Here is a 72,089-nt window from a genome sequence, read left to right as displayed (position 1 = left end):
TTTTAGAGCAAGGTATTTCTCTTTATAGCCTGTTTTCCCATCCACTGTGGAATGTCCAAACGCAGCTTATAGAAGAAACGTGTTTCTACCTCGCTGAATCTAAACATAGATGCAACTTCCTAAAAGGAACCAACACACAGCAGATGAGTTCGTAAGAAGCGGGTCTTCTTTGTTTTAAACGCATTCTTACGGCTAACTCTTATATGCGTCTCTAGGGTTGGAAATTACTGTTTCTGCATTCTCCAAAGAAAGGGTTTCTGAACTGCTGCAAACACACATCAGTTTAACTCTAGCTGTGGAATACACACATTGACAACCATTCTGCTAGATAGCTCCATTTTGGTTTTAGAGCAAGGTATTTCTCTTTACAGCCTGTTCTCCCATCCACTCTGGAATGTCCAAACGCAGCTTTTAGAAGAAACGTGATTCTACCTCGCTGAATCTAAACATAGATGCAACTTCCTAAAAGGAACCAACACACAGCAGATGAGTTCGTAAGAAGCGGGTCTTTTGTGTTTTAAACGCATTCTTACTACTAACACTTATAAGCGTCTCTAGGGCGGGAAAAGACAGTTTCTGCATTCTCCAAAGAAAGGGTTTCTGAACTGCTGCAAACACACATCAGTTTAGCTCTGGAAGTTGAATAGACACATTGACAACCGTTCTGCTAGATAGCTCAGTTTTGGTTTTAGAGCAAGGTATTTCTCTTTACAGCCTGTTCTCCCATCCACTCTGGAATGTCCAAACGCAGCTTTTAGAAGAAACGTGATTCTACCTCGCTGAATCTAAACATAGATGCAACTTCATAAAAGGAACCAACACACAGCAGATGAGTTCGTAAGAAGCGGGTCTTCTGTGTTTTAAACGCATTCTTACTACTAACTCTTATAAGAGTCTCTAGGGCGGGAAAAGACAGTTTCTGCATTCTCCAAAGAAAGGGTTTCTGAACTGCTGCAAACACACATCAGTTTAGCTCTGGAAGTTGAATACACACATTGACAACCATTCTGCTAGATAGCTCCGTTTTGGTTTTAGAGCAAGGTATTTCTCTTTACAGCCTGTTCTCCCATCCACTGTGGAATGTCCAAACGCAGCTTTTAGAAGAAACGTGTTTCTTCCTCGCTGAATCTAAACATATGTGTAACTTCCTAAAAGGAGCCAACACACAGCAGATGAGTTCGTAATAAGCGGGTCTTCTGTGTTTTAAACGCATTCTTACTGCTAACTCTCATAAGCGTCTCTGGGGCGGGAAAAGACTTTTTCTGCGTTCTCCAAAGACAGGGTTTCTGAACTGCTGCAAACACACAGCAGTTTAACTCTGGAACTTGAATAAACACATTGACAACCATTCTGCTAGATAGCTCCGTTTTGGTTTTAGAGCAACGTATTTCTCTTTACAGCCTGTTTTCCCATCCACTCTGGAATGTCCAAACGCAGCTTTTAGAAGAAACGTGTTTCTACCCTTCTGAATCTAAACATAGATGGAACTTTCTAAAAGCAACCAACACACAACAGATGAGTTCGTAAGAAGCGGGTCTTCTGTGTTTTAAACGCATTCTTACTGCTAACTCTTATAAGCGTCTCTAGGGCGGGAAAAGACAGTTTCTGCATTCTCCAAAGAAAGGGTTTCTGAACTGCTGCAAACACACATCAGTTTAACTCTGGTAGTTGAATACACACATTGACAACCATTCTGCTAGATAGCTCCGTTTTGGTTTTAGAGCAAGGTATTTCTCTTTACAGCCTGTTCTCCCATCCACTCTGAAATGTCCAAACGCAGCTTTTAGAAGAAACGTGTTTCTTCCTCGCTGAATCTAAACATAGATGCAACTTCCTAAAAGGAACCAACACACAGCAGATGAGTTCGTAAGAAGCGGGTCTTCTGTGTTTTAAACGCATTCTTACTACTAACTCTTATATGTCTCTCTAGGGCTAGAATTGACGGTTTCTGCATTCTCCAAAGAAAGGGTTTCTGAACTGCTGCAATCACACATATGTTTATCTCTGGAAGTTGAATACACACATTGACAACCATTCTGCTAGATAGCTCCGTTTTGGTTTTAGAGCAAGGTATTTCTCTTTACAGCCTGTTCTCCCATCCACTGTGGAATGTCCAAACGCAGCTTATAGAAGAAACGTGTTTCTACCTCGCTGAATCTAAACATAGATGCAACTTCCTAAAAGGAACCAACACACAGCAGATGAGTTCGTAAGAAGCGGGTCTTCTTTGTTTTAAACGCATTCTTACGGCTAACTCTTATATGCGTCTCTAGGGTTGGAAATTACTGTTTCTGCATTCTCCAAAGAAAGGGTTTCTGAACTGCTGCAAACACACATCAGTTTAACTCTAGCTGTTGAATACACACATTGACAACCATTCTGCTAGATAGCTCCATTTTGGTTTTAGAGCAAGGTATTTCTCTTTACAGCCTGTTCTCCCATCCACCTTGGAATGTCCAAACGCAGCTTTTAGAAGAAACGTGATTCTACCTCGCTGAATCTAAACATAGATGCAACTTCCTAAAAGGAACCAACACACAGCAGATGACTTCGTAAGAAGCGGGTCTTCTGTGTTTTAAACGCATTCTTACTACTAACACTTATAAGCGTCTCTAGGGCGGGAAAAGACAGTTTCTGCATTCTCCAAAGAAAGGGTTTCTGAACTGCTGCAAACACACATCAGTTTAGCTCTGGAAGTTGAATAGACACATTGACAACCGTTCTGCTAGATAGCTCCGTTTTGGTTTTAGAGCAAGGTATTTCTCTTTACAGCCTGTTCTCCCATCCACTCTGGAATGTCCAAACGCAGCTTTTAGAAGAAACGTGATTCTACCTCGCTGAATCTAAACATAGATGCAACTTCCTAAAAGGAACCAGCACACAGCAGATGAGTTCGTAAGAAGCGGGTCTTCTGTGTTTTAAACGCATTCTTACTACTAACTCTTATATGCGTCTCTAGGGCGGGAAAAGACAGTTTCTGCATTCTCCAAAGAAAGGGTTTCCGAACTCCTGCAAACACACATCAGTTTAACTCTGGTAGTTGAATACACACATTGACAACCATTCTGCTAGATAGCTCCGTTTTGGTTTTAGAGGAAGGTATTTCTCTTTACAGCCTGTTCTCCCATCCACTCTGGAATGTCCAAACGCAGCTTTTAGAAGAAACGTGTTTCTACCTCGCTGAATCTAAACAAAGATGCAATTTCCTAAAAGGAACCAACACACAGCAGATGAGTTCCTAAGAAGCGGCTCTTCTGTGTTTTAAATGCATTCTTACTGCTAACTCTTATAAGCGTCCATAGGGCTGGAAAAGACTGTTTCTGCATTCTCCAAAGAAAGGGTTTCTGAACTGCTACAAACACACATCAGTTTAACTCTTTAAGTTGAATACACACATTGACAACCATTCTGCTAGATAGCTCCGTTTTGGTTTTAGAGCAAGGTATTTCTCTTTACAGCCTGTTCTCCCATCCACTCTGGAATATCCAAACGCAACTTTTAGAAGAAACGTGTTTCTTCCTCGCTGAATCTAAACATAGATGCAACTTTCTAAAAGGAACCAACACACAGAAGATGAGTTCGTAAGAAGCGGGTGTTCTGTGTTTTAACCGCATTCTTACTGCTAACTCTTATATGCGTCTCTAGGGTTGGAAATGACGGTTTCTGCATTCTCCAAAGAAAGGGTTTCTGAACTGCTGCAAACACTCATCGGTTTAACTCTGGAAGTTGAATACACACATTGACAACCATTCTGCTAGATAGCTCCGTTTTGGTTTTAGAGCAAGGTATTTCTCTTTACAGCCTGTTCTCCCATCCACTCTGGAATGTCAAAACGCAGCTTTTAGAAGAAACGTGTTTCTACCTCGCTGAATCTAAACATAGATGCAACTTCCTAAAAGGAACCAACACACAGCAGATGAGTTCGTAAGAAGCGGGTCTTCTGTGTTTTAAACGCATTCTTACTGCTAAATCTTATATGTCTCTTTAGGGCTAGAAATGACGGTTTCTGCATTCTCCAAAGAAAGGGTTTCTGAACTGCTGCAAACACACAGCAGTTTAACTCTGGAACTTGAATACACACATTGACAACCATTCTGCTAGATAGCTCCGTTTTGGTTTTAGAGCAAGGTATTTCTCTTTACAGCCTGTTCTCCCATCCACTCTGGAATATCCAAACGCAGCTGTTAGAAGAAACGTGTTTCTTCCTCGCTGTATCTAAACATAGATGCAACTTCCTAAAAGGAACCAACACACAGAAGATGAGTTCGTAAAAAGCGGGTGTTCTGTGTTTTAAACGCATTCTTACTGCTAACTCTTATATGCGTCTCTAGGGCTGGAAATGACGGTTTCTGCATTCTCCAAAGAAAGGGTTTCTGAACTGCTGCAAACACACATCAGTTTAACTCTGGAAGTTGAATACACACATTGACAACCATTCTGCTAGATAGCTCCGTTTTGGTTTTAGAGCAAGGTATTTCTCTTTACAGCCTGTTCTCCCATCCACTCTGGAATGTCCAAACGCAGCTTTTAGAAGAAACGTGTTTCTACCTCGCTGAATGTAAACATAGATGCAACTTCCTAAAAGGAACCAACACACAGCAGATTACTTCGTAAGAAGCGGGTCTTCTGTGTTTTAAACGCATTCTTACTACTAACACTTATAAGCGTCTCTAGGGCGGGAAAAGACAGTTTCTGCATTCTCCAAAGAAAGGGTTTCTCAACTGCTGCAAACACACAGCAGTTTAGCTCTGGAAGTTGAATAGACACATTGACAACCATTCTGCTAGATAGCTCCGTTTTGGTTTTAGAGCAAGGTATTTCTCTTTACAGCCTGTTCTCCCATCCACTCTGGAATTTCCAAACGCAGCTTTTAGAAGAAACGTGTTTCTTCCTCGCTGAATCTAAACATAGATGCAACTTCCTAAAAGGAACCAACACACAGCAGATGAGTTCGTAAGAAGCGGGTCTTCTGTGTTTTAAACGCATTCTTACTACTAACTCTTATAAGCGTCTCTAGGGCGGGAAAAGACAGTTTCTGCATTCTCCAAAGAAAGGGTTTCTGAACTGCTGCAAACACACATCAGTTTAGCTCTGGAAGTTGAATACACACATTGACAACCATTCTGCTAGATAGCTCCGTTTTGGTTTTAGGGCAAGGTATTTCTCTTTACAGCCTGTTCTCCCATCCACTCTGGAATGTCCAAACGCAGCTTTTAGAAGAAACGTGTTTCCTCCTCGCTGAATCTAAACATATATGTAACTTCCTAAAAGGAGCCAACACACAGCAGATGAGTTCATAATAAGCGGGTTTTCTGTGTTTTAAACGCATTCTTACGGCTAACTCTTATATGCGTCTCTAGGGTTGGAAATTACTGTTTCTGCATTCTCCAAAGAAAGGGTTTCTGAACTGCTGCAAACACACATCAGTTTATCTCTAGCTGTTGAATACACACATTGACAACCATTCTGCTAGATAGCTCCATTTTGGTTTTAGAGCAAGGTATTTCTCTTTACAGCCTGTTCTTCCATCCACCCTGGAATGTCCAAACGCAGCTTTTAGAAGAAACGTGATTCTACCTCGCTGAATCTAAACATAGATGCAACTTCCTAAAAGGAACCAACACACAGCAGATGACTTCGTAAGAAGCGGGTCTTCTGTGTTTTAAACGCATTCTTACTACTAACACTTATAAGCGTCTCTAGGGCGGGAAAAGACAGTTTCTGCATTCGCCAAAGAAAGGGTTTCTGAACTGCTGCAAACACACATCAGTTTAGCTCTGGAAGTTGAATAGACACATTGACAACCGTTCTGCTAGATAGCTCCGTTTTGGTTTTAGAGCAAGGTATTTCTCTTTACAGCCTGTTGTCCCATCCACTCTGGAATGTCCAAACGCAGCTTTTAGAAGAAACGTTATTCTACCTCGCTGAATCTAAACATAGATGCAACTTCCTAAAAGGAACCAGCACACAGCAGATGAGTTCGTAAGAAGTGGGTCTTCTGTGTTTTAAACGCATTCTTACTACTAACTCTTATATGCGTCTCTAGGGCGGGAAAAGACAGTTTCTGCATTCTCCAAAGAAAGGGTTTCCGAACTGCTGCAAACACACATCAGTTTAGCTCTGGAAGTTGAATACACACATTGACAACCATTCTGCTAGATAGCTCCGTTTTGGTTTTAGAGCAAGGTATTTCTCTTTACAGCCTGTTCTCCCATCCACTCTGGAATGTCCAAACGCAGCTTTTAGAAGAAACGTGTTTCTTCCTCGCTGAATCTAAACATATATGTAACTTCCTAAAAGGGGCCAACACACAGCAGATGAGTTCGTAATAAGCGGGTCTTCTGTGTTTTAAACGCAATCTTACTGCAAACTCTCATAAGCGTCTCTGGGGCGGGAAAAGACTTTTTGTGCATTCTCCAAAGAAAGGGTTTCTGAACTGCTGCAAACACACAGCAGTTTAACTCTGGAACTTGAATAAACGCATTGACAACCATTCTGCTAGATAGCTCCGTTTTGGTTTTAGAGCAAGGTATTTCTCTTTACAGCCTGTTTTCCCATCCACTCTGGAATGTCCAAACGCAGCTTTTAGAAGAAACGTGTTTCTACCTCGCTGAATCTAAACATAGATGGAACTTTCTAAAAGGAACCAACACACAACAGATGAGTTCGTAAGAAGCGGGTCTTCTGTGTTTTAAACGCATTCTTACTGCTAACTCTTATAAGCGTCTCTAGGGCGGGAAAAGACAGTTTCTGCATTCTCCAAAGAAAGGGTTTCCGAACTGCTGCAAACACACATCAGTTTAACTCTGGTAGTTGAATACACAAATTGACAACCATTCTGCTAGATAGCTCCGTTTTGGTTTTAGAGCAAGGTATTTCTCTTTACAGCCTGTTCTCCCATCCACTCTGGAATGTCCAAACGCAGCTTTTAGAAGAAACGTGTTTCTACCTCGCTGAATCTAAACAAAGATGCAATTTCCTAAAAGGAACCAACACACAGCAGATGAGTTCCTAAGAAGCGGCTCTTCTGTGTTTTAAATGCATTCTTACTGCTAACTCTTATAAGCGTCCATAGGGCTGGAAAAGACTGTTTCTGCATTCTCCAAAGAAAGGGTTTCTGAACTGCTGCAAACACACATCAGTTTAACTCTGGTAGTTGAATACACACATTGACAACCATTCTGCTAGATAGCTCCGTTTTGGTTTTAGAGCAAGGTATTTCTCTTTACAGCCTGTTCTCCCATCCACTCTGGAATGTCCAAACGCAGCTTTTAGAAGAAACGTGTTTCTACCTCGCTGAATCTAAACAAAGATGCAATTTCCTAAAAGGAACCAACACACAGCAGATGAGTTCCTAAGAAGCGGCTCTTCTGTGTTTTAAATGCATTCTTACTGCTAACTCTTATAAGCGTCCATAGGGCTGGAAAAGACTGTTTCTGCATTCTCCAAAGAAAGGGTTTCTGAACTGCTGCAAACACACATCAGTTTAACTCTGGTAGTTGAATACACACATTGACAACCATTCTGCTAGATAGCTCCGTTTTGGTTTTAGAGCAAGGTATTTCTCTTTACAGCCTGTTCTCCCATCCACTCTGGAATGTCCAAACGCAGCTTTTAGAAGAAACGTGTTTCTACCTCGCTGAATCTAAACAAAGATGCAATTTCCTAAAAGGAACCAACACACAGCAGATGAGTTCCTAAGAAGCGGCTCTTCTGTGTTTTAAACGCATTCTTACTGCTAAATCTTATATGCCTCTCTAGGGCTGGAAATGACGGTTTCTGCATTCTCCAACGAAAGGGTTTCTGAACTGCTGCAAACACTCATCGGTTTAACTCTGGAAGTTGAATACACACATTGACAACCATTCTGCTAGAAAGCTCCGTTTTGGTTTTAGAGCAAGGTATTTCTCTTTACAGCCTGTTCTCCCATCCACTCTGGAATGTCCAAACGCAGCTTTTAGAAGAAACGTGTTTCTTCCTCGCTGAATCTAAACATAGATGCAACTTCCTAAAAGGAACCAACACACAGCAGATGAGTTCGTAAGAAGCGGGTCTTCTGTGTTTTAAACGCATTCTTACTGCTAACTCTTATATGTCTCTCTAGGGCTAGAATGGACGGTTTCTGCATTCTCCAAAGAAAGGGTTTCTGAACTGCTGCAATCACACATATGTTTATCTCTGGAAGTTGAATACACACATTGACAACCATTCTGCTAGATAGCTCCGTTTTGGTTTTAGAGCAAGGTATTTCTCTTTACAGCCTGTTCTCCCATCCACTCTGGAATATCCAAACGCAGCTTTTAGAAGAAACGTGTTTCTTCCTCGCTGAATCTAAACATAGATGCAAATTCCTAAAAGGAACCAACACACAGAAGGTGAGTTCGTAAGAAGCGGGTGTTCTGTGTTTTAAACGCATTCTTACTGCTAATTCTTATATGCGTCTCTAGGGCTGGAAATGACGATTTCTGCATTCTCAAAAGAAAGGGTTTCTGAACTGCTGCAAACACACATCAGTTTAACTCTGGAAGTTGAATACACACATTGACAACCATTCTGCTAGATAGCTCCGTTTTGGTTTTAAAGCAAGGTATTTCTCTTTACAGCCTGTTCTCCCATCCACTGTGGAATGTCCAAACGCAGCTTATAGAAGAAACGTGTTTCTTCCTCGCTGAATCTAAACATAGATGCAACTTCCTAAAAGGAACCAGCACACAGCAGATGAGTTCGTAAGAAGCGGGTCTTCTGTGTTTTAAACGCATTCTTACTACTAACTCTTATATGCGTCTCTAGGGCGGGAAAAGACAGTTTCTGCATTCTCCAAAGAAAGGGTTTCCGAACTGCTGCAAACACACATCAGTTTAGCTCTGGAAGTTGAATACACACATTGACAACCATTCTGCTAGATAGCTCCGTTTTGGTTTTAGAGGAAGGTATTTCTCTTTACAGCCTGTTCTCCCATCCACTCTGGAATGTCCAAACGCAGCTTTTAGAAGAAACGTGTTTCTTCCTCGCTGAATCTAAACATATATGTAACTTACTAAAAGGAGCCAACACACAGCAGATGAGTTCGTAATAAGCGGGTCTTCTGTGTTTTAAACGCATTCTTACTGCAAACTCTCATAAGCGTCTCTGGGGCGGGAAAAGACTTTTTCTGCATTCTCCAAAGAAAGGGTTTCTGAACTGCTGCAAACACACAGCAGTTTAACTCTGGAACTTGAATACACACATTGACAACCATTCTGCTAGATAGCTCCGTTTTGGTTTTAGAGCAAGGTATTTCTCTTTACAGCCTGTTCTCCCATCCACTCTGGAATGTCCAAACGCAGCTTTTAGAAGAAACGTGTTTCTACCTCGCTGAATCTAAACAAAGATGCAATTTCCTAAAAGGAACCAACACACAGCAGATGAGTTCCTAAGAAGCGGCTCTTCTGTGTTTTAAACGCATTCTTACTGCTAACTCTTATATGTGTCTCTAGGGCTGGAAATGACGGTTTCTGCATTCTCCAAAGAAAGGGTTTCTGAACTGCTGCAAACACTCATCGGTTTAACTCTGGAAGTTGAATACACACATTGACAACCATTCTGCTAGATAGCTCCGTTTTGGTTTTAGAGCAAGGTATTTCTCTTTACAGCCTGTTCTCCAATCCACTCTGGAATGTCCAAACGCAGCTTTTAGAAGAAACGTGTTTCTAACTCGCTGAATCTAAACATAGATGCAACTTCCTAAAAGGAACCAACACACAGCAGATGAGTTCGTAAGAAGCGGGTCTTCTGTGTTTTAAACGCATTCTTACTGCTAACTCTTATATGTCTCTCTAGGGCTAGAAATGACGGTTTCTGCATTCTCCAAAGAAAGGGTTTCTGAACTGCTGCAATCACACATATGTTTATCTCTGGAAGTTGAATACACACATTGACAACCATTCTGCTAGATAGCTCCGTTTTGGTTTCAGAGCAAGGTATTTCTCTTTACAGCCTGTTCTCCCATCCACTCTGGAATATCCAAACGCAGCTTTTAGAAGAAACGTGTTTCTTCCTCGCTGAATCTAAACATAGATGCAACTTCCTAAAAGGAACCAACACACAGAAGATGAGTTCGTAAGAAGCGGGTGTTCTGTGTTTTAAACGCATTCTTACTGCTAACTCTTATATGCGTCTCTAGGGCTGGAAATGACGGTTTCTGCATTCTCCAAAAAAGGGTTTCTGAACTGCTGCAAACACACATCAGTTTAACTCTGGAAGTTGAATACACACATTGACCACCATTCTGCTAGATAGCTCCGTTTTGGTTTTAGAGCAAGGTATTTCTCTTTACAGCCTGTTCTCCCATCCACTCTGCAATGTCCAAACGCAGCTTTTAGAAGAAACGTGATTCTACCGCGCTGAATCTAAACATAGATGCAACTTCCTAAAAGGAACGAACACACAGCAGATGACTTCGTAAGAAGCGGGTCTTCTGTGTTTTAAACGCATTCTTACTACTAACACTTATAAGTGTCTCTAGGGCGGGAAAAGACAGTTTCTGCATTCTCCAAAGAAAGGTTTTCTGAACTGCTGCAAACACACATCAGTTTATCTCTGGAAGTTGAATAGACACATTGACAACTATTCTGCTAGATAGCTCCGTTTTGGTTTTAGAGCAAGGTATTTCTCTTTACAGCCTGTTCTCCCATCCACTCTGGAATGTCCAAACGCAGCTTTTAGAAGAAACGTGATTCTACCTCGCTGAATCTAAACATAGATGCAACTTCCTAAAAGGAACCAGCACACAGCAGATGAGCTCGTAAGAAGCGGGTCTTCTGTGTTTTAAATGCATTCTTACTACTAACTCTTATAAGCGTCTCTAGGGCGGCAAAAGACAGTTTCTGCATTCTCCAAAGAAAGGGTTTCTGAACTGCTGCAAACACACATCAGTTTACCTCTGGAAGTTGAATACACACATTGACAACCATTCTGCTAGATAGCTCCGTTTTGGTTTTAGAGCAAGGTATTTCTCTTTACAGCCTGTTCTCCCATCCACTCTGGAATGTCCAAACGCAGCTTTTAGAAGAAACGTGTTTCTACCTCGCTGAATCTAAACAAAGATGCAATTTCCTAAAAGGAACCAACACACAGCAGATGAGTTCCTAAGAAGCGGCTCTTCTGTGTTTTAAACGCATTCTTACTGCTAACTCTTATATGTGTCTCTAGGGCCGGAAATGACGGTTTCTGCATTCTCCAAAGAAAGGGTTTCTGAACTGCTGCAAACACTCATCGGTTTAACTCTGGAAGTTGAATACACACATTGACAACCATTCTGCTAGATAGCTCCGTTTTGGTTTTAGAGCAAGGTATTTCTCTTTACAGCCTGTTCTCCCATCCACTGTGGAATGTCCAAACGCAGCTTATAGAAGAAACGTGTTTCTACCTCGCTGAATCTAAACATAGATGCAACTTCCTAAAAGGAACCAACACACAGCAGATGAGTTCGTAAGAAGCGGGTCTTCTTTGTTTTAAACGCATTCTTACGGCTAACTCTTATATGCGTCTCTAGGGTTGGAAATTACTGTTTCTGCATTCTCCAAAGAAAGGGTTTCTGAACTGCTGCAAACACACATCAGTTTAACTCTAGCTGTTGAATACACACATTGACAACCATTCTGCTAGATAGCTCCATTTTGGTTTTAGAGCAAGGTATTTCTCTTTACAGCCAGTTCTCCCATCCACTCTGGAATGTCCAAACGCAGCTTTTAGAAGAAACGTGATTCTACCTCGCTGAATCTAAACATAGATGCAACTTCCTAAAAGGAACCAGCACACAGCAGATGAGTTCGTAAGAAGCGGGTCTTCTGTGTTTTAAACGCATTCTTACTACTAACTCTTATATGCGTCTCTAGGGCGGGAAAAGACAGTTTCTGCATTCTCCAAAGAAAGGGTTTCCGAACTGCTGCAAACACACATCAGTTTAGCTCTGGAAGTTGAATACACACATTGACCACCATTCTGCTAGATAGCTCCGTTTTGGTTTTAGAGCAAGGTATTTCTCTTTACAGCCTGTTCTCCCATCCACTGTGGAATGTCCAAACGCAGCTTATAGAAGAAACGTGTTTCTACCTCGCTGAATCGAAACATAGATGCAACTTCCTAAAAGGTACCAACACACAGCAGATGAGTTCGTAAGAAGCGGGTCTTCTTTGTTTTAAACGCATTCTTACGGCTAACTCTTATATGCGTCTCTAGGGTTGGAAATTACTGTTTCTGCATTCTCCAAAGAAAGGGTTTCTGAACTGCTGCAAACACACATCAGTTTAACTCTAGCTGTTGAATACACACATTGACAACCATTCTGCTAGATAGCTCCGTTTTGGTTTTAGAGCAAGGTATTTCTCTTTACAGCCTGTTCTCCCATCCACTCTGGAATGTCCAAACGCAGCTTTTAGAAGAAACGTGTTTCTTCCTCGCTGAATCTAAACATATATGTAACTTACTAAAAGGAGCCAACACACAGCAGATGAGTTCGTAATAAGCGGGTCTTCTGTGTTTTAAACGCATTCTTACTGCAAACTCTCATAAGCGTCTCTGGGGCGGGAAAAGACTTTTTCTGCATTCTCCAAAGAAAGGGTTTCTGAACTGCTGCAAACACACAGCAGTTTAACTCTGGAACTTGAATACACACATTGACAACCATTCTGCTGGATAGCTCCGTTTTGGTTTTAGAGCAAGGTATTTCTCTTTACAGCCTGTTCTCCCATCCACTCTGGAATGTCCAAACGCAGCTTTTAGAAGAAACGTGTTTCTACCTCGCTGAATCTAAACAAAGATGCAATTTCCTAAAAGGAACCAACACACAGCAGATGAGTTCCTAAGAAGGGGCTCTTCTGTGTTTTAAATGCATTCTTACTGCTAACTCTTATAAGCGTCCATAGGGCTGGAAAAGACTGTTTCTGCATTCTCCAAAGAAAGGGTTTCTGAACTGCTGCAAGCACACATCAGTTTAACTCTTTAAGTTGAATACACACATTGACAACCATTCTGCTAGATAGCTCCGTTTTGGTTTTAGAGCAAGGTATTTCTCTTTACAGCCTGTTCTCCCATCCACTCTGCAATGTCCAAACGCAGCTTTTAGAAGAAACGTGATTCTACCGCGCTGAATCTAAACATAGATGCAACTTCCTAAAAGGAACGAACACACAGCAGATGACTTCGTAAGAAGCGGGTCTTCTGTGTTTTAAACGCATTCTTACTACTAACACTTATAAGCGTCTCTAGGGCGGCAAAAGACAGTTTCTGCATTCTCCAAAGAAAGGGTTTCTGAACTGCTGCAAACACACATCAGTTTACCTCTGGAAGTTGAATACACACATTGACAACCATTCTGCTAGATAGCTCCGTTTTGGTTTTAGAGCAAGGTATTTCTCTTTACAGCCTGTTCTCCCATCCACTCTGGAATGTCCAAACGCAGCTTTTAGAAGAAACGTGTTTCTACCTCGCTGAATCTAAACAAAGATGCAATTTCCTAAAAGGAACCAACACACAGCAGATGAGTTCCTAAGAAGCGGCTCTTCTGTGTTTTAAACGCATTCTTACTGCTAACTCTTATATGTGTCTCTAGGGCCGGAAATGACGGTTTCTGCATTCTCCAAAGAAAGGGTTTCTGAACTGCTGCAAACACTCATCGGTTTAACTCTGGAAGTTGAATACACACATTGACAACCATTCTGCTAGATAGCTCCGTTTTGGTTTTAGAGCAAGGTATTTCTCTTTACAGCCTGTTCTCCCATCCACTGTGGAATGTCCAAACGCAGCTTATAGAAGAAACGTGTTTCTACCTCGCTGAATCTAAACATAGATGCAACTTCCTAAAAGGAACCAACACACAGCAGATGAGTTCGTAAGAAGCGGGTCTTCTTTGTTTTAAACGCATTCTTACGGCTAACTCTTATATGCGTCTCTAGGGTTGGAAATTACTGTTTCTGCATTCTCCAAAGAAAGGGTTTCTGAACTGCTGCAAACACACATCAGTTTAACTCTAGCTGTTGAATACACACATTGACAACCATTCTGCTAGATAGCTCCATTTTGGTTTTAGAGCAAGGTATTTCTCTTTACAGCCAGTTCTCCCATCCACTCTGGAATGTCCAAACGCAGCTTTTAGAAGAAACGTGATTCTACCTCGCTGAATCTAAACATAGATGCAACTTCCTAAAAGGAACCAGCACACAGCAGATGAGTTCGTAAGAAGCGGGTCTTCTGTGTTTTAAACGCATTCTTACTACTAACTCTTATATGCGTCTCTAGGGCGGGAAAAGACAGTTTCTGCATTCTCCAAAGAAAGGGTTTCCGAACTGCTGCAAACACACATCAGTTTAGCTCTGGAAGTTGAATACACACATTGACCACCATTCTGCTAGATAGCTCCGTTTTGGTTTTAGAGCAAGGTATTTCTCTTTACAGCCTGTTCTCCCATCCACTGTGGAATGTCCAAACGCAGCTTATAGAAGAAACGTGTTTCTACCTCGCTGAATCGAAACATAGATGCAACTTCCTAAAAGGTACCAACACACAGCAGATGAGTTCGTAAGAAGCGGGTCTTCTTTGTTTTAAACGCATTCTTACGGCTAACTCTTATATGCGTCTCTAGGGTTGGAAATTACTGTTTCTGCATTCTCCAAAGAAAGGGTTTCTGAACTGCTGCAAACACACATCAGTTTAACTCTAGCTGTTGAATACACACATTGACAACCATTCTGCTAGATAGCTCCGTTTTGGTTTTAGAGCAAGGTATTTCTCTTTACAGCCTGTTCTCCCATCCACTCTGGAATGTCCAAACGCAGCTTTTAGAAGAAACGTGTTTCTTCCTCGCTGAATCTAAACATATATGTAACTTACTAAAAGGAGCCAACACACAGCAGATGAGTTCGTAATAAGCGGGTCTTCTGTGTTTTAAACGCATTCTTACTGCAAACTCTCATAAGCGTCTCTGGGGCGGGAAAAGACTTTTTCTGCATTCTCCAAAGAAAGGGTTTCTGAACTGCTGCAAACACACAGCAGTTTAACTCTGGAACTTGAATACACACATTGACAACCATTCTGCTGGATAGCTCCGTTTTGGTTTTAGAGCAAGGTATTTCTCTTTACAGCCTGTTCTCCCATCCACTCTGGAATGTCCAAACGCAGCTTTTAGAAGAAACGTGTTTCTACCTCGCTGAATCTAAACAAAGATGCAATTTCCTAAAAGGAACCAACACACAGCAGATGAGTTCCTAAGAAGGGGCTCTTCTGTGTTTTAAATGCATTCTTACTGCTAACTCTTATAAGCGTCCATAGGGCTGGAAAAGACTGTTTCTGCATTCTCCAAAGAAAGGGTTTCTGAACTGCTGCAAGCACACATCAGTTTAACTCTTTAAGTTGAATACACACATTGACAACCATTCTGCTAGATAGCTCCGTTTTGGTTTTACAGCAAGGTATTTCTCTTTACAGCCTGTTCTCCCATCCACTCTGGAATGTCCAAACGCAGCTTTCAGAAGAAACGTGTTTCTACCTCGCTGAATCTAAACAAAGATGCAATTTCCTAAAAGGAACCAACACACAGCAGATGAGTTCCTAAGAAGCGGCTCTTCTGTGTTTTAAACGCATTCTTACTGCTAACTCTTATATGTGTCTCTAGGGCTGGAAATGACGGTTTCTGCATTCTCCAAAGAAAGGGTTTCTGAACTGCTGCAAACACTCATCGGTTTAACTCTGGAAGTTCAATACCCACATTGACAACCATTCTGCTAGATAGCTCCGTTTTGGTTTTAGAGCAAGGTATTTCTCTTTACAGCCTGTTCTCCAATCCACTCTGGAATGTCCAAACGCAGCTTTTAGAAGAAACGTGTTTCTACCTCGCTGAATCTAAACATAGATGCAACTTCCTAAAAGGAACCAACACACAGCAGATGAGTTCGGAAGAAGCGGGTCTTCTGTGTTTTAAACGCATTCTTACTGCTAACTCTTATATGTCTCTCTAGGGCTAGAAATGACGGTTTCTGCATTCTCCAAATAAAGGGTTTCTGAACTGCTGCAATCACACATATGTTTATCTCTGGAAGTTGAATACACACATTGACAACCATTCTGCTAGATAGCTCCGTTTTGGTTTCAGAGCAAGGTATTTCTCTTTACAGCCTGTTCTCCCATCCACTCTGGAATATCCAAACGCAGCTTTTAGAAGAAACGTGTTTCTTCCTCGCTGAATCTAAACATAGATGCAACTTCCTAAAAGGAACCAACACACAGAAGATGAGTTCGTAAGAAGCGGGTGTTCTGTGTTTTAAACGCATTCTTACTGCTAACTCTTATATGCGTCTCTAGGGCTGGAAATGACGGTTTCTGCATTCTCCAAAAAAGGGTTTCTGAACTGCTGCAAACACACATCAGTTTAACTCTGGAAGTTGAATACACACATTGACCACCATTCTGCTAGATAGCTCCGTTTTGGTTTTAGAGCAAGGTATTTCTCTTTACAGCCTGTTCTCCCATCCACTCTGCAATGTCCAAACGCAGCTTTTAGAAGAAACGTGATTCTACCTCGCTGAATCTAAACATAGATGCAACTTCCTAAAAGGAACGAACACACAGCAGATGACTTCGTAAGAAGCGGGTCTTCTGTGTTTTAAACGCATTCTTACTACTAACACTTATAAGCGTCTCTAGGGCGGGAAAAGACAGTTTCTGCATTCTCCAAAGAAAGGTTTTCTGAACTGCTGCAAACACACATCAGTTTAGCTCTGGAAGTTGAATAGACACATTGACAACTATTCTGCTAGATAGCTCCGTTTTGGTTTTAGAGCAAGGTATTTCTCTTTACAGCCTGTTCTCCCATCCACTCTGGAATGTCCAAACGCAGCTTTTAGAAGAAACGTGATTCTACCTCGCTGAATCTAAACATAGATGCAACTTCCTAAAAGGAACCAGCACACAGCAGATGAGTTCGTAAGAAGCGGGTCTTCTGTGTTTTAAATGCATTCTTTCTACTAACTCTTATAAGCGTCTCTAGGGCGGCAAAAGACAGTTTCTGCATTCTCCAAAGAAAGGGTTTCTGAACTGCTGCAAACACACATCAGTTTAGCTCTGGAAGTTGAATACACACATTGACAACCATTCTGCTAGATAGCTCCGTTTTGGTTTTAGAGCAACTTATTTCTCCTTACAGCCTGTTCTCCCATCCACTCTGAAATGTCCAAACGCAGCTTTTAGAAGAAACGTGTTTCTTCCTCGCTGAATCTAAACATATATGTAACTTCCTAAAAGGAGCCAACACACAGCAGATGAGTTCGTAATAAGCGGGTCTTCTGTGTTTTAAACGCATTCTTACTGCTAAATCTCTTAAGCGTCTCTGGGGCGGGAAAAGAGTTTTTCTGCATTCTCCAAAGAAAGGGTTTCTGAACTGCTGCAAACACACAGCAGTTTAACTCTGAAACTTGAATAAACGCATTGACAACCATTCTGCTAGATAGCTCCGTTTTGGTTTTAGAGCAACGTATTTCTCTTTACAGCCTGTTTTCCCATCCACTCTGGAATGTCCAAACGCAGCTTTTAGAGGAAACGTGTTTCTACCTCGCTGAATCTAACCATAGATGGAACTTTCTAAAAGGAACCAACACACAACAGATGAGTTCGTAAGAAGCGGGTCTTCTGTGTTTTAAACGCATTCTTACTGCTAACTCTTATATGCGTCTCTAGGGCGGGAAAAGACAGTTTCTGCATTCTCCAAAGAAAGGGTTTCTGAACTGCTGCAAACACACATCAGTTTAACTCTGGTAGTTGAATACACACATTGACAACCATTCTGCTAGATAGCTCCGTTTTGGTTTTAGAGCAAGGTATTTCTCTTTACAGCCTGTTCTCCCATCCACTCTGGAATGTCCAAACGCAGCTTTTAGAAGAAACGTGTTTCTACCTCGCTGAATCTAAACAAAGATGCAATTTCCTAAAAGGAACCAACACACAGCAGATGAGTTCCTAAGAAGCGGCTCTTCTGTGTTTTAAACGCATTCTTACTGCTAACTCTTATATGTCTCTCTAGGGCTAGAAATGACGGTTTCTGCATTCTCCAAATAAAGGGTTTCTGAACTGCTGCAATCACACATATGTTTATCTCTGGAAGTTGAATACACACATTGACAACCATTCTGCTAGATAGCTCCGTTTTGGTTTCAGAGCAAGGTATTTCTCTTTACAGCCTGTTCTCCCATCCACTCTGGAATATCCAAACGCAGCTTTTAGAAGAAACGTGTTTCTTCCTCGCTGAATCTAAACATAGATGCAACTTCCTAAAAGGAACCAACACACAGAAGATGAGTTCGTAAGAAGCGGGTGTTCTGTGTTTTAAACGCATTCTTACTGCTAACTCTTATATGCGTCTCTAGGGCTGGAAATGACGGTTTCTGCATTCTCCAAAAAAGGGTTTCTGAACTGCTGCAAACACACATCAGTTTAACTCTGGAAGTTGAATACACACATTGACCACCATTCTGCTAGATAGCTCCGTTTTGGTTTTAGAGCAAGGTATTTCTCTTTACAGCCTGTTCTCCCATCCACTCTGGAATGTCCAAACGCAGCTTTTAGAAGAAACGTGTTTCTACCTCGCTGAATCTAAACAAAGATGCAATTTCCTAAAAGGAACCAACACACAGCAGATGAGTTCCTAAGAAGCGGCTCTTCTGTGTTTTAAACGCATTCTTACTGCTAACTCTTATATGTGTCTCTAGGGCTGGAAATGACGGTTTCTGCATTCTCCAAAGAAAGGGTTTCTGAACTGCTGCAAACACTCATCGGTTTAACTCTGGAAGTTGAATACACACATTGACAACCATTCTGCTAGATAGCTCCGTTTTGGTTTTAGAGCAAGGTATTTCTCTTTACAGCCTGTTCTCCAATCCACTCTGGAATGTCCAAACGCAGCTTTTAGAAGAAACGTGTTTCTACCTCGCTGAATCTAAACATAGATGCAACTTCCTAAAGGAACCAACACACAGCAGATGAGTTCGTAAGAAGCGGGTCTTCTGTGTTTTAAACGCATTCTTACTGCTAACTCTTATATGTCTCTCTAGGGCTAGAAATGACGGTTTCTGCATTCTCCAAATAAAGGGTTTCTGAACTGCTGCAATCACACATATGTTTATCTCTGGAAGTGGAATACACACATTGACAACCATTCTGCTAGATAGCTCCGTTTTGGTTTCAGAGCAAGGTATTTCTCTTTACAGCCTGTTCTCCCATCCACTCTGGAATATCCAAACGCAGCTTTTAGAAGAAACGTGTTTCTTCCTCGCTGAATCTAAACATAGATGCAACTTCCTAAAAGGAACCAACACACAGAATATGAGTTCGTAAGAAGCGGGTGTTCTGTGTTTTAAACGCATTCTTACTGCTAACTCTTATATGCGTCTCTAGGGCTGGAAATGACGGTTTCTGCATTCTCCAAAAAAGGGTTTCTGAACTGCTGCAAACACACATCAGTTTAACTCTGGAAGTTGAATACACACATTGACCACCATTCTGCTAGATAGCTCCGTTTTGGTTTTAGAGCAAGGTATTTCTCTTTACAGCCTGTTCTCCCATCCACTCTGCAATGTCCAAACGCAGCTTTTAGAAGAAACGTGATTCTACCTCGCTGAATCTAAACATAGATGCAACTTCCTAAAAGGAACGAACACACAGCAGATGACTTCGTAAGAAGCGGGTCTTCTGTGTTTTAAACACATTCTTACTACTAACACTTATAAGCGTCTCTAGGGCGGGAAAAGACAGTTTCTGCATTCTCCAAAGAAAGGTTTTCTGAACTGCTGCAAACACACATCAGTTTAGCTCTGGAAGTTGAATAGACACATTGACAACTATTCTGCTAGATAGCTCCGTTTTGGTTTTAGAGCAAGGTATTTCTCTTTACAGCCTGTTCTCCCATCCACTCTGGAATGTCCAAACGCAGCTTTTAGAAGAAACGTGATTCTACCTCGCTGAATCTAAACATAGATGCAACTTCCTAAAAGGAACCAGCACACAGCAGATGAGTTCGTAAGAAGCGGGTCTTCTGTGTTTTAAATGCATTCTTACTACTAACTCTTATAAGCGTCTCTAGGGTGGGAAAAGACAGTTTCTGCATTCTCCAAAGAAAGGGTTTCTGAACTGCTGCAAACACACATCAGTTTAGCTCTGGAAGTTGAATACACACATTGACAACCATTCTGCTAGATAGCTCCGTTTTGGTTTTAGAGCAACGTATTTCTCCTCACAGCCTGTTCTCCCATCCACTCTGGAATGTCCAAACGCAGCTTTTAGAAGAAACGTGTTTCTTCCTCGCTGAATCTAAACATATATGTAACTTCCTAAAAGGAGCCAACACACAGCAGATGAGTTCGTAATAACGGGTCTTCTGTGTTTTAAACGCATTCTTACTGCTAAATCTCTTAAGCGTCTCTGGGGCGGGAAAAGACTTTTTCTGCATTCTCCAAAGAAAGGGTTTCTGAACTGCTGCAAACACACAGCAGTTTAACTCTGAAACTTGAATAAACGCATTGACAACCATTCTGCTAGATAGCTCCGTTTTGGTTTCAGAGCAAGGTATTTCTCTTTACAGCCTGTTCTCCCATCCACTCTGGAATATCCAAACGCAGCTTTTAGAAGAAACGTGTTTCTTCCTCGCTGAATCTAAACATAGATGCAACTTCCTAAAAGGAACCAACACACAGAAGATGAGTTCGTAAGAAGCGGGTGTTCTGTGTTTTAAACGCATTCTTACTGCTAACTCTTATATGCGTCTCTAGGGCCGGAAATGACGGTTTCTGCATTCTCCAAAAAAGGGTTTCTGAACTGCTGCAAACACACATCAGTTTAACTCTGGAAGTTGAATACACACATTGACCACCATTCTGCTAGATAGCTCCGTTTTGGTTTTAGAGCAAGGTATTTCTCTTTACAGCCTGTTCTCCCATCCACTCTGGAATGTCCAAACGCAGCTTATAGAAGAAACGTGTTTCTACCTCGCTGAATCGAAACATAGATGCAACTTCCTAAAAGGTACCAACACACAGCAGATGAGTTCGTAAGAAGCGGGTCTTCTTTGTTTTAAACGCATTCTTACGGCTAACTCTTATATGCGTCTCTAGGGTTGGAAATTACTGTTTCTGCATTCTCCAAAGAAAGGGTTTCTGAACTGCTGCAAACACACATCAGTTTATCTCTAGCTGTTGAATACACACATTGACAACCATTCTGCTAGATAGCTCCGTTTTGGTTTTAGAGCAAGGTATTTCTCTTTACAGCCTGTTCTCCCATCCACTCTGGAATGTCCAAACGCAGCTTTTAGAAGAAACGTGTTTCTTCCTCGCTGAATCTAAACATATATGTAACTTACTAAAAGGAGCCAACACACAGCAGATGAGTTCGTAATAAGCGGGTCTTCTGTGTTTTAAACGCATTCTTACTGCAAACTCTCATAAGCGTCTCTGGGGCGGGAAAAGACTTTTTCTGCATTCTCCAAAGAAAGGGTTTCTGAACTGCTGCAAACACACAGCAGTTTAACTCTGGAACTTGAATACACACATTGACAACCATTCTGCTAGATAGCTCCGTTTTGGTTTTAGAGCAAGGTATTTCTCTTTACAGCCTGTTCTCCCATCCACTCTGGAATGTCCAAACGCAGCTTTTAGAAGAAACGTGTTTCTACCTCGCTGAATCTAAACAAAGATGCAATTTCCTAAAAGGAACCAACACACAGCAGACGAGTTCCTAAGAAGGGGCTCTTCTGTGTTTTAAATGCATTCTTACTGCTAACTCTTATAAGCGTCCATAGGGCTGGAAAAGACTGTTTCTGCATTCTCCAAAGAAAGGGTTTCTGAACTGCTGCAAGCACACATCAGTTTAACTCTTTAAGTTGAATACACACATTGACAACCATTCTGCTAGATAGCTCCGTTTTGGTTTTAGAGCAAGGTATTTCTCTTTACAGCCTGTTCTCCCATCCACTCTGGAATGTCCAAACGCAGCTTTTAGAAGAAACGTGTTTCTACCTCGCTGAATCTAAACAAAGATGCAATTTCCTAAAAGGAACCAACACACAGCAGATGAGTTCCTAAGAAGCGGCTCTTCTGTGTTTTAAACGCATTCTTACTGCTAACTCTTATATGTGTCTCTAGGGCTGGAAATGACGGTTTCTGCATTCTCCAAAGAAAGGGTTTCTGAACTGCTGCAAACACTCATCGGTTTAACTCTGGAAGTTGAATACACACATTGACAACCATTCTGCTAGATAGCTCCGTTTTGGTTTTAGAGCAAGGTATTTCTCTTTACAGCCTGTTCTCCAATCCACTCTGGAATGTCCAAACGCAGCTTTTAGAAGAAACGTGTTTCTACCTCGCTGAATCTAAACATAGATGCAACTTCCTAAAAGGAACCAACACACAGCAGATGAGTTCGTAAGAAGCGGGTCTTCTGTGTTTTAAATGCATTCTTACTGCTAACTCTTATATGTCTCTCTAGGGCTAGAAATGACGGTTTCTGCATTCTCCAAATAAAGGGTTTCTGAACTGCTGCAATCACACATATGTTTATCTCTGGAAGTTGAATACACACATTGACAACCATTCTGCTAGATAGCTCCGTTTTGGTTTCAGAGCAAGGTATTTCTCTTTACAGCCTGTTCTCCCATCCACTCTGGAATATCCAAACGCAGCTTTTAGAAGAAACGTGTTTCTTCCTCGCTGAATCTAAACATAGATGCAACTTCCTAAAAGGAACCAACACACAGAAGATGAGTTCGTAAGAAGCGGGTGTTCTGTGTTTTAAACGCATTCTTACTGCTAACTCTTATATGCGTCTCTAGGGCTGGAAATGACGGTTTCTGCATTCTCCAAAAAAGGGTTTCTGAACTGCTGCAAACACACATCAGTTTAACTCTGGAAGTTGAATACACACATTGACCACCATTCTGCTAGATAGCTCCGTTTTGGTTTTAGAGCAAGGTATTTCTCTTTACAGCCTGTTCTCCCATCCACTCTGCAATGTCCAAACGCAGCTTTTAGAAGAAACGTGATTCTACCTCGCTGAATCTAAACATAGATGCAACTTCCTAAAAGGAACGAACACACAGCAGATGACTTCGTAAGAAGCGGGTCTTCTGTGTTTTAAACGCATTCTTACTACTAACACTTATAAGCGTCTCTAGGGCGGGAAAAGACAGTTTCTGCATTCTCCAAAGAAAGGTTTTCTGAACTGCTGCAAACACACATCAGTTTAGCTCTGGAAGTTGAATAGACACATTGACAACTATTCTGCTAGATAGCTCCGTTTTGGTTTTAGAGCAAGGTATTTCTCTTTACAGCCTGTTCTCCCATCCACTCTGGAATGTCCAAACGCAGCTTTTAGAAGAAACGTGATTCTACCTCGCTGAATCTAAACATAGATGCAACTTCCTAAAAGGAACCAGCACACAGCAGATGAGTTCGTAAGAAGCGGGTCTTCTGTGTTTTAAATGCATTCTTACTACTAACTCTTATAAGCGTCTCTAGGGCGGGAAAAGACAGTTTCTGCATTCTCCAAAGAAAGGGTTTCTGAACTGCTGCAAACACACATCAGTTTAGCTCTGGAAGTTGAATACACACATTGACAACCATTCTGCTAGATAGCTCCGTTTTGGTATTAGAGCAACGTATTTCTCCTTACAGCCTGTTCTCCCATCCACTCTGAAATGTCCAAACGCAGCTTTTAGAAGAAACGTGTTTCTTCCTCGCTGAATCTAAACATATATGTAACTTCCTAAAAGGAGCCAACACACAGCAGATGAGTTCGTAATAAGCGGGTCTTCTGTGTTTTAAACGCATTCTTACTGCTAAATCTCTTAAGCGTCTCTGGGGCGGGAAAAGACTTTTTCTGCATTCTCCAAAGAAAGGGTTTCTGAACTGCTGCAAACACACAGCAGTTTAACTCTGAAACTTGAATAAACGCATTGACAACCATTCTGCTAGATAGCTCCGTTTTGGTTTTAGAGCAACGTATTTCTCTTTACAGCCTGTTTTCCCATCCACTCTGGAATGTCCAAACGCAGCTTTTAGAGGAAACGTGTTTCTACCTCGCTGAATCTAACCATAGATGGAACTTTCTAAAAGGAACCAACACACAATAGATGAGTTCGTAAGAAGCGGGTCTTCTGTGTTTTAAACGCATTCTTACTGCTAACTCTTATATGCGTCTCTAGGGCGGGAAAAGACAGTTTCTGCATTCTCCAAAGAAAGGGTTTCTGAACTGCTGCAAACACACATCAGTTTAACTCTGGTAGTTGAATACACACATTGACAACCATTCTGCTAGATAGCTCCGTTTTGGTTTTAGAGCAAGGTATTTCTCTTTACAGCCTGTTCTCCCATCCACTCTGGAATGTCCAAACGCAGCTTTTAGAAGAAACGTGTTTCTACCTCGCTGAATCTAAACAAAGATGCAATTTCCTAAAAGGAACCAACACACAGCAAATGAGTTCCTAAGAAGCGGCTCTTCTGTGTTTTAAACGCATTCTTACTGCTAACTCTTATATGTCTCTCTAGGGCTAGAAATGACGGTTTCTGCATTCTCCAAATAAAGGGTTTCTGAACTGCTGCAATCACACATATGTTTATCTATGGAAGTTGAATACACACATTGACAACCATTCTGCTAGATAGCTCCGTTTTGGTTTCAGAGCAAGGTATTTCTCTTTACAGCCTGTTCTCCCATCCACTCTGGAATATCCAAACGCAGCTTTTAGAAGAAACGTGTTTCTTCCTCGCTGAATCTAAACATAGATGCAACTTCCTAAAAGGAACCAACACACAGAAGATGAGTTCGTAAGAAGCGGGTGTTCTGTGTTTTAAACGCATTCTTACTGCTAACTCTTATATGCGTCTCTAGGGCTGGAAATGACGGTTTCTGCATTCTCCAAAAAAGGGTTTCTGAACTGCTGCAAACACACATCAGTTTAACTCTGGAAGTTGAATACACACATTGACCACCATTCTGCTAGATAGCTCCGTTTTGGTTTTAGAGCAAGGTATTTCTCTTTACAGCCTGTTCTCCCATCCACTGTGGAATGTCCAAACGCAGCTTATAGAAGAAACGTGTTTCTACCTCGCTGAATCGAAACATAGATGCAACTTCCTAAAAGGTACCAACACACAGCAGATGAGTTCGTAAGAAGCGGGTCTTCTTTGTTTTAAACGCATTCTTACGGCTAACTCTTATATGCGTCTCTAGGGTTGGAAATTACTGTTTCTGCATTCTCCAAAGAAAGGGTTTCTGAACTGCTGCAAACACACATCAGTTTAACTCTAGCTGTTGAATACACACATTGACAACCATTCTGCTAGATAGCTCCGTTTTGGTTTTAGAGCAAGGTATTTCTCTTTACAGCCTGTTCTCCCATCCACTCTGGAATGTCCAAACGCAGCTTTTAGAAGAAACGCGATTCTACCTCTCTGAATCTAAACATAGATGACACTTCCTAAAAGGAACCAACACACAGCAGATGACTTCGTAAGAAGCGGGTCTTCTGTGTTTTAAACGCATTCTTACTACTAACACTTATAAGCGTCTCTAGGGCGGGAAAAGACAGATTCTGCATTCTCCAAAGAAAGGGTTTCTGAACTGCTGCAAACACACATCAGTTTAGCTCTGGAAGTTGAATAGACACATTGACAACCATTCTGCTAGAAAGCTCCGTTTTGGTTTTAGAGCAAGGTATTTCTCTTTACAGCCTGTTCTCCCATCCACTCTGGAATGTTCAAACGCAGCTTTTAGAAGAAACGTGATTCTACCTCGCTGAATCTAAACATAGATGCAACTTCCTAAAAGGAACCAACACACAGCAGATGAGTTCGTAAGAAGCGGGTCTTCTGTGTTTTAAACGCATTCTTACTACTAACTCTTATAAGCGTCTCTAGGGCGGGAAAAGACGGTTTCTGCATTCTCCAAAGAAAGGGTTTCTGAACTGCTGCAAACACACATCAGTTTAGCTCTGGAAGTTGAATACACACATTGACAACCATTCTGCTAGATAGCTCCGTTTTGGTTTTAGAGCAAGGTATTTCTCTTTACAGCCTGTTCTCCCATCCACTCTGGAATGTCCAAACGCAGCTTTTAGAAGAAACGTGTTTCTTCCTCGCTGAATCTAAACATATATGTAACTTCCTAAAAGGAGCCAACACACAGCAGATGAGTACGTAATAAGCGGGTCTTCTGTGTTTTAAACGCATTCTTACTGCTAACTCTCATAAGCGTCTCTGGGGCGGGAAAAGACTTTTTCTGCATTCTCCAAAGACAGGGTTTCTGAACTGCTGCAAACACACAGCAGTTTAACTCTGGAACTTGAATAAACGCATTGACAACCATTCTGCTAGATAGCTCCGTTTTGGTTTTAGAGCAACGTATTTCTCTTTACAGCCTGTTTTCCCATCCACTCTGGAATGTCCAAACGCAGCTTTTAGAAGAAACGTGTTTCTACCTCGCTGAATCTAAACATAGATGAAACTTTCTAAAAGGAACCAACACACAACAGATGAGTTCGTAAGAAGCGGGTCTTCTGTGTTTTAAACGCATTCTTACTGCTAACTCTTATAAGCGTCTCTAGGGCGGGAAAAGACAGTTTTTGCATTCACCAAAGAAATTGTTTCTGAACTGCTGCAAACACACATCAGTTTAACTCTGGTAGTTGAATACACACATTGACAACCATTCTGCTAGATAGCTCCGTTTTGGTTTTAGAGCAAGGTATTTCTCTTTACAGCCTGTTCTCCCATCCACTGTGGAATGTCCAAACGCAGCTTATAGAATAAACGTGTTTCTACCTCGCTGAATCTAAACATAGATGCAACTTCCTAAAATGAACCAACACACAGCAGATGAGTTCGTATGAAGCGGGTCTTCTTTGTTTTAAACGCATTCTTACGGCTAACTTTTATATGCGTCTCTAGGGTTGGAAATTACTTTTTCTGCATTCTCCAAAGAAAGGGTTTCTGAACTGCTGCAAACACACATCAGTTTAACTCTAGCTGTTGAATACACACATTGACAACCATTCTGCTAGATAGCTCCGTTTTGGTTTTAGAGCAAGGTATTTCTCTTTACAGCCTGTTCTCCCATCCACTCTGGAATGTCCAAACGCAGCTTTTAGAAGAAACGTGATTCTACCTCGCTGAATCTAAACATAGATGCAACTTCCTAAAAGGAACCAACACACAGCAGATGAGTTCGTAAGAAGCGGGTCTTCTGTGTTTTAAACGCATTCTTACTACTAACTCTTATAAGCGTCTCTAGGGCGGGAAAAGACGGTTTCTGCATTCTCCAAAGAAAGGGTTTCTGAACTGCTGCAAACACACATCAGTTTAGCTCTGGAAGTTGAATACACACATTGACAACCATTCTGCTAGATAGCTCCGTTTTGGTTTTAGAGCAAGGTATTTCTCTTTACAGCCTGTTCTCCCATCCACTCTGCAATGTCCAAACGCAGCTTTTAGAAGAAACGTGATTCTACCTCGCTGAATCTAAACATAGATGCAACTTCCTAAAAGGAACCAACACACAGCAGATGACTTCGTAAGAAGCGGGTCTTCTGTGTTTTAAACGCATTCTTACTACTAACACTTATAAGCGTCTCTAGGGAGGGAAAAGACAGTTTCTGCATTCTCCAAAGAAAGGGTTTCTGAACTGCTGCAAACACACATCAGTTTAGCTCTGGAAGTTGAATAGACACATTGACAACCATTCTGCTAGATAGCTCCGTTTTGGTTTTAGAGCAAGGTATTTCTCTTTACAGCCTGTTCTCCCATCCACTCTGGAATGTCCAAACGCAGCTTTTAGAAGAAACGTGATTCTACCTCGCTGAATCTAAACATAGATGCAACTTCCTAAAAGGAACCAGCACACAGCAGATGAGTTCGTATGAAGCGGGTCTTCTGTGTTTTAAACGCATTCTTACTACTAACTCTTATAAGCGTCTCTAGGGCGGGAAAAGACAGTTTCTGCATTCTCCAAAGAAAGGGTTTCTGAACTGCTGCAAACACACATCAGTTTAGCTCTGGAAGTTGAATACACACATTGACAACCATTCTGCTAGATAGCTCCGTTTTGGTTTTAGAGCAACGTATTTCTCCTTACAGCCTGTTCTCCCATCCACTCTGGAATGTCCAAACGCAGCTTTTAGAAGAAACGTGTTTCTTCCTCGCTGAATCTAAACATATATGTAACTTCCTAAAAGGAGCCAACACACAGCAGATGAGTTCGTAATAAGCGGGTCTTCTGTGTTTTAAACGCATTCTTACTCCTAACTCTCTTAAGCGTCTCTGGGGCGGGAAAAGACTTTTTCTGCATTCTCCAAAGAAAGGGTTTCTGAACTGCTGCAAACACATAGCAGTTTAACTCTGGAACTTGAATAAACGCATTGACAACCATTCTGCTGGATAGCTCCGTTTTGGTTTTAGAGCAACGTATTTCTCTTTACAGCCTGTTTTCCCATCCACTCTGGAATGTCCAAACGCAGCTTTTAGAAGAAACGTGTTTCTACCTCGCTGAATCTAAACAAAGATGCAATTTCCTAAAAGGAACCAACACACAGCAGATGAGTTCCTAAGAAGCGGCTCTTCTGTGTTTTAAACGCATTCTTACTGCTAACTCTTATATGTGTCTCTAGGGCTGGAAATGATGGTTTCTGCATTCTCCAAAGAAAGGGTTTCTGGACTGCTGCAAACACTCATCGGTTTAACTCTGGAAGTTGAATACACACATTGACAACCATTCTGCTAGATAGCTCCGTTTTGGTTTTAGAGCAAGGTATTTCTCTTTACAGCCTGTTCTCCCATCCACTCTGGAATGTCCAAACGCAGCTTTTAGAAGAAACGTGTTTCTACCTCGCTGAATCTAAACATAGATGCAACTTCCTAAAAGGAGCCAACACACAGCAGATGAGTTCGTAAGAAGCGGGTCTTCTGTGTTTTAAACGCATTCTTACTGCTATCTCTTATATGTCTCTCTAGTGCTAGAAATGACGGTTTCTGCATTCTCCAAAGAAAGGGTTTCTGAACTGCTGCAAACACACATCAGTTTAGCTCTGGAAGTTGAATAGACACATTGACAACCATTCTGCTAGATAGCTCCGTTTTGGTTTTAGAGCAAGGTATTTCTCTTTACAGCCTGTTCTCCCATCCACTCTGGAATGTCCAAACGCAGCTTTTAGAAGAAACGTGATTCTACCTCGCTGAATCTAAACATAGATGCAACTTCCTAAAAGGAACCAGCACACAGCAGATGAGTTCGTAAGAAGCGGGTCTTCTGTGTTTTAAACGCATTCTTATTACTAACTCTTATAAGCGTCTCTAGGGCGGGAAAAGACAGTTTCTGCATTCTCCAAAGAAAGGGTTTCTGAACTGCTGCAAACACACAGCAGTTTAACTCTGGAACTTGAATAAACGCATTGACAATCATTCTGCTAGATAGCTCCGTTTTGGTTTTAGAGCAACGTATTTCTCTTTACAGCCTGTTTTCCCATCCACTCTGGAATGTCCAAACGCAGCTTTTAGAAGAAACGTGTTTCTACCTCGCTGAATCTAACCATAGATGGAACTTTCTAAAAGGAACCAACACACAACAGATGAGTTCATAAGAAGCGGGTCTTCTGTGTTTTAAACGCATTCTTACTGCTATCTCTTATATGCGTCTCTAGGGCGGGAAAAGACAGTTTCTGCATTCTCCAAAGAAAGGGTTTCTGAACTGCTGCAAACACACATCAGTTTAACTCTGGTAGTTGAATACACACATTGACAACCATTCTGCTAGATAGCTCCGTTTTGGTTTTAGAGCAAGGTATTTCTCTTTACAGCCTGTTCTCCAATCCACTCTGGAATGTCCAAACGCAGCTTTTAGAAGAAACGTGTTTCTACCTCGCTGAATCTAAACAAAGATGCAATTTCCTAAAAGGAACCAACACACAGCAGATGAGTTCCTAAGAAGCGGCTCTTCTGTGTTTTAAACGCATTCTTACTGCTAACACTTATATGTGTCTCTAGGGCTGGAAATGACGGTTTCTGCATTCTCCAAAGAAAGGGTTTCTGAACTGCTGCAAACACTCATCGGTTTAACTCTGGAAGTTGAATACACACATTGACAACCATTCTGCTAGATAGCTCCGTTTTGGTTTTAGACCAAGGTATTTCTCTTTACAGCCTGTTCTCCCATCTACTCTGGAATATCCAAACGCAGCTTTTAGAAGAAACGTGTTTCTTCCTCGCTGAATCTAAACATAGATGCAACTTCCTAAAAGGAACCAACACACCGAAGATGAGTTCGTAAGAAGCGGGTGTTCTGTGTTTTAAACGCATTCTTACTGCTAACTCTTATATGCGTCTCTTGGGCTGGAAATGACGGTTTCTACATTCTCCAAAAAAGGGTTTCTGAACTGCTGCAAACACACATCAGTTTAACTCTGGAAGTTGAATACACACATTGACCACCATTCTGCTAGATAGCTCCGTTTTGGTTTTAGAGCAAGGTATTTCTCTTTACAGCCTGTTCTCCCATCCACTGTGGAATGTCCAAACGCAGCTTATAGAAGAAACGTGTTTCTACCTCGCTGAATCGAAACATAGATGCAACTTCCTAAAAGGTACCAACACACAGCAGATGAGTTCGTAAGAAGCGGGTCTTCTTTGTTTTAAACGCATTCTTACGGCTAACTCTTATATGCGTCTCTAGGGTTGGAAATTACTGTTTCTGCATTCTCCAAAGAAAGGGTTTCTGAACTGCTGCAAACACACATCAGTTTAACTCTAGCTGTTGAATACACACATTGACAACCATTCTGCTAGATAGCTCCGTTTTGGTTTTAGAGCAAGGTATTTCTCTTTACAGCCTGTTCTACTCTGCAATGTCCAAACGCAGCTTTTAGAAGAAACGTGATTCTACCTCGCTGAATCTAAACATAGATGCAACTTCCTAAAAGGAACCAACACACAGCAGATGACTTCGTAAGAAGCGGGTCTTCTGTGTTTTAAACGCATTCTTACTACTAACACTTATAAGCGTCTCTAGGGCGGGAAAAGACAGTTTTTGCATTCTCCAAAGAAAGGGTTTCTGAACTGCTGCAAACACACATCAGTTTAGCTCTGGAAGTTGAATAGACACATTGACAACCATTCTGCTAGATAGCTCCGTTTTGGTTTTAGAGCAAGGTATTTCTCTTTACAGCCTGTTCTCCCATCCACTCTGGAATGTCCAAACGCAGCTTTTAGAAGAAACGTGATTCTACCTCGCTGAATCTAAACATAGATGCAACTTCCTAAAAGGAACCAGCACACAGCAGATGAGTTCGTAAGAAGCGGGTCTTCTGTGTTTTAAACGCATTCTTACTACTAACTCTTATAAGCGTCTCTAGGGCGGGAAAAGACAGTTTCTGCATTCTCCAAAGAAAGGGTTTCTGAACTGCTGCAAACACACATCAGTTTAGCTCTGGAAGTTGAATACACACATTGACAACCATTCTGCTAGATAGCTCCGTTTTGGTTTTAGAGCAACGTATTTCTCCTTACAGCCTGTTCTCCCATCCACTCTGGAATGTCCAAACGCAGCTTTTAGAAGAAACGTGTTTCTTCCTCGCTGAATCTAAACATATATGTAACTTCCTAAAAGGAGCCAACACACAGCAGATGAGTTCGTAATAAGCGGGTCTTCTGTGTTTTAAACGCATTCTTACTGCTAACTCTCTTAAGCGTCTCTGGGGCGGGAAAAGACTTTTTCTGCATTCTCCAAAGAAAGGGTTTCTGAACTGCTGCAATCACACATATGTTTATCTCTGGAAGTTGAATACACACATTGACAACCATTCTGCTAGATAGCTCCGTTTTGGTTTTAGAGCAAGGTATTTCTCTTTACAGCCTGTTCTCCCATCCACTCCGGAATATCCAAACGCAGCTTTTAGAAGAAACGTGTTTCTTCCTCGCTGAATCTAAACATAGATGCAACTTCCTAAAAGGAACCAACACACAGAAGATGAGTTCGTAAGAAGCGGGTGTTTTGTGTTTTAAACGCATTCTTACTGCTAACTCTTATATGCGTCTCTAGGGCTGGAAATGACGGTTTCTACATTCTCCAAAAAAGGGTTTCTGAACTGCTGCAAACACACATCAGTTTAACTCTGGAAGTTGAATACACACATTGACCACCATTCTGCTAGATAGCTCCGTTTTGGTTTTAGAGCAAGGTATTTCTCTTTACAGCCTGTTCTCCCATCCACTGTGGAATGTCCAAACGCAGCTTATAGAAGAAACGTGTTTCTACCTCGCTGAATCTAAACATAGATGCAACTTCCTAAAAGGAACCAACACACAGAAGATGAGTTCGTAAGAAGCGGGTCTTCTTTGTTTTAAACGCATTCTTACGGCTAACTCTTATATGCGTCTCTAGGGTTGGAAATTACTGTTTCTGCATTCGCCAAAGAAAGGGTTTCTGAACTGCTGCAAACGCACATCAGTTTAACTCTAGCTGTTGAATACACACATTGACAACCATTCTGCTAGATAGCTCCGTTTTGGTTTTAGAGCAAGGTATTTCTCTTTACAGTCTGTTCTCCCATCCACTCTGCAAAGTCCAAACGCAGCTTTTAGAAGAAACGTGATTCTACCTCGCTGAATCTAAACATAGATGCAACTTCCTAAAAGGAACCAACACACAGCAGATGACTTCGTAAGAAGCGGGTCTTCTGTGTTTTAAACGCATTTTTACTACTAACACTTATAAGCGTCTCTAGGGCGGGAAAAGACAGTTTCTGCATTCTCCAAAGAAAGGGTTTCTGAACTGCTGCAAACACACATCAGTTTAGCTCTGGAAGTTGAATAGACACATTGACAACCATTCTGCTAGATAGCTCCGTTTTGGTTTTAGAGCAAGGTATTTCTCTTTACAGCCTGTTCTCCCATCCACTCTGGAATGTCCAAACGCAGCTTTTAGAAGAAACGTGATTCTACCTCGCTGAATCTAAACATAGATGCAACTTCCTAAAAGGAACCAACACACAGCAGATGAGTTCGTAAGAAGCGGGTCTTCTGTGTTTTAAACGCATTCTTACTACTAACTCTTATAAGCGTCTCTAGGGCGGAAAAAGACGGTTTCTGCATTCTCCAAAGAAAGGGTTTCTGAACTGCTGCAAACACACATCAGTTTAGCTCTGGAAGTTGAATACACACATTGACAACCATTCTGCTAGATAGCTCCGTTTTGGTTTTAGAGCAAGGTATTTCTCTTTACAGCCTGTTCTCCCATCCACTCTGGAATGTCCAAACGCAGCTTTTAGAAGAAACGTGTTTCTTCCTCGCTGAATCTAAACATATATGTAACTTGCTAAAAGGAGCCAACACACAGCAGATGAGTTCGTAATAAGCGGGTCTTCTGTGTTTTAAACGCATTCTTACTGCTAACTCTCATAAGCGTCTCTGGGGCGGGAAAAGCCTTTTTCTGCATTCTCCAAAGAAAGGGTTTCTGAACTGCTGCAAACACACATCAGTTTAACTCTGGAACTTGAATAAACGCATTGACAATCATTCTGCTAGATAGCTCCGTTTTGGTTTTAGAGCAACGTATTTCTCTTTACAGCCTGTTTTCCCATCCACTCTGGAATGTCCAAACGCAGCTTTTAGAAGAAACGTGTTTCTACCTCGCTTTATCTAAACATAGATGGAACTTTCTAAAAGGAACCAACACACAACAGATGAGTTCGTAAGAAGCGGGTCTTCTGTGTTTTAAACGCATTCTTACTGCGAACTCTTATAAGCGTCTCTAGGGCGGGAAAAGACAGTTTCTGCATTCTCCAAAGAAAGGGTTTCTGAACTGCTGCAAGCACACATCAGTTTAACTCTGGTAGTTGAATACATACATTGACAACCATTCTGCTAGATAGCTCCGTTTTGGTTTTAGAGCAACGTATTTCTCTTTACAGCCTGTTCTCCCATCCACTCTGGAATGTCCAAACGCAGCTTTTAGAAGAAACGTGTTTCTTCCTCGCTGAATCTAAACATAGATGTAACTTCCTAAAAGGAAACAACACACAGCAGATGAGTTCGTAATAAGCGGGTCTTCTGTATTTTAAACGCATTCTTACTGCTAACTCTTATATGCGTCTCTAGGGCTAGAAATGACGGTTTCTGCATTCTCCAAAGAAAGGGTTTCTGAACTGCTGCCATCACACTTATGTTTATCTCTGGAAGTTGAATACAAACATTGACAACCATTCTGCTAGATAGCTCCGTTTTGGTTTTAGAGCAAGGTATTTCTCTTTACAGCCTGTTCTCCCATCCACTCCGGAATATCCAAACGCAGCTTTTAGAAGAAACGTGTTTCTTCCTCGCTGAATCTAAACATAGATGCAACTTCCTAAAAGGAACCAACACACAGAAGATGAGTTCGTAAGAAGCGGGTGTTCTGTGTTTTAAACGCATTCTTACTGCTAACTCTTACATGCGTCTCTAGGGCTGGAAATGACGGTTTCTGCATTCTCCAAAGAAAGGGATTCTGAACTGCTGCAAACACACATCAGTTTAACTCTGGAACTTGAATACACACATTGACAACCATTCTGCTAGATAGCTCCGTTTTGGTTTTAGAGCAACGTATTTCTCTTTACAGCCTGTTCTCCCATCCACTCTGGAATGTCCAAACGCAGCTTTTAGAAGAAACGTGTTTCTTCCTCGCTGAATCTAAACATAGATGGAACTTCCTAAAAGGAAACAACACACAGCAGATGAGTTCGTAATAAGCGGGTCTTCTGTATTTTAATCGCATTCTTACTGCTAACTCTTATATGCGTCTCTAGGGCTAGAAATGACGGTTTCTGCATTCTCCAAAGAAAGGGTTTCTGAACTGCTGCAAACACACATATGTTTAATTCTGGAAGTTGAATACACACATTGAAAACCATTCTGCTAGATAGCTCCGTTTTGGTTTTAGAGAAGGTATTTCTCTTTACAGCCTGTTCTCCCATCCACTCTGGAATGTCCAAACGCAGCTTTTAGAAGAAACGTGTTTCTACCTCGCTGAATCTAAACATAGATGCAACTTCCTAAAAGGAACCAACACACAGCAGATGAGTTCATAAGAATCGGGTCTTCTGTTTTTTAAACGCATTCTTACTGCTAACTCTTATATGTCTCTCTAGGGCTAGAAATGACGGTTTCTGCATTCTCCAAAGAAAGGGTTTCTGAACTGCTGCAAACACACGTATGTTTATCTCTGGAAGTTGAATACACACATTGACAACCATTCTGCTAGATAGCTCCGTTTTGGTTTTAGAGCAAGGTATTTCTCTTTACAGCCTGTTCTCCCATCCACTCTGGAATATCCAAACGCAGCTTTTAGAAGAAACGTGTTTCTTCCTCGCTGAATCTAAACATAGATGCAACTTCCTAAAAGGAACCAACACACAGAAGATGAGTTCGTAAGAAGCGGGTGTTCTGTGTTTTAAACGCATTCTTACTGCTAACTCTTATATGCGTCTCTAGGGCTGGAAATGACGGTTTCTGCATTCTCCAAAGAAAGGGTTTCTGAACTGCTGCAAACACACATCAGTTTAGCTCTGGAAGTTGAATACACACATTGACAACCATTCTGCTAGATAGCTCCGTTTTGGTTTTAGAGCAAGGTATTTCTCTTTACAGCCTGTTCTCCCATCCACCCTGGAATGTCCAAACGCAGCTTTTAGAAGAAACGTGTTTCTACCTCGCTGAATCTAAACAAAGATGCAATTTCCTAAAAGGAACCAACACACAGCAGATGAGTTCGTAAGAAGCGGGTCTTCTGTGTTTTAAACGCATTCTTATTACTAACTCTTATAAGCGTCTCTAGGGCGGGAAAAGACAGTTTCTGCATTCTCCAAAGAAGGGGTTTCTGAACTGCTGCAAACACACAGCAGTTTAACTCTGGAACGTGAATAAACGCATTGACAACCATTCTGCTAGATAGCTCCGTTTTGGTTTTAGAGCAACGTATTTCTCTTTACAGCCTGTTTTCCCATCCACTCTGGAATGTCCAAACGCAGCTTTTAGAAGAAACGTGTTTCTACCTCGCTGAATCTAACCATAGATGGAACTTTATAAAAGGAACCAACACACAACAGATGAGTTCGTAAGAAGCGGGTCTTCTGTGTTTTAAACGCATTCTTACTGCTATCTCTTATATGCGTCTCTAGGGCGGGAAAAGACAGTTTCTGCATTCTCCAAAGAAAGGGTTTCTGAACTGCTGCAAACACACATCAGTTTAACTCTGGTAGTTGAATACACACATTGACAACCATTCTGCTAGATAGCTCCGTTTTGGTTTTAGAGCAAGGTATTTCTCTTTACAGCCTGTTCTCCAATCCACTCTGGAATGTCCAAACGCAGCTTTTAGAAGAAACGTGTTTCTACCTCGCTGAATCTAAACAAAGATGCAATTTCCTAAAAGGAACCAACACACAGCAGATGAGTTCCTAAGAAGCGGCTCTTCTGTGTTTTAAACGCATTCTTACTGCTAACACTTATATGTGTCTCTAGGGCTGGAAATGACGGTTTCTGCATTCTCCAAAGAAAGGGTTTCTGAACTGCTGCAAACACTCATCGGTTTAACTCTGGAAGTTGAATACACACATTGACAACCATTCTGCTAGATAGCTCCGTTTTGGTTTTAGAGCAAGGTATTTCTCTTTACAGCCTGTTCTCCCATCCACTCTGGAATATCCAAACGCAGCTTTTAGAAGAAACGTGTTTCTTCCTCGCTGAATCTAAACATAGATGCAACTTCCTAAAAGGAACCAACACACCGAAGATGAGTTCGTAAGAAGCGGGTGTTCTGTGTTTTAAACGCATTCTTACTGCTAACTCTTATATGCGTCTCTAGGGCTGGAAATGACGGTTTCTACATTCTCCAAAAAAGGGTTTCTGAACTGCTGCAAACACACATCAGTTTAACTCTGGAAGTTGAATACACACATTGACCACCATTCTGCTAGATAGCTCCGTTTTGGTTTTAGAGCAAGGTATTTCTCTTTACAGCCTGTTCTCCAATCCATTCTGGAATGTCCAAACGCAGCTTTTAGAAGAAACGTGTTTCTACGTCGCTGAATCTAAACATAGATGCAACTTCCTAAAAGGAACCAACACACAGCAGATGAGTTCGTAAGAAGCGGGTCTTCTGTGTTTTAAACACATTCTTACTGCTAACTCTTATAAGCGTCTCTAGGGCGGGAAAAGACTGTTTCTGCATTCTCCAAAGAAAGGGATTCTGAACTGCTGCAAACACACATCAGTTTAACTTTGGAACCTGAATACACACATTGACAACCATTCTGCTAGATAGCTCCGTTTTGGTTTTAGAGCAAGGTATTTCTCTTTACAGCCTGTTCTCCCATCCACTGTGGAATGTCCAAACGCAGCTTATAGAAGAAACGTGTTTCTACCTCGCTGAATCTAAACATAGATGCAACTTCCTAAAAGGAACCAACACACAGCAGATGAGTTCGTAAGAAGCGGGTCTTCTGTGTTTTAAACGCATTCTTACGGCTAACTCTTGTATGCGTCTCTAGGGATGGAAATTACTGTTTCTGCATTCTCCAAAGAAAGGGTTTCTGAACTACTGCAAACACACATCAGTTTAACTCTAGCTGTTGAATACACACATTGACAACCATTCTGCTAGATAGCTTCGTTTTGGTTTTAGAGCAAGGTATTTCTCTTTACAGCCTGTTCTCACATCCACTCTGGAATGTCCAAACGCAGCTTTTAGAAGAAACGTGATTCTACCTCGCTGAATCTAAACATAGATGCAACTTCCTAAAAGGAACCAACACACAGTAGATGAGTTCGTAAGAAGCGGGTCTTCTGTGTTTTAAACGCATTCTTACTACTAACTCTTATAAGCGACTCTAGGGCGGGGGAAGACAGTTTCTGCATTCTCCAAAGAAAGGGTTTCTGAACTGCTGCAAATACACATCAGTTTAGCTCTGGAAGTTGAATACACACATTGACAACCATTCTGCTAGATAGCTCCGTTTTGGTTTTAGAGCAAGGTATTTCTCTTTACAGCCTGTTCTCCCATCCACCCTGGAATGTCCAAACGCAGCTTTTAGAAGAAACGTGTTTCTACCTCGCTGAATCTAAACAAAGATGCAATTTCCTAAAAGGAACCAACACACAGCAGATGAGTTCCTAAGAAGCGGCTCTTCTGTGTTTTAAACGCATTCTTACTGCTAACTCTTATATGCGTCTCTAGGGCTGGAAAAGACGATTTCTGCATTCTCGAAAGAAAGGGTTTCTGAACTGCTGCAAACACTCATCGGTTTAACTCTGGAAGTTGAATACACACATTGACAACCATTCTGCTAGATAGCTCCGTTTTGGTTTTAGAGCAAGGTATTTCTCTTTACAGCCTGTTCTCCCATCCACTCTGGAATGTCCAAACGCAGCTTTTAGAAGAAACGTGTTTCTACCTCGCTGAATCTAAACATAGATGCAACTTCCTAAAAGGAACCAACACACAGCAGATGAGTTCGTAAGAAGCGGGTCTTCTGTGTTTTAAACGCATTCTTTCTGCTATCTCTTATATGTCTCTCTAGTGCTAGAAATGACGGTTTCTGCATTCTCCAAAGAAAGGGTTTCTGAACTGCTGCAAACACACATCAGTTTAGCTCTGGAAGTTGAATAGACACATTGACAACCATTCTGCTAGATAGCTCCGTTTTGGTTTTAGAGCAAGGTATTTCTCTTTACAGCCTGTTCTCCCATCCACTCTGGAATGTCCAAACGCAGCTTTTAGAAGAAACGTGATTCTACCTCGCTGAATCTAAACATAGATGCAACTTCCTAAAAGGAACCAACACACAGCAGATGAGTTCGTAAGAAGCGGGTCTTCTGTGTTTTAAACGCATTCTTATTACTAACTCTTATAAGCGTCTCTAGGGCGGGAAAAGACAGTTTCTGCATTCTCCAAAGAAGGGGTTTCTGAACTGCTGCAAACACGCAGCAGTTTAACTTTGGAACTTGAATAAACGCATTGACAACCATTCTGCTAGATAGCTCCGTTTTGGATTTAGAGCAACGTATTTCTCTTTACAGCCTGTTTTCCCATCCACTCTGGAATGTCCAAACGCAGCTTTTAGAAGAAACGTGTTTCTACCTCGCTGAATCTAACCATAGATGGAACTTTATAAAAGGAACCAACACACAACAGATGAGTTCGTAAGAAGCGGGTCTTCTGTGTTTTAAACGCATTCTTACTGCTATCTCTTATACGCGTCTCTAGGGCGGGAAAAGACAGTTTCTGCATTCTCCAAAGAAAGGGTTTCTGAACTGCTGCAAACACACATCAGTTTAACTCTGGTAGTTGAATACACACATTGACAACCATTCTGCTAGATAGCTCCGTTTTGGTTTTAGAGCAAGGTATTTCTCTTTACAGCCTGTTCTCCAATCCACTCTGGAATGTCCAAACGCAGCTTTTAGAAGAAACGTGTTTCTACCTCGCTGAATCTAAACAAAGATGCAATTTCCTAAAAGGAACCAACACACAGCAGATGAGTTCCTAAGAAGCGGCTCTTCTGTGTTTTAAACGCATTCTTACTGCTAACACTTATATGTGTCTCTAGGGCTGGAAATGACGGTTTCTGCATTCTCCAAAGAAAGGGTTTCTGAACTGCTGCAAACACTCATCGGTTTAACTCTGGAAGTTGAATACACACATTGACAACCATTCTGCTAGATAGCTCCGTTTTGGTTTTAGAGCAAGGTATTTCTCTTTACAGCTTGTTCTCCCATCCACTCTGGAATATCCAAACGCAGCTTTTAGAAGAAACGTGTTTCTTCCTCGCTGAATCTAAACATAGATGCAACTTCCTAAAAGGAACCAACACACCGAAGATGAGTTCGTAAGAAGCGGGTGTTCTGTGTTTTAAACGCATTCTTACTGCTAACTCTTATATGCGTCTCTAGGGCTGGAAATGACGGTTTCTACATTCTCCAAAAAAGGGTTTCTGAACTGCTGCAAACACACATCAGTTTAACTCTGGAAGTTGAATACACACATTGACCACCATTCTGCTAGATAGCTCCGTTTTGGTTTTAGAGCAAGGTATTTCTCTTTACAGCCTGTTCTCCCATCCACTGTGGAATGTCCAAATGCAGCTTATAGAAGAAACGTGTTTCTACCTCGCTGAATCTAAACATAGATGCAACTTCCTAAAAGGAACCAACACACAGCAGATGAGTTCGTAAGAAGCGGGTCTTCTTTGTTTTAAACGCATTTTTACTACTAACACTTATAAGCGTCTCTAGGGCGGGAAAAGACAGTTTCTGCATTCTCCAAAGAAAGGGTTTCTGAACTGCTGCAAACACACATCAGTTTAGCTCTGGAAGTTGAATAGACACATTGACAACCATTCTGCTAGATAGCTCCGTTTTGGTTTTAGAGCAAGGTATTTCTCTTTACAGCCTGTTCTCCCATCCACTCTGGAATGTCCAAACGCAGCTTTTAGAAGAAACGTGATTCTACCTCGCTGAATCTAAACATAGATGCAACTTCCTAAAAGAAACCAACACACAGCAGATGAGTTCGTAAGAAGCGGGTCTTCTGTGTTTTAAACGCATTCTTACTACTAACTCTTATAAGCGTCTCTAGGGCGGAAAAAGACGGTTTCTGCATTCTCCAAAGAAAGGGTTTCTGAACTGCTGCAAACACACATCAGTTTAGCTCTGGAAGTTGAATACACACATTGACAACCATTCTGCTAGATAGCTCCGTTTTGGTTTTAGAGCAAGGTATTTCTCTTTACAGCCTGTTCTCCCATCCACTCTGGAATGTCCAAAAGCAGCTTTTAGAAGAAACGTGTTTCTTCCTCGCTGAATCTAAACATATATGTAACTTCCTAAAAGGAGCCAACACACAGGAGATGAGTTCGTAATAAGTGGGTCTTCTGTGTTTTAAACGCATTCTTACTGCTAACTCTCATAAGCGTCTCTGGGGCGGGAAAAGACTTTTTCTGCATTCTCCAAAGAAAGGGTTTCTGAACTGCTGCAAACACACAGCAGTTTAACTCTGGAACTTGAATAAACGCATTGACAATCATTCTGCTAGATAGCTCCGTTTTGGTTTTAGAGCAACGTATTTCTCTTTACAGCCTGTTTTCCCATCCACTCTGGAATGTCCAAACGCAGCTTTTAGAAGAAACGTGTTACTACCTCGCTGAATCTAAACATAGATGGAACTTTCTAAAAGGAACCAACACACAACAGATGAGTTCGTAAGAAGCGGGTCTTCTGTGTTTTAAACGCATTCTTACTGCTAACTCTTATAAGCGTCTCTAGGGCGGGAAAAGACAGTTTCTGCATTCTCCAAAGAAAGGGTTTCTGAACTGCTGCAAACACACATCAGTTTAACTCTGGTAGTTGAATACACACATTGACAACCATTCTGCTAGATAGCTCCGTTTTGGTTTTAGAGGAAGGTATTTCTCTTTACAGCCTTTTCTCCCATCCACTCTGGAATGTCCAAACGCAGCTTTTAGAAGAAACGTGTTTCTACCTCGCTGAATCTAAACATAGATGCAATTTCCTAAAAGGAACCAACACACAGCAGATGAGTTCCTAAGAAGCGGCTCTTCTGTGTTTTAAACGCATTCTTACTGCTAACTCTTATATGCGTCTCTAGGGCTGGAAAAGACGGTTTCTGCATTCTCCAAAGAAAGGGTTTCTGAACTGCTGCAAACACTCATCGGTTTAACTCTGGAAGTTGAATACACACATTGACAACCATTCTGCTAGATAGCTCCGTTTTGGTTTTAGAGCAAGGTATTTCTCTTTACAGCCTGTTCTCCCATCCACTCTGGAATGTCCAAACGCAGCTTTTAGAAGAAACGTGATTCTACCTCGCTGAATCTAAACATAGATGCAACTTCCTAAAAGGAACCAACACACAGCAGATGACTTCGTAAGAAGCGGGTCTTCTGTGTTTTATACGCATTATTACTGCTAACCCTTATATGCGTCTCTAGGGCTGGAAATGACTGTTTCTGCATTCTCCAAAGAAAGGGTTTCTGAACTGCTGCAAACACACATCAGTTTAACTCTAGCTGTTGAATACACACATTGACAACCATTCTGCTAGATAGCTCCGTTTTGGTTTTAGAGCAAGGTATTTCTCTTTACAGCCTGTTCTCCAATCCATTCTGGAATGTCCAAACGCAGCTTTTAGAAGAAACGTGTTTCTACCTCGCTGAATCTAAACATAGATGCAACTTCCTAAAAGGAACCAACACACAGCAGATGAGTTCGTAAGAAGCGGGTCTTCTGTGTTTTAAACGCATTCTTACTGCTAACTCTTATAAGTGTCTCTAGGGCGGGAAAAGACTGTTTCTGCATTCTCCAAAGAAAGGGATTCTGAACTGCTGCAAACACACATCAGTTTAACTCTGGAACTTGAATACACACATTGACAACCATTCTGCTAGATAGCTCCGTTTTGGTTTTAGAGCAACGTATTTCTCTTTACAGCCTGTTCTCCGATCCACTCTGGAATGTCCAAACGCAGCTTTTAGAAGAAACGTGTTTCTTCCTCGCTGAATCTAAACATAGATGTAACTTCCTAAAAGGAAACAACACACAGCAGATGAGTTCGTAATAAGCGGGTCTTCTGTATTTTAAACGCATTCTTACTGCTAACTCTTATATGCGTCTATAGGGCTAGAAATGACGGTTTCTGCATTCTCCAAAGAAAGGGTTTCTGAACTGCTGCAAACACACATATGTTTAATTCTGGAAGTTGAATACACACATTGAAAACCATTCTGCTAGATAGCTCCGTTTTGGTTTTAGAGAAGGTATTTCTCTTTACAGCCTGTTCTCCCATTCACTCTGGAATGTCCAAACGCAGCTTTTAGAAGAAACGTGTTTCTACCTCGCTGAATCTAAACATAGATGCAACTTCCTAAAAGGAACCAACACACAGCAGATGAGTTCATAAGAATCGGGTCTTCTGTGTTTTAAACCCATTCTTACTGCTAACTCTTATATGTCTCTCTAGGGCTAGAAATGACGGTTTCTGCATTCTCCAAAGAAAGGGTTTCTGAACTGCTGCAAACACACGTATGTTTATCTCTGGAAGTTGAATACACACATTGACAACCATTCTGCTTGATAGCTCCGTTTTGGTTTTAGAGCAAGGTATTTCTCTTTACAGCCTGTTCTCCCATCCACTCTGGAATATCCAAACGCAGCTTTTAGAAGAAACGTGTTTCTTCCTCGCTGAATCTAAACATAGATGCAACTTCCTAAAAGGAACCAACACACAGAAGATGAGTTCGTAAGAAGCGGGTGTTCTGTGTTTTAAACGCATTCTTACTGCTAACTCTTATATGCGTCTCTAGGGCTGGAAATGACGGTTTCTGCATTCTCCAAAGAAAGGGTTTCTGAACTGCTGCAAACACACATCAGTTTAGCTCTGGAAGTTGAATACACACATTGACAACCATTCTGCTAGATAGCTCCGTTTTGGTTTTAGAGCAAGGTATTTCTCTTTACAGCCTGTTCTCCCATCCACTCTGGAATGTCCAAACGCAGCTTTTAGAAGAAACGTGTTTCTTCCTCGCTGAATCTAAACATAGATGTAGCTTCCTAAAAGGAACCAACACACAGCAGATGATTTCGTAAGAAGCGGGTCTTCTGTGTTTTAAACGCATTCTTATTGCTAACTCTCATAAGCGTCTCTGGGGCGGGAAAAGACTTTTTCTGCATTCTCCAAAGAAAGGGTTTCTGAACTGCTGCAAACACACGTCAGTTTAACTCTGGAAGTTGAATACACACATTGACAACGATTCTGCTAGATAGCTCCGTTTTGGTTTTAGAGCAAGGTATTTCTCTTTACAGCCTGTTCTCCCATCCACTCTGGAATGTCCAAACGCAGCTTTTAGAAGAAACGTGATTCTACCTCGCTGAATCTAAACATAGATGCAACTTCCTAAAAGGAACCAACACACAGCAGATGAGTTCGTAAGAAGCGGGTCTTCTGTGTTTTAAACGCATTCTTACTACTAACTCTTATAAGCGACTCTAGGGCGGGAGAAGACAGTTTCTGCATTCTCCAAAGAAAGGGTTTCTGAACTGCTGCAAACACACATCAGTTTAGCTCTGGAAGTTGAATACACACATTGACAACCATTCTGCTAGATACCTCCGTTTTGGTTTTAGAGCAAGGTATTTCTCTTTACAGCCTGTTCTCCCATCCACTCTGGAATGTCCAAACGCAGCTTTTAGAAGAAACGTGTTTCTTCCTCGCTGAATCTAAACGTATATGTAACTTCCTAAAAGGAGCCAACACACAGCAGATGAGTTCGTAATAAGCGGGTCTTCTGTGTTTTAAACGCATTCTTACTGCTAACTCTCATAAGCGTCTCTAGGGCGGGAAAAGACTGTTTCTGCATTCTCCAAAGAAAGGGATTCTGAACTGCTGCAAACACACATCAGTTTAACTTTGGAACTTGAATACACACATTGACAACCATTCTGCTAGATAGCTCCGTTTTGGTTTTAGAGCAACGTATTTCTCTTTACAGCCTGTTCTCCCATCCACTGTGGAATGTCCAAACGCAGCTTATAGAAGAAACGTGTTTCTACCTCGCTGAATCTAAACATAGATGCAACTTCCTAAAAGGAACCAACACACAGCAGATGAGTTCGTAAGAAGCGGGTCTTCTGTGTTTTAAACGCATTCTTACGGCTAACTCTTATATGCGTCTCTAGGGTTGGAAATTACTGTTTCTGCATTCTCCAAAGAAAGGGTTTCTGAACTGCTGCAAACACACATCAGTTTAACTCTAGCTGTTGAATACACACATTGACAACCATTCTGCTAGATAGCTTCGTTTTGGTTTTAGAGCAAGGTATTTCTCTTTACAGCCTGTTCTCACATCCACTCTGGAATGTCCAAACGCAGCTTTTAGAAGAAACGTGATTCTACCTCGCTGAATCTAAACATAGATGCAACTTCCTAAAAGGAACCAACACACAGTAGATGAGTTCGTAAGAAGCGGGTCTTCTGTGTTTTAAACGCATTCTTACTACTAACTCTTATAAGCGACTCTAGGGCGGGGGAAGACAGTTTCTGCATTCTCCAAAGAAAGGGTTTCTGAACTGCTGCAAATACACATCAGTTTAGCTCTGGAAGTTGAATACACACATTGACAACCATTCTGCTAGATAGCTCCGTTTTGGTTTTAGAGCAAGGTATTTCTCTTTACAGCCTGTTCTCCCATCCACCCTGGAATGTCCAAACGCAGCTTTTAGAAGAAACGTGTTTCTACCTCGCTGAATCTAAACAAAGATGCAATTTCCGAAAAGGAACCAACACACAGCAGATGAGTTCCTAAGAAGCGGCTCTTCTGTGTTTTAAACGCATTCTTACTGCTAACTCTTATATGCGTCTCTAGGGCTGGAAAAGACGATTTCTGCATTCTCGAAAGAAAGGGTTTCTGAACTGCTGCAAACACTCATCGGTTTAACTCTGGAAGTTGAATACACACATTGACAACCATTCTGCTAGATAGCTCCGTTTTGGTTTTAGAGCAAGGTATTTCTCTTTACAGCCTGTTCTCCCATCCACTCTGGAATGTCCAAACGCAGCTTTTAGAAGAAACGTGTTTCTACCTCGCTGAATCTAAACATAGATGCAACTTCCTAAAAGGAACCAACACACAGCAGATGAGTTCGTAAGAAGCGGGTCTTCTGTGTTTTAAACGCATTCTTACTGCTAACTCTTATACGTCTCTCTAGGGCTAGAAATGACGGTTTCTGCATTCTCCAAAGAAAGGGTTTCTGAACTGCTGCAATCACACATATGTTTATCTCTGGAAGTTGAATACACACATTGACAACCATTCTGCTAGATAGCTCCGTTTTGGTTTTAGAGCAAGGTATTTCTCTTTACAGCCTGTTCTCCCATCCACTCTGGAATATCCAAACGCAGCTTTTAGAAGAAACGTGTTTCTACCTCGCTGAATCTAAACATAGATGCAACTTCCTAAAAGGATCCAACACACAGAAGATGAGTTCGTAAGAAGCGGGTGTTCTGTGTTTTAAACGCATTCTTACTGCTAACTCTTACCTGCGTCTCTAGGGCTGGAAATGACGGTTTCTGCATTCTCCAAAGAAAGGGTTTCTGAACTGCTGCAAAAACACATCAGTTTAACTCTGGAAGTTGAATACACACATTGACAACCATTCTGCTAGATAGCTCCGTTTTGATTTTAGAGCAAGGTATTTCTCTTTACAGCCTGTTCTCCCATCCACTCTGGAATGTCCAAACGCAGCTTATAGAAGAAACGTGTTTCTCCCTCGCTGAATCTAAACATAGATGCAACTTCCTAAAAGGAACCAACACACAGCAGATGAGTTCGTAAGAAGCGGGTCTTCTTTGTTTTAAACGCATTCTTACGGCTAACTCTTATATGCGTCTCTAGGGTTGGAAATTACTGTTTCTGCATTCTCCAAAGAAAGGGTTTCTGAACTGCTGCAAACACACATCAGTTTAACTCTAGCTGTTGAATACACACATTGACAACCATTCTGCTAGATAGCTCCGTTTTGGTTTTAGAGCAAGGTATTTCTCTTTACAGCCTGTTCTCTCATCCACTCTGGAATGTCCAAACGCAGCTTTTAGAAGAAACGTGATTCTACCTCGCTGAATCTAAACATAGATGCAACTTCCTAAAAGGAACCAACACACAGCAGATGACTTCGTAATAAGCGGGTCTTCTGTGTTTTAAACGCATTCTTACTACTAACACTTATAAGCCTCTCTAGGGCGGGAAAAGACAGTTTCTGCATTCTCCAATGAAAGGGTTTCTGAACTGCTGCAAACACACATGTGTTTATCTCTGGAAGTTGCATACACACATTGACAACCATTCTGCTAGATAGCTCCGTTTTGGTTTTAGAGCAAGGTATTTCTCTTTACAGCCTGTTCTCCCATCCACTCTGGAATGTCCAAACGCAGCTTTTAGAAGAAACGTGATTCTACCTCGCTGAATCTAAACATAGATGCAACTTCCTAAAAGGAACCAACACACAGCAGATGAGTTCGTAAGAAGCGGGTCTTCTGTGTTTTAAACGCATTCTTACTACTAACTCTTATAAGCGTCTCTAGGGCGGGAAAAGACAGTTTCTGCATTCTCCAAAGAAAGGGTTTCTGAACTGCTGCAAACACACATGTGTTTATCTCTGGAAGTTGAATAAACACATTGACAACCATTCTGCTAGATAGCTCCGTTTTGGATTTAGAGCAAGGTATTTCTCTTTACAGCCTGTTCTCCCATCCACTCTGGAATGTCCAAACGCAGCTTTTAGAAGAAACGTGTTTCTTCCTCGCTGAATCTAAACATATATGTAACTTCCTAAAAGGAGCCAACACACAGCAGATGAGTTCGTAATAAGCGGGTCTTCTGTGTTTTAAACGCATTCTTACTGCTAACTCTCATAAGCGTCTCTGGGGCGGGAAAAGACTTTTTCTGCATTCTCCAAAGAAAGGGTTTCTGAACTGCGGCAAACACACATATGTTTAACTCTGGAACATGAATAAACGCAATGACACCCATTCTGCTAGATAGCTCCGTTTTGGTTTTAGAGCAACGTATTTCTCTTTACAGCCTGTTTTCCCATCCACTCTGGAATGTCCAAACGCAGCTTTTAGAAGAAACGTGTTTCTACCTCGCTGAATCTAAACATAGATGTAACTTTCTAAAAGGAACCAACACACAACAGATGAGTTCGTAAGAAGCGGGTCTTCTGTGTTTTAAATGCATTCTTACTGCTAACTCTTATAAGCGTCTCTAGGGCGGGAAAAGACAGTTTCTGCATTCTCCAAAGAAAGGGTTTCTGAACTGCTGCAAACACACATGTGTTTATCTCTGGCAGTTGAATACACACATTGACAACCATTCTGCTAGATAGCTCCGTTTTGGTTTTAGAGCAAGGTATTTCTCTTTACAGCCTGTTCTCCCATCCACTCTGGAATGTCCAAACACAGCTTTTAGAAGAAACGTGTTTCTACCTCGCTGAATCTAAACAAAGATGCAATTTCCTAAAAGGAACCAACACACAGCAGATGAGTTCCTAAGAAGCGGCTCTTCTGTGTTTTAAACGCATTCTTACTGCTAACTCTTATATACGTCTCTAGGGCTGGAAAAGACGGTTTCTGCATTCTCCAAAGAAAGGGTTTCTGAACTGCTGCAAACACTCATCGGTTTAACTCTGGAAGTTGAATACACACATTGACAACCATTCTGCTAGATAGCTCCGTTTTGGTTTTAGAGCAAGGTATTTCTCTTTACAGCCTGTTCTCCAATCCACTCTGGAATGTCCAAACGCAGCTTTTAGAAGAAACGTGTTTCTACCTCGCTGAATCTAAACATAGATGTAACTTCCTAAAAGGAACCAACACACAGCAGATGAGTTCGTAAGAAGCCGGTCTTCTGTGTTTTAAACGCATTCTTACTGCTAACTCTTATATGTCTCTCTAGGGCTAGAAATGACGGTTTCTGCATTCTCCAAAGAAAGGGTTTCTGAACTGCTGCAATCACACATATGTTTATCTCTGGAAGTTGAATACACACCTTGACAACCATTCTGCTAGATAGCTCCGTTTTGGTTTTAGAGCAAGGTATTTCTCTTTACAGCCTGCTCTCCCATCCACTCTGGAATATCCAAACGCAGCTTTTAGAAGAAACGTGTTTCTTCCTCGCTGAATCTAAACATAGATGCAACTTCCTAAAAGGAACCAACACACAGCAGATGACTTCGTAAGAAGCGGGTGTTCTGTGTTTTAAACGCATTCTTACTGCTAACTCTTACATGCGTCTCTAGGGCTGGAAATGACGGTTTCTGCATTCTCCAAAGAAAGGGTTTCTGAACTGCTGCAAAAACACATCAGTTTAACTCTGGAAGTTGAATACACACATTGACAACCATTCTGCTAGATAGCTCCGTTTTGGTTTTAGAGCAAGGTATTTCTCTTTACAGCCTGTTCTCCCATCCACTGTGGAATGTCCAAACGCAGCTTATAGAAGAAACGTGTTTCTACCTCGCTGAATCTAAACATAGATGCAACTTCCTAAAAGGAACCAACACACAGCAGATGAGTTCGTAAGAAGCGGGTCTTCTTTGTTTTAAACGCATTCTTATGGCTAACTCTTATATGCGTCTCTAGGGTTGGAAATTACTGATTCTGCATTCTCCAAAGAAAGGGTTTCTGAACTGCTGCAAACACACATCAGTTTAACTCCAGCTGTTGAATACACACATTGACAACCATTCTGCTAGATAGCTCCGTTTTGGTTTTAGAGCAAGGTATTTCTCTTTACAGCCTGTTCTCCCATCCACTCTGGAATGTCCAAACGCAGCTTTTAGAAGAAACGTGATTCTACCTCGCTGAATCTAAACATAGATGCAACTTCCTAAAAGGAACCAACACACAGCAGATGACTTCGTAAGAAGCGGGTCTTCTGTGTTTTAAACGCATTCTTACTACTAACTCTTATAAGCGTCTCTAGGGCGGGAAAAGACAGTTTCTGCATTCTCCAAAGAAAGGGTTTCTGAACTGCTGCAAACACACATGTGTTTATCTCTGGAAGTTGAATACACACATTGACAACCATTCTGCTAGATAGCTCCGTTTTGGTTTTAGAGCAAGGTATTTCTCTTTACAGCCTGTTCTCCCATCCACTCTGGAATGTCCAAACGCAGCTTTTAGAAGAAACGTGTTTCTTCCTCGCTGAATCTAAACATATATGTAACTTCCTAAAAGGAGCCAACACACAGCAGATGAGTTCGTAATAAGCGGCTCTTCTGTGTTTTAATCGCATTCTTACTGCTAACTCTCATAAGCGTCTCTGGGGCGGGAAAAGACTTTTTCTGCATTCTCCAAAGAAAGGGTTTCTGAACTGCTGCAAACACACAGCAGTTTAACTCTGGAACTTGAATAAACGCATTGACAACCATTATGCTAGATAGCTCCGTTTTGGTTTTAGAGCAACGTATTTCTCTTTACAGCCTGTTTTCCCATCCACTCTGGAATGTCCAAACGCAGCTTTTAGAAGAAACGTGTTTCTACCTCGCTGAATCTAAACATAGATGGAACTTTCTAAAAGGAACCAACACACAACAGATGAGTTCGTAAGAAGCGGGTCTTCTGTGTTTTAAACGCATTCTTACTGCTAACTCTTATAAGCGTCTCTAGGGCGGGAAAAGACAGTTTCTGCATTCTCCAAAGAAAGGGTTTCTGAACTGCTGCAAACACACATGTGTTTATCTCTGGAAGTTGAATACACACATTGACAACCATTCTGCTAGATAGCTCCGTTTTGGTTTTAGAGCAAGGTATTTCTCTTTACAGCCTGTTCTCAGATCCACTCTGGAATGTCCAAACGCAGCTTTTAGAAGAAACGTGTTTCTACCTCGCTGAATCTAAACAAAGATGCAATTTCCTAAAAGGAACCAACACACAGCAGATGAGTTCCTAAGAAGCGGCTCTTCTGTGTTTTAAATGCATTCTTACTGCTAACTCTTATAAGCGTCCATAGGGCTGGAAAAGAGTGTTTCTGCATTCTCCAAAGAAAGGGTTTCTGAACTGCTGCAAACACACATCAGTTTAACTCTAGCTGTTGAATACACACATTGACAACCATTCTGCTAGATAGCTCCGTTTTGGTTTTAGAGCAAGGTATTTCTCTTTACAGCCTGTTCTCCCATCCACTCTGGAATATCCAAACGCAGCTTTTAGAAGAAACGTGTTTCTTCCTCGCTGAATCTAAACATAGATGCAACTTCCTAAAAGGAACCAACACACAGAAGATGAGTTCGTAAGAAGCGGGTGTTCTGTGTTTTAAACGCATTCTTACTGCTAACTCTTATATGCGTCTCTAGGACTGGAAATGACGGTTTCTGCATTCTCCAAAGAAAGGGTTTCTGAACTGCTGCAAACACACATCAGTTTAACTCTTTAAGTTGAATACACACATTGACAACCATTCTGCTAGATAGCTCCGTTTTGGTTTTAGAGCAAGGTATTTCTCTTTACAGCCTGTTCTCCCATCCACTCTGGAATGTCCAAACGCAGCTTTTAGAAGAAACGTGATTCTACCTCGCTGAATCTAAACATAGATGCAACTTCCTAAAAGGAACCAACACACAGCAGATGAGTTCGTAAGAAGCGGGTCTTCTGTGTTTTAAACGCATTCTTACTACTAACTCTTATAAGCGACTCTAGGGCGGGAGAAGACAGTTTCTGCATTCTCCAAAGAAGGGGTTTCTGAACTGCTGCAAACACACATCAGTTTAGCTCTGGAAGTTGAATACACACATTGACAACCATTCTGCTAGATAGCTCCGTTTTGGTTTTAGAGCAAGGTATTTCTCTTTACAGCCTGTTCTCCCATCCACTCTGGAATGTCCAAACGCAGCTTTTAGAAGAAACGTGTTTCTTCCTCGCTGAATCTAAACATAGATGTAACTTCCTAAAAGGAACCAACACACAGCAGATGAGTTCGTAATAAGCGGGTCTTCTGTATTTTAAACGCATTCTTACTGCTAACTCTTATATGCGTTTCTAGGGCTAGAAATGACGGTTTCTGCATTCTCCAAAGAAAGGGTTTCTGAACTGCTGCAAACACTCATATGTTTAGTTCTGGAAGTTGAATACACACATTGAAAACCATTCTGCTAGATAGCTCCGTTTTGGTTTTAGAGAAGGTATTTCTCTTTACAGCCTGTTCTCCCATCCACTCTGGAATGTCCAAACGCAGTTTTAGAAGAAACGTGTTTCTTCCTCGCTGAATCTAAACATAGATGCAACTTCCTAAAAGGAACCAACACACAGCAGATGAGTTCATAAGAATCGGGTCTTCTGTGTTTTAAACGCATTCTTACTGCTAACTCTTATATGTCTCTCTAGGGCTAGAAATGACGGTTTCTGCATTCTCCAAAGAAAGGGTTTCTGAACTGCTGCAAACACACATGTGTTTATCTCTGGAAGTTGAATACACACATTGACAACCATTCTGCTAGATAGCTCCGTTTTGGTTTTAGAGCAAGGTATTTCTCTTTACAGCCTGTTCTCCCATCCACTCTGGAATATCCAAACGCAGCTTTTAGAGGAAACGTGTTTCTTCCTCGCTGAATCTAAACATAGATGCAACTTCCTAAAAGGAACCAACACACAGAAGATGAGTTCGTAAGAAGCGGGTCTTCTGTGTTTTAAACGCATTCTTACTGCTAACTCTTATATGCGTCTCTAGGGCTGGAAATGACGGTTTCTGCATTCTCCAAAGAAAGGGTTTCTGAACTGCTGCAAACACACATCAGTTTAACTCTTTAAGTTGAATACACACATTGACAACCATTCTGCTAGATAGCTCCGTTTTGGTTTTAGAGCAAGGTATTTCTCTTTACAGCCTGTTCTCCCATCCACTCTGGAATGTCCAAACACAGCTTTTAGAAGAAACGTGTTTCTACCTCGCTGAATCTAAACAAAAATGCAATTTCCTAAAAGGAACCAACACACAGCAGATGGGTTCCTAAGAAGCGGCTCTTCTGTGTTTTAAATGCATTCTTACTGCTAACTCTTATAAGCGTCCATAGGGCTGGAAAAGAGTGTTTCTGCATTCTCCAAAGAAAGGGATTCTGAACTGCTGCAAACACACATCAGTTTAACTCTAGCTATTGAATACACACATTGACAACCATTCTGCTAGATAGCTCCGTTTTGGTTTTAGAGCAAGGTATTTCTCTTTACAGCCTGTTCTCCAATCCATTCTGGAATGTCCAAACGCACCTTTTAGAAGAAACGTGTTTCTACCTCGCTGAATCTAAACATAGATGCAACTTCCTAAAAGGAACCAACACACAGCAGATGAGTTCGTAAGAAGCGGTCTTCTGTGTTTTAAACGCATTCTTACTGCTAACTCTTATAAGCATCTCTAGGGCGGGAAAAGACTGTTTCTGCATTCTCCAAAGAAAGGGATTCTGAACTGCTGCAAACACACATCAGTTTAACTCTGGAACTTGAATACACACATTGACAAGCATTCTGCTAGATAGCTCCGTTTTGGTTTTAGAGCAACGTATTTCTCTTTACAGCCTGTTCTCCCATCCACTCTGGAATGTCCAAACGCAGCTTTTAGAAGAAACGTGTTTCTACCTCGCTGAATCTAAACAAAGATGCAATTTCCTAAAAGGAACCAACACACAGCAGATGAGTTCCTAAGAAGCGGCTCTTCTGTGTTTTAAACGCATTCTTACTGCTAACTCTTATATGCGTCTCTGGGGCTGGAAAAGACGGTTTCTGCATTCTCCAAAGAAAGGGTTTCTGAACTACTGCAAACACTCATCGGTTTAACTCTGGAAGTTGAATACACACATTGACAACCATTCTGCTAGATAGCTCCGTTTTGGTTTTAGAGCAAGGTATTTCTCTTTACAGCCTGTTCTCCAATCCACTCTGGAATGTCCAAACGCAGCTTTTAGAAGAAACGTGTTTCTACCTCGCTGAATCTAAACATAGATGCAACTTCCTAAAAGGAACCAACACACAGCAGATGAGTTCGTAAGAAGCGGGTCTTCTGTGTTTTAAACGCATTCTTCCTGCTAACTCTTATATGTCTCTCTAGGGCTAGAAATGACGGTTTCTGCATTCTCCAAAGAAAGGGTTTCTGAACTGCTGCAATCACACATATGTTTATCTCTGGAAGTTGAATACACACATTGACAACCATTCTGCTAGATAGCTCCGTTTTGGTTTTAGAGCAAGGTATTTCTCTTTACAGCCTGTTCTCCCATCCACTCTGGAATATCCAAACGCAGCTTTTAGAAGAAAAGTGTTTCTTCCTCGCTGAATCTAAACATAGATGCAACTTCCTAAAAGGAACCAACACACAGAAGATGAGTTCGTAAGAAGCGGGTGTTCTGTGTTTTAAACGCATTCTTACTGCTAACTCTTACATGCGTCTCTAGGGCTGGAAATGACGGTTTCTGCATTCTCCAAAGAAAGGGTTTCTGAACTGCTGCAAAAACACATCAGTTTAACTCTGGAAGTTGAATACACACATTGACAACAATTCTGCTAGATAGCTTCGTTTTGGTTTTAGAGCAAGGTATTTCTCTTTACAGCCTGTTCTCCCATCCACTGTGGAATGTCCAAACGCAGCTTATAGAAGAAACGTGTTTCTACCTCGCTGAATCTAAACATAGATGCAACTTCCTAAGAGGAACCAACACACAGCAGATGAGTTCGTAAGAAGCGGGTCTTCTTTGTTTTAAACGCATTCTTATGGCTAACTCTTATATGCGTCTCTAGGGTTGGAAATTACTGATTCTGCATTCTCCAAAGAAAGGGTTTCTGAACTGCTGCAAACACACATCAGTTTAACTCCAGCTGTTGAATACACACATTGACAACCATTCTGCTAGATAGCTCCATTTTGGTTTTAGAGCAAGGTATTTCTCTTTACAGCCTGTTCTCCCATCCACTCTGGAATGTCCAAACGCAGCTTTTAGAAGAAACGTGATTCTACCTCGCTGAATCTAAACATAGATGCAACTTCCTAAAAGGAGCCAACACACAGCAGATGAGTTCGTAATAAGCGGCTCTTCTGTGTTTTAATCGCATTCTTACTGCTAACTCTCATAAGCGTCTCTGGGGCGGGAAAAGACTTTTTCTGCATTCTCCAAAGAAAGGGTTTCTGAACTGCTGCAAACACACAGCAGTTTAACTCTGGAACTTGAATAAACGCATTGACAACCATTATGCTAGATAGCTCCGTTTTGGTTTTAGAGCAACATATTTCTCTTTACAGCCTGTTTTCCCATCCACTCTGGAATGTCCAAACGCAGCTTTTAGAAGAAACGTGTTTCTACCTCGCTGAATCTAAACATAGATGGAACTTTCTAAAAGGAACCAACACACAACAGATGAGTTCGTAAGAAGCGGGTCTTCTGTGTTTTAAACGCATTCTTACTGCTAACTCTTATAAGCGTCTCTAGGGCGGGAAAAGACAGTTTCTGCATTCTCCAAAGAAAGGGTTTCTGAACTGCTGCAAACACACATGTGTTTATCTCTGGAAGTTGAATACACACATTGACAACCATTCTGCTAGATAGCTCCGTTTTGGTTTTAGAGCAAGGTATTTCTCTTTACAGCCTGTTCTCAGATCCACTCTGGAATGTCCAAACGCAGCTTTTAGAAGAAACGTGTTTCTACCTCGCTGAATCTAAACAAAGATGCAATTTCCTAAAAGGAACCAACACACAGCAGATGAGTTCCTAAGAAGCGGCTCTTCTGTGTTTTAAATGCATTCTTACTGCTAACTCTTATAAGCGTCCATAGGGCTGGAAAAGAGTGTTTCTGCATTCTCCAAAGAAAGGGTTTCTGAACTGCTGCAAACACACATCAGTTTAACTCTAGCTGTTGAATACACACATTGACAACCATTCTGCTAGATAGCTCCGTTTTGGTTTTAGAGCAAGGTATTTCTCTTTACAGCCTGTTCTCCCATCCACTCTGGAATATCCAAACGCAGCTTTTAGAAGAAACGTGTTTCTTCCTCGCTGAATCTAAACATAGATGCAACTTCCTAAAAGGAACCAACACACAGAAGATGAGTTCGTAAGAAGCGGGTGTTCTGTGTTTTAAACGCATTCTTACTGCTAACTCTTATATGCGTCTCTAGGACTGGAAATGACGGTTTCTGCATTCTCCAAAGAAAGGGTTTCTGAACTGCTGCAAACACACATCAGTTTAACTCTTTAAGTTGAATACACACATTGACAACCATTCTGCTAGATAGCTCCGTTTTGGTTTTAGAGCAAGGTATTTCTCTTTACAGCCTGTTCTCCCATCCACTCTGGAATGTCCAAACGCAGCTTTTAGAAGAAACGTGATTCTACCTCGCTGAATCTAAACATAGATGCAACTTCCTAAAAGGAACCAACACACAGCAGATGAGTTCGTAAGAAGCGGGTCTTCTGTGTTTTAAACGCATTCTTACTACTAACTCTTATAAGCGACTCTAGGGCGGGAGAAGACAGTTTCTGCATTCTCCAAAGAAGGGGTTTCTGAACTGCTGCAAACACACATCAGTTTAGCTCTGGAAGTTGAATACACACATTGACAACCATTCTGCTAGATAGCTCCGTTTTGGTTTTAGAGCAAGGTATTTCTCTTTACAGCCTGTTCTCCCATCCACTCTGGAATGTCCAAACGCAGCTTTTAGAAGAAACGTGTTTCTTCCTCGCTGAATCTAAACATAGATGTAACTTCCTAAAAGGAACCAACACACAGCAGATGAGTTCGTAATAAGCGGGTCTTCTGTATTTTAAACGCATTCTTACTGCTAACTCTTATATGCGTCTCTAGGGCTAGAAATGACGGTTTCTGCATTCTCCAAAGAAAGGGTTTCTGAACTGCTGCAAACACTCATATGTTTAGTTCTGGAAGTTGAATACACACATTGAAAACCATTCTGCTAGATAGCTCCGTTTTGGTTTTAGAGAAGGTATTTCTCTTTACAGCCTGTTCTCCCATCCACTCTGGAATGTCCAAACGCAGTTTTAGAAGAAACGTGTTTCTTCCTCGCTGAACCTAAACATAGATGCAACTTCCTAAAAGGAACCAACACACAGCAGATGAGTTCATAAGAATCGGGTCTTCTGTGTTTTAAACGCATTCTTACTGCTAACTCTTATATGTCTCTCTAGGGCTAGAAATGACGGTTTCTGCATTCTCCAAAGAAAGGGTTTCTGAACTGCTGCAAACACACATGTGTTTATCTCTGGAAGTTGAATACACACATTGACAACCATTCTGCTAGATAGCTCCGTTTTGGTTTTAGAGCAAGGTATTTCTCTTTACAGCCTGTTCTCCCATCCACTCTGGAATATCCAAACGCAGCTTTTAGAGGAAACGTGTTTCTTCCTCGCTGAATCTAAACATAGATGCAACTTCCTAAAAGGAACCAACACACAGCAGATGAGTTCGTAAGAAGCGGGTCTTCTGTGTTTTAAACGCATTCTTACTGCTAACTCTTATATGCGTCTCTAGGGCTGGAAATGACGGTTTCTGCATTCTCCAAAGAAAGGGTTTCTGAACTGCTGCAAACACACATCAGTTTAACTCTTTAAGTTGAATACACACATTGACAACCATTCTGCTAGATAGCTCCGTTTTGGTTTTAGAGCAAGGTATTTCTCTTTACAGCCTGTTCTCCCATCCACTCTGGAATGTCCAAACACAGCTTTTAGAAGAAACGTGTTTCTACCTCGCTGAATCTAAACAAAAATGCAATTTCCTAAAAGGAACCAACACACAGCAGATGGGTTCCTAAGAAGCGGCTCTTCTGTGTTTTAAATGCATTCTTACTGCTAACTCTTATAAGCGTCCATAGGGCTGGAAAAGAGTGTTTCTGCATTCTCCAAAGAAAGGGATTCTGAACTGCTGCAAACACACATCAGTTTAACTCTAGCTATTGAATACACACATTGACAACCATTCTGCTAGATAGCTCCGTTTTGGTTTTAGAGCAAGGTATTTCTCTTTACAGCCTGTTCTCCAATCCATTCTGGAATGTCCAAACGCACCTTTTAGAAGAAACGTGTTTCTACCTCGCTGAATCTAAACATAGATGCAACTTCCTAAAAGGAACCAACACACAGCAGATGAGTTCGTAAGAAGCGGGTCTTCTGTGTTTTAAACGCATTCTTACTGCTAACTCTTATAAGCATCTCTAGGGCGGGAAAAGACTGTTTCTGCATTCTCCAAAGAAAGGGATTCTGAACTGCTGCAAACACACATCAGTTTAACTCTGGAACTTGAATACACACATTGACAAGCATTCTGCTAGATAGCTCCGTTTTGGTTTTAGAGCAACGTATTTCTCTTTACAGCCTGTTCTCCCATCCACTCTGGAATGTCCAAACGCAGCTTTTAGAAGAAACGTGTTTCTACCTCGCTGAATCTAAACAAAGATGCAATTTCCTAAAAGGAACCAACACACAGCAGATGAGTTCCTAAGAAGCGGCTCTTCTGTGTTTTAAACGCATTCTTACTGCTAACTCTTATATGCGTCTCTGGGGCTGGAAAAGACGGTTTCTGCATTCTCCAAAGAAAGGGTTTCTGAACTACTGCAAACACTCATCGGTTTAACTCTGGAAGTTGAATACACACATTGACAACCATTCTGCTAGATAGCTCCGTTTTGGTTTTAGAGCAAGGTATTTCTCTTTACAGCCTGTTCTCCAATCCACTCTGGAATGTCCAAACGCAGCTTTTAGAAGAAACGTGTTTCTACCTCGCTGAATCTAAACATAGATGCAACTTCCTAAAAGGAACCAACACACAGCAGATGAGTTCGTAAGAAGCGGGTCTTCTGTGTTTTAAACGCATTCTTACTGCTAACTCTTATATGTCTCTCTAGGGCTAGAAATGACGGTTTCTGCATTCTCCAAAGAAAGGGTTTCTGAACTGCTGCAATCACACATATGTTTATCTCTGGAAGTTGAATACACACATTGACAACCATTCTGCTAGATAGCTCCGTTTTGGTTTTAGAGCAAGGTATTTCTCTTTACAGCCTGTTCTCCCATCCACTCTGGAATATCCAAACGCAGCTTTTAGAAGAAAAGTGTTTCTTCCTCGCTGAATCTAAACATAGATGCAACTTCCTAAAAGGAACCAACACACAGAAGATGAGTTCGTAAGAAGCGGGTGTTCTGTGTTTTAAACGCATTCTTACTGCTAACTCTTACATGCGTCTCTAGGGCTGGAAATGACGGTTTCTGCATTCTCCAAAGAAAGGGTTTCTGAACTGCTGCAAAAACACATCAGTTTAACTCTGGAAGTTGAATACACACATTGACAACCATTCTGCTAGATAGCTTCGTTTTGGTTTTAGAGCAAGGTATTTCTCTTTACAGCCTGTTCTCCCATCCACTGTGGAATGTCCAAACGCAGCTTATAGAAGAAACGTGTTTCTACCTCGCTGAATCTAAACATAGATGCAACTTCCTAAGAGGAACCAACACACAGCAGATGAGTTCGTAAGAAGCGGGTCTTCTTTGTTTTAAACGCATTCTTATGGCTAACTCTTATATGCGTCTCTAGGGTTGGAAATTACTGATTCTGCATTCTCCAAAGAAAGGGTTTCTGAACTGCTGCAAACACACATCAGTTTAACTCCAGCTGTTGAATACACACATTGACAACCATTCTGCTAGATAGCTCCATTTTGGTTTTAGAGCAAGGTATTTCTCTTTACAGCCTGTTCTCCCATCCACTCTGGAATGTCCAAACGCAGCTTTTAGAAGAAACGTGATTCTACCTCGCTGAATCTAAACATAGATGCAACTTCCTAAAAGGAACCAACACACAGCAGATGACTTCGTAAGAAGCGGGTCTTCTGTGTTTTAAACGCATTCTTACTACTAACTCTTATAAGCGTCTCTAGGGCGGGAAAAGACAGTTTCTGCATTCTCCAAAGAAAGGGTTTCTGAACTGCTGCAAACACACATGTGTTTATCTCTGGAAGTTGAATACACACATTGACAACCATTCTGCTAGATAGCTCCGTTTTGGTTTTAGAGCAAGGTATTTCTCTTTACAGCCTGTTCTCCCATCCACTCTGGAATGTCCAAACGCAGCTTTTAGAAGAAACGTGTTTCTTCCTCGCTGAATCTAAACATATATGTAACTTCCTAAAAGGAGCCAACACACAGCAGATGAGTTCGTAATAAGCGGCTCTTCTGTGTTTTAATCGCATTCTTACTGCTAACTCTCATAAGCGTCTCTGGGGCGGGAAAAGACTTTTTCTGCATTCTCCAAAGAAAGGGTTTCTGAACTGCTGCAAACACACAGCAGTTTAACTCTGGAACTTGAATAAACGCATTGACAACCATTATGCTAGATAGCTCCGTTTTGGTTTTAGAGCAACATATTTCTCTTTACAGCCTGTTTTCCCATCCACTCTGGAATGTCCAAACGCAGCTTTTAGAAGAAACGTGTTTCTACCTCGCTGAATCTAAACATAGATGGAACTTTCTAAAAGGAACCAACACACAACAGATGAGTTCGTAAGAAGCGGGTCTTCTGTGTTTTAAACGCATTCTTACTGCTAACTCTTATAAGCGTCTCTAGGGCGGGAAAAGACAGTTTCTGCATTCTCCAAAGAAAGGGTTTCTGAACTGCTGCAAACACACATGTGTTTATCTCTGGAAGTTGAATACACACATTGACAACCATTCTGCTAGATAGCTCCGTTTTGGTTTTAGAGCAAGGTATTTCTCTTTACAGCCTGTTCTCAGATCCACTCTGGAATGTCCAAACGCAGCTTTTAGAAGAAACGTGTTTCTACCTCGCTGAATCTAAACAAAGATGCAATTTCCTAAAAGGAACCAACACACAGCAGATGAGTTCCTAAGAAGCGGCTCTTCTGTGTTTTAAATGCATTCTTACTGCTAACTCTTATAAGCGTCCATAGGGCTGGAAAAGAGTGTTTCTGCATTCTCCAAAGAAAGGGTTTCTGAACTGCTGCAAACACACATCAGTTTACCTCTAGCTGTTGAATACACACATTGACAACCATTCTGCTAGATAGCTCCGTTTTGGTTTTAGAGCAAGGTATTTCTCTTTACAGCCTGTTCTCCCATCCACTCTGGAATGTCCAAACGCAGCTTTTAGAAGAAACGTGTTTCTTCCTCGCTGAATCTAAACATAGATGTAGCTTCCTAAACAGGAACCAACACACAGCAGATGAGTTCGTAAGAAGCGGGTGTTCTGTGTTTTAAACGCATTCTTACTGCTAACTCTCATAAGCGTCACTGGGGCGGGAAAAGACTTTTTCTGCATTCTCCAAAGAAAGGGTTTCTGAACTGCTGCAAACACACGTCAGTTTAACTCTGGAAGTTGAATACACACATTGACAACCATTCTGCTAGACAGCTCCGTTTTGGTTTTAGAGCAAGGTATTTCTCTTTACAGCCTGTTCTCCCATCCACTCTGGAATGTCCAAACGCAGCTTTTAGAAGAAACGTGTTTCTTCCTCGCTGAATCTAAACATAGATGCAACTTCCTAAAAGGAACCAACACACAGAAGATGAGTTCGTAAGAAGCGGGTCTTCTGTGTTTTAAACGCATTATTACTGCTAACTCTTATATGCGTCTCTAGGGCTGGAAATGACTGTTTCTGCTTTCTTCAAAGAAAGGGTTTCTAAACTGCTGCAAACACACATCAGTTTAACTCTAGCTGTGGAATACACACATTGACAACCATTCTGCTAGATAGCTCCGTTTTGGTTTTAGAGCAAGTATTTCTCTTTACAGCCTGTTCTCCCATCCACTCTGGAATGTCCAAACGCAGCTTTTAGAAGAAACGTGATTCTACCTCGCTGAATCTAAACATAGATGCAACTTCCTAAAAGGAACCAACACACAGCAGATGAGTTCGTAAGAAGCGGGTCTTCTGTGTTTTAATCGCATTCTTACTACTAACTCTTATAAGCGTCTCTAGGGCGGGAAAAGACAGTTTCTGCATTCTCCAAAGAAAGGGTTTCTGAACTGCTGCAAACACACATCAGTTTATCTCTGGAAGTTGAATACACACATTGACAACCATTCTGCTAGATAGCTCCGTTTTGGTTTTAGAGCAAGGTATTTCTCTTTGCAGCCTGTTCTCCCATCCACTCTGGAATGTCCAAACGCAGCTTTTAGAAGAAACGTGTTTCTTCCTCGCTGAATCTAAACATAAATGTAACTTCCTAAAAGGAGCCAACACACAGCAGATGACTTCGTAAGAAGCGGGTCTTCTGTGTTTTAAACGCATTCTTACTGCTAACTCTTATAAGTGTCTCTAGGGCGGGAAAGGACTGTTTCTGCATTCTCCAAAGAAAGGGTTTCTGAACTGCTGCAAACACACATCAGTTTAACTCTGGAACTTGAATACACATATTGACAACCATTCTGCTAGATAGCTCCGTTTTTGTTTTAGAGCAACGTATTTCTCTTTACAGCCTGTTCTCCCATCCACTCTGGAATGTCCAAACGCAGCTTTTAGAAGAAACGTGTTTCTACCTCGCTGAATCTAAACATAGATGCAACTTCCTAAAAGGAACCAACACACAGCAGATGAGTTCATAAGAAGCGGGTCTTCTGTGTTTTAAACGCATTCTTACTGCTAACTCTTATAAGCGTCTCTAGGGCGGGAAAAGACTGTTTCTGCATTCTCCAAAGAAAGGGTTTCTGAACTGCTGCAAACACACAGCAGTTTAACTCTGGAATTTGAATACACGCATTGACAACCATTCTTCTAGATAGCTCCGTTTTGGTTTTAGAGCAACGTATTTCTCTTTACAGCCTGTTCTCCCATCCACTCTGGAATGTCCAAACACAGCTTTTAGAAGAAACGTGTTTCTACCTCGCTGAATCTAAACATAGATGGAACTTTCTAAAAGGAACCAACACACAACAGATGAGTTCGTAAGAAGCGGGTCTTCTGTGTTTTAAACGCATTCTTACTGCTAACTCTTATAAGCGTCTCTAGGGAGGGAAAAGAATGTTTCTGCATTCTCCAAAGAAAGGGTTTCTGAACTTCTGCAAACACACATCAGTTTAACTCTGGTAGTTGAATACACACATTGACAACCATTCTGCTAGATAGCTCCGTTTAGGTTTTAGAGCAAGGTATTTCTCTTTACAGCCTGTTCTCCCATCCACTCTGGAATGTCCAAACGCAGCTTTTAGAAGAAACGTGATTCTACCTCGCTGAATCTAAACATAGATGCAACTTCCTAAAAGGAACCAACACACAGCAGATGAGTTCGTAAGAAGCGGGTCTTCTGTGTTTTAAACGCATTCTTACTGCTAACTCTTATGTGCGTCTCTAGGGCTGGAAATGACTGTTTCTGCATTCTCCAAAGAAAGGGTTTCTGAACTGCTGCAAACACACATCAGTTTAACTCTAGCTGTTGAATACACACATTGACAACCATTCTGCTAGATAGCTCCATTTTGGTTTTAGAGCAAGGTATTTCTCTTTACAGCCTGTTCTCCCATCCATTCTGGAATGTCCAAACGCAGTTTTGGAAGAAACGTGTTTCTTCCTCGCTGAATCTAAACATAGATGTAACTTCCTAAAAGAAACCAACACACAGCAGATGAGTTCGTAATAAGCGGGTCTTCTGTATTTTAAACGCATTCTTACTGCTAACTCTTATATGCGTCTCTAGGGCTAGAAATGACGGTTTCTTCATTCTCCAAAGAAAGGGTTTCTGAACTGCTGCAAACACACATATGTTTAATTCTGGAAGTTGAATACACACATTGAAAACCATTCTGCTACATAGCTCCGTTTTGGTTTTAGAGAAGGTATTTCTCTTTACAGCCTGTTCTCCCATCCACTCTGGAATGTCCAAACGCAGCTTTTAGAAGAAACGTGTTTCTTCCTCGCTGAATCTAAACATAGATGCAACTTCCTAAAAGGAACCAACACACAGCAGATGAGTTCGTAAGAAGCGGGTCTTCTGTGTTTTAAACGCATTCTTACTGCTAACTCTCATAAGCGTCTCTGGGGCAGGAAAAGACTTTTTCTGCATTCTCCAAAGAAAGGGTTTCTGAACTGCTGCAAACACACGTCAGTTTAACTCTGGAAGTTGAATACACACATTGACAACCATTCTGCTAGATAGCTCCGTTTTGGTTTTAGAGCATGGTATTTCTCTTTACAGCCTGTTCTCCCATCCACTCTGGAATGTCCAAACGCAGCTTTTAGAAGAAACGTGTTTCTTCCTCGCTGAATGTAAACATAGATGCAACTTCCTAAAAGGAACCAACACATAGCAGATGACTTCGTAAGAAGCGGGTCTTCTGTGTTTTAAACGCATTCTTACTGCTAACTCTCATAAGCGTCTCTGGGGCGGGAAAAGACTTTTTCTGCATTCTCCAAAGAAAGGGTTTCTGAACTGCTGCAAACACACGTCAGTTTAACTCTGGAACTTGAATACACACATTGACAACCATTCTGCTAGATAGCTTCGTTTTGGTTTTAGAGCAAGGTATTTCTCTTTACAGCCTGTTCTCCCATCCACTCTGGAATGTCCAAACGCAGCTTTTAGAAGAAACGTGATTCTACCTCGCTGAATGTAAACATAGATGCAACTTCCTTTAAGGAACCAACACATAGCAGATGACTTCGTAAGAAGCGAGTCTTCTGTGTTTTAAACGCATTATTACTGCTAACTCTTATATGCGTCTCTAGGGCTGGAAATGACTGTTTCTGCATTCTCCAAAGAAAGGGTTTCTAAACTGCTGCAAACACACATCAGTGTAACTCTAGCTGTGGAATACACACATTGACAACCATTCTGCTAGATAGCTCCGTTTTGGTTTTAGAGCAAGTATTTCTCTTTACAGCCTGTTCTCCAATCCACTCTGGAATGTCCAAACGCAGCTTTTAGAAGAAACGTGTTTCTACATCGCTGAATCTAAACATAGATGCAACTTTCTAAAAGGAACCAACACACAGCAGATGAGTTCGTAAGAAGCGGGTCTTCTGTGTTTTAAACGCATTCTTACTGCTAACTCTTATAAGCGTCTCTAGGGCGGGAAAAGACTGTTTCTGCATTCTCCAAAGAAAGGGTTTCTGAACTGCTGCAAACACACAGCAGTTTAACTCTGGAATTTGAATACACGCATTGACAACCATTCTGCTAGATAGCTCCGTTTTGGTTTTAGAGCAACGTATTTCTCTTTACAGCCTGTTCTCCCATCCACTCCGGACTGTCCAAACGCAGCTTTTAGAAGAAACGTGTTTCTACCTCGCTGAATCTAAACATAGATGGAACTTTCTAAAAGGAACCAACACACAACAGATGAGTTCGTAAGAAGCGGGTCTTCTGTGTTTTAAACGCATTCTTACTACTAACACTTATAAGCGTCTCTAGGGCGGGAAAAGACAGGTTCTGCATTCTCCAAAGAAAGGGTTTCTGAACTGCTGCAAACACACATCAGTTTATCTCTGGAAGTTGAATACACACATTGACAACCATTCTGCTAGATAGCTCCGTTTTGGTTTTAGAGCAAGGTATTTCTCTTTACAGCCTGTTCTCCCATCCACTCTGGAATGTCCAAACGCAGCTTTTAGAAGAAACGTGTTTCTTCCTCGCTGAATCTAAACATATATGTAACTTCCTAAAAGGAGCCAACACACAGCAGATGAGTTCGTAATAAGCGGGTCTTCTGTGTTTTAAACGGATTCTTACTGCTAACTCTCATAAGCGTCTCTGGGGAGGGAAAAGACTTTTTCTGCATTCTCTAAAGAAAGGGTTTCTGAACTGCTGCAAACACACGTCAGTTTAACTCTGGAAGTTGAATACACACATTGACAACCATTCTGCTAGATAGCTCCGTTTTGGTTTTAGAGCAAGGTATTTCTCTTTACAGCCTGTTCTCCCATCCACTCTGGAATGTCCAAACGCAGCTTTTAGAAGAAACGTGTTTCTACCTCGCTGAATGTAAACATAGATGCAACTTCCTAAAAGGAACCAACACACAGCAGATGACTTCGTAAGAAGCGGGTCTTCTGTGTTTTAAACGCATTCTTACTGCTAACTCTTATAAGCGTCTCTAGGGCGGGAAAAGACTGTTTCTGCATTCTCCAAAGAAAGGGTTTCTGAACTGCTTCAAACACACATCAGTTTAATTCTGGAACTTGAATACACACATTGACAACCATTCTGCTAGATAGCTCCGTTTTGGTTTTAGAGCAACGTATTTCTCTTACAGCCTGTTCTCCCATCCACTCTGGAATGTCCAAACGCAGCTTTTAGAAGAAACGTGTTTCTTCCTCGCTGAATCTAAACATAGATGTAACTTCCTAAAAGGAACCAACACACAGCAGATGAGTTCGTAATAAGCGGGTCTTCTGTATTTTAAACGCATTCTTACTGCTAACTCTTATATGCGTCTCTAGGGCTGGAAATGACGGTTTCTGCATTCTCCAAAGAAAGGGTTTCTGAACTGCTGCAAACACACATCAGTTTAACTCTGGTAGTTGAATACACACATTGACAACCATTCTGCTAGATAGCTCCGTTTTGGTTTTAGAGCAAGGTATTTCTCTTTACAGCCTGTTCTCCCATCCACTCTGGAATGTCCAAACCCAGCTTTTAGAAGAAACGTGATTCTACCTCGCTGAATCTAAACATAGATGCAACTTCCTAAAAGGAACCAACACACAGCAGATGAGTTCGTAAGAAGCGGGTCTTCTGTGTTTTAAACGCATTCTTACTACTAACTCTTATAAGCGTCTCTAGGGTGGGAAAAGACAGTTTCTGCATTCTCCAAAGAAAGGGTTTCTGAACTGCTGCAAACACACATCAGTTTAGCACTGGAAGTTGAATACACACATTGACAACCATTCCGCTAGATAGCTCCGTTTTGGTTTTAGAGCAAGGTATTTCTCTTTACAGCCTGTTCTCCCATCCACTCTGGAATGTCCAAACGCAGCTTTTAGAAGAAACGGGTTTCTTCCTCGCTGAATCTAAACATATATGTAACTTCCTAAAAGGAGCCAACACACAGCACATGAGTTCGTAATAAGCGGGTCTTCTGTATTTTAAACGCATTCTTACTGCTAACTCTTATATGCGTCTCTAGGGCTAGAAATGACGGTTTCTGCATTCTCCAAAGAAAGGGTTTCTGAACTGCTGCAAACACGCATATGTTTAATTTTGGAAGTTGAATACACACACTGAAAACCATTCTGCTAGATAGCTCCGTTTTGGTTTTAGAGAAGGTATTTCTCTTTACAGCCTGATCTCCCATCCACTCTGGAATGTCCAAACGCAGCTTTTAGAAGAAACGTGTTTCTTCCTCGCTGAATCTAAACATAGATGCAACTTCCTAAAAGGAACCAACACACAGCAGATTAGTTCATAAGAATCGGGTCTTCTGTGTTTTAAACGCATTCTTACTGCTAACTCTTATATGTCTCTCTAGGGCTAGAAATGACGGTTTCTGCATTCTCCAAAGAAAGGGTTTCTGAACTGCTGCAAACACACATCAGTTTAGCTCTGGAAGTTGAATAAACACATTGACAACCATTCTGCTAGATAGCTCCGTTTTGGTTTTAGAGCAAGGTATTTCTCTTTACAGCCGGTTCTCCCATCCACTCTGGAATATCCAAACGCAGCTTTTAGAAGAAACGTGTTTCTTCCTCGCTGCATCTAAACATAGATGCAACTTCCTAAAAGGAACCAACACACAGAATATGATTTCGTAAGAAGCGGGTGTTTTGTGTTTTAAAAGCATTCTTACTGCTAACTCTTATATGCGTCTCTAGGGCTGGAATGACGGTTTCTGCATACTCCAAAGAAAGGGTTTCTGAACTGCTGCAAACACACATCAGTTTAACTCTTTAAGTTGAATACACACATTGACAACCATTCTGCTAGATAGCTCCGTTTTGGTTTTAGAGCAAGGTATTTCTCTTTACAGCCTGTTCTCCCATCCACTCTGGAATGTCGAAACGCAGCTTTTAGAAGAAACGTGATTCTACCTCGCTGAATCTAAACATAGATGCAACTTCCTAAAAGGAACCAACACACAGAAGATGAGTTCGAAAGAAGCCGGTCTTCTGTGTTTTAAACGCATTCTTACTACTAACTCTTATAAGCGACTCTAGGGCGGGAGAAGACAGTTTCTGCATTCTCCAAAGAAAGGGTTACTGAACTGCTGCAAACACACATCAGTTTAACTCTGGAAGTTGAATACACACATTGACAACCATTCTGCTAGATAGCTCCGTTTTGGTTTTAGAGCAAGGTATTTCTCTTTACAGCCTGTTCTCCCATCCACTCTGGAATGTCCAAACGCAGCTTTTAGAAGAAACCTGTTTCTTCCTCGCTGAATCTAAACATATATGTAACTTCCTAAAAGGAGCCAACACACAGCAGATGAGTTCGTAAGAAGCGGGTCTTCTGTGTTTTAAACGCATTCTTACTGCTAACTCTCATAAGCGTCTCTGGAGCGGGAAAAGACTTTTTCTGCATTCTCCAAAGAAAGGGTTTCTGAACTGCTGCAAACACACGTCAGTTTAACTCTGGAAGTTGTATACACACATTGACAACCATTCTGCTAGATAGCTCCGTTTTGGTTTTAGAGCAAGGTATTTCTCTTTACAGCCTGTTCTCCCATCCACTCTGGAATGTCCAAACGCAGCTTTTAGAAGAAACGTGTTTCTACCTCGCTGAATGTAAACATAGATGCAACTTCCTAAAAGGAACCAACACATAGCAGATGAGTTCGTAAGAAGCGGTTCTTCTGTGTTTTAAACGCATTATTACTGCTAACTCTTATATGCGTCTCTAGGGCTGGAAATGACTGTTTCTGCATTCTTCAAAGAAAGGGTTTCTGAACTGCTGCAAACACACATCATTTTAACTCTTTAAGTTGAATACACACATTGACAACCATTCTGCTAGATAGCTCCGTTTTGGTTTTAGAGCAAGGTATTTCTCTTTACAGCCTGTTCTCCCATCCACTCTGGAATGTCCAAACGCAGCTTTTAGAAGAAACGTGATTCTACCTCGCTGAATCTAAACATAGATGCAACTTCCTAAAAGGAACCAACACACAGCAGATGAGTTCGTAAGAAGCGGGTCTTCTGTGTTTTAAACGCATTCTTACTACTAACTCTTATAAGCGACTCTAGGGCGGGAGAAGACAGTTTCTGCATTCTCCAAAGAAAGGGTTTCTGAACTGCTGCAAACACACATCAGTTTAGCTCTGGAAGTTGAATACACACATTGACAACCATTCTGCTAGATAGCTCCGTTTTGGTTTTAGAGCAAGGTATTTCTCTTTACAGCCTGTTCTCCCATCCACTCTGGAATGTCCAAACGCAGCTTGTAGAAGAAACGTGTTTCTTCCTCGCTGAATCTAAACATAGATGTAACTTCCTAAAAGGAACCAACACACAGCAGATGAGTTCGTAAGAAGCGGGTATTCTGTGTTTTAAACGCATTCTTACTGCTAACTCTCATAAGCGTCTCTGGGGCGGGAAAAGACTTTTTCTGCATTCTCCAAAGAAAGGGTTTCTGAACTGCTGCAAACACACGTCAGTTTAACTCTGGAACTTGAATACACACATTGACAACCATTCTGCTAGATAGCTCCGTTTTGGTTTTAGAGCAAGGTATTTCTCTTTACAGCCTGTTCTCCCATCCACTCTGGAATGTCCAAACGCAGCTTTTAGAAGAAACGTGTTTCTTCCTCGCTGAATCTAAACATAGATGTAACTTCCTAAAAGGAACCAACACACAGCAGATGAGTTCGTAATAAGCGGGTCTTCTGTATTTTAAACGCATTCTTACTGCTAACTCTTATATGCGTCTCTAGGGCTAGAAATGACGGTTTCTGCATTCTCCAAAGAAAGGGTTTCCGAACTGCTGCAAACACACATATGTTTAATTCTGGAAGTTGAATACACACACTGAAAACCATTCTGCTAGATAGCTCCGTTTTGATTTTAGAGAAGGTATTTCTCTTTACAGCCTGTTCTCCCATCCACTCTGGAATGTCCAAACGCAGCTTTTAGAAGAAACGTGTTTCTTCCTCGCTGAATCTAAACATAGATGCAACTTCCTAAAAGGAACCAACAAACAGCAGATGAGTTCATAAGAATCGGGTCTTCTGTGTTTTAAACGCATACTTACTGCTAACTCTTATATGTCTCTCTAGGGCTAGAAATGACGGTTTCTGCATTCTCCAAAGAAAGGTTTTCTGAACTGCTGCAAACACACATCAGTTTAGCTCTGGAAGTTGAATACACACATTGACAACCATTCTGCTAGATAGCTCCGTTTTGGTTTTAGAGCAAGGTATTTCTCTTTACAGCCTGTTCTCCCATCCACTCTGGAATATCCAAACGCAGCTTTTAGAAGAAACATGTTTCTTCCTCGCTGAATCTAAACATAGATGCAACTTCCTAAAAGGAACCAACACACAGAAGATGAGTTCGTAAGAAGCGGGTGTTCTGTTTTTTAAACGCATTCTTACTGCTAACTCTTATATGCGTCTCTAGGGCTGGAAATGACGGTTTCTGCATTCTCCGAAGAAAGGGTTTCTGTGCTGCTGCAAACACACATCAGTTTAACTCTTTAAGTTGAATACACACATTGACAACCATTCTGCTAGATAGCTCCGTTTTGGTTTTAGAGCAAGGTATTTCCCTTTACAGCCTGTTTTCCCATCCACTCTGGAATGTCCAGATGCAGCTTTTAGAAGAAACGTGATTCTACCTCGCTGAATCTAAACATAGATGCAACTTCCTAAACGGAACCAACACACAGCCGATGAGTTCGTAAGAAGCGGGTCTTCTGTGTTTTAAACGCATTCTTACTACTAATTCTTATAAGCGACTCTAGGGTGGGAGAAGACAGTTTCTGCATTCTCCAAAGAAAGGGTTTCTGAACTGCTGCAAACACACATCAGTTTAGCTCTGGAAGTTGAATACACACATTGACAACCATTCTGCTAGATAGCTCCGTTTTGGTTTTAGAGCAAGGTATTTCTCTTTACAGCCTGTTCTCCCATCCACTCTGGAATGTCCAAACGCAGCTTTTAGAAGAAACGTGTTGCTTCCTCGCTGAATCTAAACATATATGTAACTTCCTAAAAGGAGCCAACACACAGCAGATGAGTTCGTAATAAGCGGGTCTTCTGTATTTTAAACGCATTCTTACTGCTAACTCTTATATGCGTCTCTAGGGCTAGAAATGACGGTTTCTGCATTCTCCAAAGAAAGGGTTTCTGAACTGCTGCAAACACACATATGTTTAATTCTGGAAGTTGAATACACACACTGAAAACCATACTGCTAGATAGCTCCGTTTTGGTTTTAGAGAAGGTATTTCTCTTTACAGCCTGTTCTCCCATCCACTCTGGAATGTCCAAACGCAGCTTTTAGAAGAAACGTGTTTCTACCTCGCTGAATCTAAACATAGATGCAACTTCCTAAAAGTAACCAACACACAGCAGATGAGTTCGTAAGAAGCGGGTCTTCTGTGTTTTAAACGCATTCTTACTACTAACTCTTATAAGCGACTCTAGGGCGGGAGAAGACAGTTTCTGCATTCTCCAAAGAAAGGGTTTCTGAACTGCTGCAAACACACATCAGTTTAGCTCTGGAAGTTGAATACACACATTGACAACAATTCTGCTAGATAGCTCCGTTTTGGTTTTAGAGCAAGGTATTTCTCTTTACAGCCTGTTCTCCCATCCACTCTGGAATGTCCAAACGCAGCTTTTAGAAGAAACGTGTTTCTTTTTCGCTGAATCTAAACATAGATGTAACTTCTTAAAAGGAACCAACACACAGCAGATGAGTTCGTAAGAAGCGGGTCTTCTGTGTTTTAAACGCATTATTACTGCTAACTCTTATATGCGTCTCTAGGGCTAGAAATGACTGTTTCTGCATTCTTCAAAGAAAGGGTTTCTGAACTGCTGCAAACACACATCAGTTTAACTCTTTAAGTTGAATACACACATTGACAACCATTCTGCTAGATAGCTCCGTTTTGGTTTTAGAGCAAGGTATTTCTCTTTACAGCCTGTTCTCCCATCCACTCTGGAATGTCCAAACGCAGCTTTTAGAAGAAACGTGATTCTACCTCGCTGAATCTAAACATAGATGCAACTTCCTAAAAGGAACCAACACACAGCAGATGAGTTCGTAAGAAGCGGGTCTTCTGTGTTTTAAATGCATTCTTACTACTAACTCTTATAAGCGACTCTAGGGCGGGAGAAGACAGTTTCTGCATTCTCCAAAGAAAGGGTTTCTGAACTGCTGCAAACACACATCAGTTTAGCTCTGGAAGTTGAATACACACATTGACAACCATTCTGCTAGATAGCTCCGTTTTGGTTTTAGAGCAAGGTATTTCTCTTTACAGCCTGTTCTCCCATCCACTCTGAAATGTCCAAACGCAGCTTTTAGAAGAAACGTGTTTCTACCTCGC

Source organism: Saimiri boliviensis (genome assembly GCF_048565385.1).
Source record: "Saimiri boliviensis isolate mSaiBol1 chromosome 16 unlocalized genomic scaffold, mSaiBol1.pri SUPER_16_unloc_2, whole genome shotgun sequence".
Taxonomy (NCBI): Eukaryota; Metazoa; Chordata; class Mammalia; order Primates; family Cebidae; genus Saimiri; species Saimiri boliviensis.
The sequence above is the reverse complement of the archived record's forward strand: the minus strand, read 5'-3'. Positions refer to the sequence as shown.